The 72,089-nt window shown below is 34.9% G+C and overlaps 3 protein-coding genes across 5 annotated transcripts; 2 read left to right on the plus strand and 1 right to left on the minus strand.

The window, feature by feature from the left end:
• Positions 1–3,584: 3,584 nt before the first annotated feature.
• LOC146164178 (uncharacterized) lies at positions 3,585–12,351 on the plus strand. Its single transcript, XM_083382478.1, has 4 exons — positions 3,585–3,756; positions 7,554–7,841; positions 9,265–9,459; positions 11,138–12,351. Exons 2-4 carry the CDS (start codon positions 7,592–7,594, stop codon positions 11,764–11,766), a joined length of 1,074 nt encoding a protein of 357 aa, XP_083238604.1. The 5' UTR covers positions 3,585–3,756; positions 7,554–7,591; the 3' UTR covers positions 11,767–12,351.
• Positions 12,352–14,745: 2,394 nt separating this feature from the next.
• On the minus strand, positions 14,746–36,856 carry LOC146164179 (dynein axonemal assembly factor 9-like). The gene is made up of 25 exons (XM_083381112.1): positions 35,843–36,856; positions 33,982–34,068; positions 33,119–33,196; positions 31,692–31,720; positions 31,065–31,192; positions 28,488–28,693; positions 27,717–27,945; positions 25,661–25,855; positions 25,465–25,550; positions 25,204–25,401; positions 24,662–24,816; positions 23,056–23,162; positions 22,739–22,838; positions 22,365–22,588; positions 21,525–21,717; positions 18,923–19,044; positions 18,641–18,796; positions 18,291–18,382; positions 17,871–18,081; positions 17,609–17,784; positions 16,919–17,100; positions 16,491–16,620; positions 15,421–15,565; positions 15,227–15,333; positions 14,746–15,164 (listed from the first exon to the last, which is right to left on the minus strand). Exons 1-25 carry the CDS (start codon positions 35,905–35,907, stop codon positions 15,074–15,076), a joined length of 3,492 nt encoding a protein of 1,163 aa, XP_083237238.1. The 5' UTR covers positions 35,908–36,856; the 3' UTR covers positions 14,746–15,073.
• Positions 36,857–48,564: 11,708 nt separating this feature from the next.
• LOC146164180 (monocarboxylate transporter 1-like) lies at positions 48,565–67,200 on the plus strand. Of its 3 annotated transcripts, XM_083382295.1 has the most exons (11): positions 48,565–48,682; positions 53,441–53,511; positions 53,700–53,795; positions 53,950–54,142; positions 57,897–58,040; positions 61,113–61,288; positions 61,459–61,610; positions 64,857–65,062; positions 65,177–65,304; positions 66,331–66,559; positions 66,674–67,200. In XM_083382295.1, exons 4-11 carry the CDS (start codon positions 53,962–53,964, stop codon positions 66,793–66,795), a joined length of 1,338 nt encoding a protein of 445 aa, XP_083238421.1. In that variant the 5' UTR covers positions 48,565–48,682; positions 53,441–53,511; positions 53,700–53,795; positions 53,950–53,961; the 3' UTR covers positions 66,796–67,200. The 3 variants fall into 3 exon arrangements, with proteins under 3 accessions (XP_083238421.1, XP_083238423.1, XP_083238422.1); XM_083382297.1 differs by lacking the exon at positions 66,674–67,200 and having other exon boundaries at positions 65,177–65,341; positions 66,331–66,518; XM_083382296.1 differs by lacking the exon at positions 48,565–48,682 and having other exon boundaries at positions 53,212–53,795.
• Positions 67,201–72,089: the final 4,889 nt, after the last annotated feature.

Raw genomic sequence — 72,089 nt, forward strand, 5'->3', positions numbered from 1 at the left:
AACAATTTTATCAAAAAATACCTAGCCTTGTATTTACGTGTTTTTACTTGTTTTATTTCTCCACGTTACTTACAAATACAACCATATTAAACGAAGTCCAACAAATACATGTACTTAGGCTACTTATTTTCTAATATAGTAACAAATCGGTTATTTTACTTTAAGTTAACTCAGTTATTCGTCATTGCAAGCTCATTCTTGTACTCCACCAAGGTATTTTTTTATTCGGTTATGTTTTATATTAAGCCAAGCGAATGTTAAGTGACGTATTTTGAGATGATTGTGGATTTCGTTTCATGCACCTAAGATTAGAAATATCAACTGAGTAGTGATGAGTACGAATCTCGAATAGACGCAAAAACTCACCCTGTTTACTTATGGTAAACTAAAAAAAATAAAAATAAAAAGCGATATGACAAATCATTATGCATATAAATATCATCATGTCAATTAAACCAAGCGGAGCTGCCGAAGTTTTACACACTGTCGGTGAGAGTTCGATTATAGCTGATGTTCTGATTTTAAAAATAGATTTTATGGGGTTTAGGGGCTCCCCCCTCGGAAGATATCTTCGTTGCAATTTTAAAGACTTTGAGAAAAATTTGAAATTATGTGGGAAAATCTTCATAATCCGGCCAAATTTTTTAAAGCATTTTTGTGACGGTCTGGGTAGAGAATAACGTAACTTGCGATTTTATGACCATTATGTTAGTTTGAAGGCGCTATGTCGTTAAATGACTACTAAAAATGACATTTCCTTAGCGGCAGTTTTGTGCCAAAATTAAGCCCAAAAAGTGTAGTTTTATGGATGTACGTTCTTTGCGATTTTAAAGCATTTTTTGTGACGGTCTGGGTATACAATAACGTAACTTGCGATTTTATGACCTTAATGTTAGTTTGAAGGCGCTAAGACTTGAGTCGTTGAATGACTACTGAAAATGCCATTTCTTTAGCGACAGTTTTGTGCCCGAATTCGGGCCAAAAAGTGTAGTTTTATTGATGTACCTGCTTTGTAATTTTGTTATCATATTATTGTTTTTCTTGGTGATGCCAAAAATATATCAAATGCTTCTATTTTCAACTAAAAAGATATGTTTAGATCAAGACAAAGTTTCTAACATGTCTGGCTGTGACAGTGTCATGTTTTTACCTTGCGACTGGTTATTTGGGGCAAATTTAAACCATTGATGTGAAATTATACCTATGTTATTGCTTCACAAGTTCAGTTCCGTTCATTGTTATTTGCATGCGCTAGGGCAGGGGTCCGCAAATACGGGGTCGCGGGACAATTCGGTTTGGGTCGCGAAAGCCCTATATTTTGTGCTTGTTAATAGAGGCCCATATTTTAAGTTTTCTAATTGTTTCCATAGTACACTGAATTGTATACAAGATAGCCGTCTTACTTTGAGCGCGACTTAAATTGTCACGCAAAATATATACACTAAGCCCCGTAAAAAGTCGTGAGTGTTCGTTCGATCCAGGTGATGGCAAAGAGCGCTTGCAATCCAACACTATTTTGACCATTACCAACCAAACTGATCTGCTTACCGCAATCTGGGTTTACTTCTTGGTATATGTTAAAAAAAAAACTCTCTTTCATTTTTGATTCCGTTTCTGTAACCAAAGCGTCGTAAGTTCTCTTCGTTACATCGTGCCCCAAAATCCTTAGATGCGAGCCTTATAATGTTGAGTTTCCTAAATCGATTGCGATGAGACGTCGGGCTTTTTTAGTGATTCGCGCAAAAAAATCATTACACACCTTGCCAGTAATTATTGCACTAAGAAAGCGCAATAGCGGACGTGTGTTGAAGGGGGGGTTATGGCGGGGAATTGGTGGGGCTGCAAGCCTGCAACCCATATTGGTTGCTAAATCATATTTGTTATCCGAATGAGACATCAAAAGCAGTAAAACTCAAGGCTTCTTTTCAGTTGTGTTACAGAACCCTTTCTCTTTAAAAACGCTTAACATATAGATCTGTCTTAATGAATAGAAACACAATAAATTACTGTGTTTTTTAGAAAAGCTATCGCATTAAAAACAACTCGAAGTATTTGGGTCGCGAGACCTCGGTACTAGCAATTTTGGGTCGCGCCAAAAAGTATTTGCGGACCCCTGCGCTAGGGAACCAAAAAAGGACGCTTGCTTTATTTGAACTGATGAAATAAAACTGACACGTTATTATACATCATGAAAAAATGTTGTAGTACATGTCGAAATGCAGAAGCAACGACGAATCAAATCTTTGGCTTAATTTTTCCACGGGACAAAGTAATAAAACACAGTCATATATGAAAGAACAATGACAAGTTATGCAACATGTAAAACTTTGGGTCGCAAATATGTCGCAATGTGGGTGCAACCAAAAATCAAGGATTGCTTTCTTCTTTACACTTGACATAGCTACATATGCGCAACCAGCAGGAAGAACATTGCAATCAAAAACATGTCTCATGCTTTGACATTGTGATTTGTGGATTGTTAATGCGTAGGCCGGAACCAAAAGATAGTACATTGGTCCTAAAGAATCGTTAGTGACTGAGTATTTTAATGTAAACATTATCTTCGATTTCCAACATGATAATCCTCTTGTAGAACAATGCAATTTTTCCAACTTGATCGTTTGCATCTTCCACTTTTGTCCCGATTTTCTGTGATTCGCACAAGCATTCCCTCGTAAATGGATTGTTTCCTTTCAGATATTCATATTTGTTCTAATATCCGGAACGTCAAATATGAATGGTTCATTAAAAGCTTGTAATGTGCCCGTGTATACGGTACTTTTTTGTACTGGTGCACCGCATGCATATTTTGGTGAACCCTAGGGTACACCTTGCACACCGGTTCAAGTGAAAAACACGTCTGCAAGTATTGCGATAAAATGTTCGAGTCTATAGTTCCAGCAGCCGCGTTAAACTTATGCATCATAAGAGCGATTGCATTTGGGATTGGGAAGCTGGGTCAGTTGCCGATTGCGTTAGCAGGACATACGGGGGGAAAGGGAGTATGGAATGCCGCTTTTAAACAGAGGTTCATTTTTAACACGCTCATCAAACACGTTAATAAATACAGATGCTCGCTTTCTACACTGTTTATTAATTGATTAGCTTTGATTAATTGAATTGCTCCGCATGCCGCAGATAATGAAGTTTGGACAACCCTGATTTAGAGTATGCGCTATCGCCCGGCCCATATCGCCCCCGCAAAAGTTTTCGACACCCATTTTTCACTTTTGTCTCCAATTGGGGGGTGAATCTGACTGAAATAAGTATAGCTTAACGGGCAAAACAGCACCAAAATGCCAAAGAAAAATTACCTTTAGCTGGTTCTGTTAAAAACATTTAGTGAACGAATATGCGTCACAAAACATCTTTACTCGTGAAGCGTCGCTTCCCTGGAGGTCATACCATATCTAATTACTTACTTAACATGAACAGAAAATTTGCTCTCAATAGGCGGTGAAACAAAATCCGTAGCAACTACTGTCTTCGCTGTGGCCAAATCAATTCACACATTGTTCAGCTGTTTCACCAGTCGCGTGCTTCAGTTATGAGGATACAATTTATAGGTGCAAGAGAAATGAAATATTATATTGATATATAGTTTTTGCAGAAGATCTTGTATTTCTTGTATGCTTTGTAGTTGAATAAATTTAGGATCTTTCGGTTGAGTGTAGCTGCGGGTGAACGACATCACAGTTGCTGGTGATCTGCTCTCGAAGTTTGGGGTTATCAAAACATATGGAAGGCACACCTAGGGTAATGCTTGTGTTTACATAATGAATGTGGACAAACACTGTTCTTCTGCAAATTTCAAGAAGGAGTGTAAACATAAGTTACTTTCAGCCCAACTAAGTAGAATTTGTTACATTTTGTACTATTTTTGCTATCTATTTCATTTATTGCATTCCGTGAATGAAGTCTTTATCTTTACTGCGATGTCAAACAGTTATTCAGGTTCAGACAAAAAAGTAAAATAAAGTCTGAAGATTACTAACAGTTTTTGAAATATGTCTATTTAATGTGCGGTAAAAGTTTTAGTAACAAAGTTAATATGGTGTGATTTTCTACTAAAACATTATGGCTAATTACTAAACAGTTATCATAAATATTTATTGCGTAAAGTATGTAGGGGAGACCGGGGCGTGTTGATACAATTTTGACATATTATCTAGTAACTTGATTATCTTTTGAATAAATAAAATCAAACCCTCGCCATACAAAAATTCAATCTTTTAGCAATAAGTTGACACATGTTCTATAAAAATTTCCTGTTCACAGCAAAAGTTATGACCTTTCAAAAAAGACAAAAAATGTGGTACAATGTGCCCCGTGCACGGGTCGGTTGTAACACCTGATGGGGCAAATTGCAACAAATGAAAACAACCGCGTAAACACATTGGAAATGTATTTTTATTGTTATATTTCAACGAAATATCAAACTCAAAAGGTAAATGTAACAAAGTGTTAGCCTACGATAGAGCAAAAGGGCTACTATCAAGCTGTAGGTCTCAACCTGGGTGTAAGCAGGAGTTGCACAAGGACAGGATTACTAATCAAACAAATTTCGATTACTGTTAAGTTCAATAAGCCTACAGCTGAAACTGCAGGCTTGGATGGGCATGATTACTAAACTAGCTTAAACAAAATTGGTTGTTTTTGGTGCTGATAACAAATTGGCAACTCGAAGGTAAACGAAAAAAGTTAGCAAAAATAATACGTTCTCTAAACGTATCGTAAACTACTGTACATTGTGCGTAGCATGTGTGCAATTGTGCATATACATTAGACAACTTCGCATGGCACGGTTATCAAAGTTATAAAAAAAATTAGTTTTCATCATCTGAGTCGCAGTTGTGACATAAATACGAATAATTCATGTCGGGGGTGCACGCTTTGTGGGCCCACAAGTGACATCTGACACATTGAATCCAAACCTCTTTTGTTTTAGAATTTTGGAAATGCTCCATACATACCAAACAGAAATTTTCTTCGTCGTCCGAAGAATCAGTTAGCGTGGCTCGCCTTTTCTTGGGTTGTTTAAATTTATTTTGTTTGTTTTTTGTTGACTTTTTGGGCAGAATTATTTTTCTTTTAGCTTTTGCAGGCTTCTGTTTCTCCGCCTCTTCCATTGCTTTCTTGACTGGCGTATCCGTTAAAATTTCTGTTTGCATCTTTTTTCGTTTGGATCCAACTATTTGTCTTGGTGGTGCTTTTGGTAATGGACGAAGTTCTTCAGGACTAAATTTAGAATGAGGCTCGCATACAGAAGAAGTTGATGGAGTTTGACGTAAGAAGTTCGATCCTGTGGAATGCGAAGACAGAAAAGCTGGTGGCAGACCATGTTGAGACAACAAACATGTCCCAATGGGAGCTGGAGGCAAATTGCCAGACGACGAAGCTTCTTCAGCATCTTGAGTCAAAAAAGATGTCCTAGCTGGAGGCAAATTGCCAGACGATGACGATTCTTCTTCATGTTGAGCCTGCAAAGATAAGTCAAAAAGAGCTGGGTCTGGCCGATCAGTCACCTGTGAAGGAGAAAATTCGTGTTCTTCAAATATATCGGCGTTGAAGGGCCAGATTCCTGTGCAACGGAATCCTGACTGAATGTTATTTGGCGTTGTTGCCATTGGAAGAGAGGTTTTAACAAGCCCAGGAACATCATAAATGGTCATGGTTTTTCCGGGGTTCATTTTCATCCACGCGTCACTGGCACCATTAACAAATTTTTTCAAAGGTCCATAAACACTTCGATCGAGAGGCTGAAGTTTGTGGCTGCAGTGAGGAGGAAACGAAAGAAGTATGATACCATTTTGCTTACAAAAATCTATAGCTGCAATTGTACGGTGGGAGCTATGATTGTCGAGCAAAAGCAAAACCTTTCGTTCTACTGTGACTTTAGTGTAGCTAACGAAGTGTTTAAGGAAAATATGGAAGTCGTCCTGTTGCATCCATCCGGATTTGTTTCCGGATCCTATGCAGCCATGGGGACCATCTCGAACAAAGTGATCGGCATATCGAGACCGAGGAAAAACAAACATGGGCGGTATTGTATTTCCGATGGCGTTTATTGCACAGGCAAGAGTGACTAACGTGCCCCTCTCACCTGAGGTGAAAGCACCGACCTGTTTTGACCCTCGTTTTGCGATAACACGGTTAGGAACTTGAACAGTGGTAATACCTGTTTCGTCGACATTCCAAATATCGTTACCATTCAACTTATGCTTTGATATTACGCCGTCTAGTTTTGAGAAAAACACACCGACATTGTGTTTGTTAAAACTCGTAGCCCTTGACAGACTCGTTGCCTCTGCACTTCGTATTGATAGCGTTGAGTTTCTTTTGATGTAGCCAGTAAACCAATCCGCTCCGGCTTTACCATTCTCTTCCCAACTCTTGGGATGACTGCACTTGTATTTCACTGCAAGTTCGTAAGCGAATTCTCGGACCTAAAAAAAATTAAACTTTATTTCCAAAATTTTAAGTACAGCCTATTTATAACTTATGTTAAAAATGATATCATCGATTCTACAAAAACAAAAAGCAAGGTAGTAAGTGTAATATCTTACATTTTTTGGAGACAATCCGTAATAAACATCCGCTGACATCAAGAGATATTTCTTCAACTCCTTTTCTTGCAACTCCGTGAATACTTGAGTAGCACTGCGGTAACCAACAGAAGGCAATTCATTTGAACCTTTATCTTCTAACTTCTGTTTTGCTTTACAAAATCTAGACAATGTGACATGGCAAATAGAATATTCTTTTGCTACTGATCGAATAGATTTTCCTTGGTTTTTCACATCGTTGGCAGCTCTTGCAAGTTCTTGCACAGGTGTAGTACCTCTGTCAGTTTTTCGTTTAAAGTTTCTCACCATAGCTGAAAATATTTAAAGATTTAGTACATTATACTGTTTCGCCGGGGTCAGTTGTAACACCTTTTAAATGTTACAACCAACCCCGACAATTTTGTTACAACCAACCCCGACAATTTTGTTACAACCAACCCCGACAATTTTGTTACAACCAACCCCGACAATTTTGTTACAACCAACCCCGACAATTTTGTTACAACCGACCCAGGCCCATGTCAGCCATTAATTGCCTTCGTTCACCACTTGCCCAGTCAACTGGCTAGTTCATAAAGTATGCAATAATAAACTATAATAATTGCTAAATCCGATTGTATGCTTTTTAATTTATAAAGTTAAATGGTTAAACAACACTAACAAAAACTAAAAAAAGAAAAAAAGTTACTTTCTTACCTGAAATATATGTTTTTGTCCACAACTTTGTTTGTACTGCACGTAGCCTGCTCAAACTTTCAATGGCGGAAATGAACCGAAAGGCGCATGCGCATTGTTAATCACGTGATTCTAGTGTGTCCATGGGTGGCGCAATTTAGAGTGTTACAATCGACCCGTGTTACTTTACGCCCCGGTCTCCCCTAACGCGTTTCGCGGCACATTTCTCAGATAAAAAAAACTATAGCAAACTTAATTGGTCAACGGGCCTGTAGTATTTAGACTATCTGTTTTTAATTGTATTTTTTGCAGAATTGATCAAGCCTCTGTCACATAAGACGCAAGTCCCGATGCATACCGGACTTGCGCCTTCTGAAAACCGTGGATATCCCAGCCTCACTACTGCTACTGCTACTGCTTCTGCTGCTCACCATCACCAAAACACTATAAGGGTTCCAGTATCTTCCAGTGGCCCAGGACCGACGTACGCGCATTCGCAACAGTCGGGGAGGTTAAGCAACCTGCTCAAGAAGGAACCCGTACACTTGCCTTATAAGTCAGCTAGCCCAGACTTCTCAGATCTTCCAGTTGCTGGACATGGTATGAAGTTTTACAGAATCCTACAGTTAGCATTTCTGACCTAATTGGACAGAAAACAGGATAACCAATCTTATTTTTTGCAAAAAAAAAATAAGCACACTGATTTGCAAATTTTAGAATTTAGATATAATCGAAGTAACTGGAGTAATTTTTAGTATCGTTGTAATAAATTCCCTTGAAAATAATTAAAACCTCTCTAAACAAAACCCTAAATATATATTGGTGACCCAATAAGCGTATGTGTTGGTTCAGCGCAATGGTTCTCAACCTGGGATCCGCAGTCCACGAGAGGTCCTCGAAACCGTTTTATTAGGATCGCGAAGGAAACGCATGATGTTCGTAATGGACGTTAAAAGAAGCTTAGCGCGCTTCTATTAACACGCATATTTGTTTATTTTTATTTAAATATATACCGAAAGAGCTTGTTTTGGCAACCCTAGAACTAACTTTAAACGTAGCCTATACCTGTAGATGCTGTAGAGTGCCGGACTACATTGATATTTATAACGAGTTTTTTTTACGAGTAAAATCCAATTCTAATTTAGAAAAATAAAAAGGTTGTCACTCGCTTTTTACGTGTCAACAAAATAAGACCTACAAATAAACGACACCTAAAGGCAAGCAATCTGTAATACGCCGGAGGAAGACCCAATAACATACTAAAACCAAAGATCAAGAATATGTTCGACGGAATTAGACCTAAACCTGTCGGAACATGTTGGTCGCATAGTGACCATATCCAATTTTAATTGTTAATATATAATTTTGGTGTTTTTTCGAACTTGGAATTATTCCAACGTTTACGTAATTCCCATATCAATCTTGTTGCTGGATTCCGTTTTATTTTTACATATTCTACGAGGTACTGTATAACAGTTAGTTGTTTGCCCGTATCTTGGTTGCTGCACTTAGTGATAGTTTGTGGTCAAGACAAATAGACTCTGGAAATATGGTATACTAAGATCATTTCAGGATGCCTATAACGATTCATATTCGCAGTTTTTTTTATAAACACAGTGTGCAAGTGTTGAGACCTACTGCACAAAAAACGAGCAAGTTAAGGAGACACTTGGAAACAAAGCACCCTAGTTTTGAGTTGCACTCGTATGTGAGAAGGCTTTCAAAATGAAAAGTGTTAAAAAGAGTTTTTGTATGAAATGAAATGACGTTTTCGCAAAACGCCTAATAAGCCAATTAAGGATTGTATTGTTTTATAAAAATCAAATTCATTTAGAACATAACTTTAAGGTGGCATAATTATCACATTTCCTTTTCTTAACAAAGTATTTCACCAAACTCCTACCGATTTACAGTGATTTGAAATGTGCAAAAATTTGAGTTGGTATCCATAATTGAATTGGTATCTCACATGCTGGCATTCTTATGGTTTTATCGAAGTTCGCCAGTGTTATAATACTTGTAGGCAACTACAGAGCGGATACCAGCTACACACCCCGATATTACCGGGGTTCGCGCATGCGCAGTGGATACCCAATGGCAGCATTCTACGGTGCTGGATCCGACATGCATATTTTCACCCAGATTCGATCTCGATTGCTTGCCTCAGGAAGACAGCAAAGCCACAACCAGCAGCTCCCACAGCTTTCAGTGGTTCCAGGTAAAAAAGTTTGAATGACAGGCGAAATGCGTTTTTTGATTTTAAGCAGTGGACGTTTGGCAAAAAACGCGTTTATCAGTTCAACCCAGGGAGTAGATTTTTTACCTTTTAGGGTTTATAAAGTTTCGGTTCGGGCTTAATATTAGTAACTTGTATTAACCCGAAACTGTTGTTCTATAAATGTTTTGTGTTGTAATTAGTATTGTAACTCGTATTTAATCTAAACTTCCATCAAGTTTTAAAAGCAAGCTATTAATATCTCTAATCAATAGAAATACAAAGCTTTGTTTAATAAGCATGGCTATTTTTCGAATTTTTCGCCCAGTCACTGTTACGTATATTATATTTTTTTAAGAAATTATCCCTGATAGGTACTTTATGCTTTGATATTTATTACATAACAACTATAAAAACTTAGTGAAAGCTTTATGTGAGCACTTTTTTATACACCTATCGCAAAACAAGTTTTTTGAAATATTTTGCAAACGTCGCTAAATTTAAACATCGCATTACTTATTGGGTCGTTAACACATGAGTTGACGCCAGGTTAAAATATAAGTTGCGTTGGCAGACACAAGTTCTTTTAAATTATTCGCTTCTGATGAGATCCTATGTTTCGTTTCAGGATAGTTACCTAGTTTTAAATAACTAAATTTTTAACTTAGAGGAGTGATCAGGGGTCGAATTTGTCAAATGATATTCTTATTGCCCGAAATAATTGCGAGGAACAATAACTCAAAAGCTACATGACTTCACATAAACCACACGTTAAAGTTGGTGTAAAACGTTAAAAATACACACTGGTTTTCCTGTTATTTAAGTTGGAGACGAGGTGGTGCTATCGTTACAATAGATTGGTATTGCAACGCATGGCTGCGGAGAAAATAAAGTCGAGTCAGGCTGCGTCTACACTGCCCTTTATTTTACCTTTCCAATGTTACTAAAATATACAGCACTTTATACAACTCACATACCAAACAATCCGTGGGTGGAAAATCCTCTGCTATTTCACCTACGATTTACAATGAAGGCCTACCGCTTAACCAGTTCGAAACTTGTTACTGCGCATCTGCACGGTGGACTCGGGAAGGCAATTTTACCGAGTCCCGAGTCTGACTTCAGCTAAATAAACCGACATCGTCGAGTCCCGACTTCGACTCACAGTTGTAAATACGCTATAGCTTCGCGCAAATATCTCAAAAATTTAGTTAACTATCGATTCATTTGGCCGAATTACAATTTAAGATTTGAGCCCACGCGGTGCTATAGCCCATCATTAGTAAAAAAGGAATAGAAATTCTTTCGGGAATCACATAAACGTTATCGTTTAACTAGTTTAACTTGCCACTAATTATGATTGAAATTACGCAGTTTTCAACAAGATATTAAGCTTATTTTTATGGTCTAAGATGTTTTCTCGAAGAACTCGGAAATTTAAGTTGGAAAAACTCGGATTTTCAGAGTAGAGAGTAACCTTTCATTTTAAAATTTTTCGCATTTACGAAGTTAAAATAGGCAAAAATGTAGTTTGTGGGGCATAACCCCGTGCTCCCGCCCCTGCTCACAGACTGCTTTGTTCTGAACAATTGCTGTGGCTATAAATTGTACGGTAACGCGATAAAAGGACAAAACAGTTTGTGTGAATTTGAAATAAACACTTAGTTTGTCTTTTTGACAGCACCCAAACACAGCCGCATGTACCACCAGCGCAGGTCAACAGAACCAAATCAGCAACAACTGCAAAAACAACCGCAACAGCAACAACCAAAACCTGTGGTTGTTAAACGAGTCGAAGTCACACTCCACGAGGTCCAGCAAGCGGGTCGCCTGGCTTCGGGCTCTCCTTCCCCGTCGCAAGAAAGGGAAAATAATCCCCTTACACCCAAATTAAATCTCAAGCCTAAGTTGGTGACCTCTCTTCCAAGTCCGAAAGAAAGCACAAGCATTCCACTAAAGCCGGTCGATCTCAATAAGGGACTAAATGCGGCCACAGCAATTAAGAAACGAAGTTTAGGCTCGAAGGGTCGCGTGCCTCCTTTAGATGAATCGTTATCAGCAAAGGTAGACGTTCAGGTGATGTCGCTCAATCACTTGCCATTGAAGGAAGTGTATCTGAAACCTGACCCCACAACTAGTCGCGAACAAGCGTCCCGCCAGCAGCAGGACAAAACCATTCGCATTCTCAACTGGCTCAGGGATCTTAACTATCTGGATGAAAAAACGGTTCAGCGCGGACGAACCGAAGTGGAACGTACAAACTTTCAGTTACCAGAAATAAGGGAAGTCGGTGTTCTCGTAAAAGCCTAACATATGACATTTGGTCATACATTGCTTTAAGAATGGCGTTAATTTAAGACAGTTTTTATGGTTTTGTTTATGTTGCTGAGTATTTATTTAAAATTATTAGCAAAGCCTTATCGGTAGTTTGACCGCTTTTCTTTAGCAAAATGGATTTAATCCTACCTCACCCGATGTCAATGGACAAACCACAATGCTTTATTTTTTCAGCGATTATATTTTGACTATGTCAAAATTCACACGGGAAATCCAATTTGTTAAAATTATTTCAAATAATATTTGTTTATAAAATGCACTTAAACAGTATTGTAATGGTTGTGCCCCTTGTGTGTTTACTTTGTTGCTTACTAAATTGTTATCGGTAAACAAAGGAAATATAAATATAATTGTTTAAAAAAATGTAGTGAGTTTTTTGTAAATATTGTGAACTTTATTAAAAGTGGTTTTAAATTACTTCTAAAAACATTTAAACTAAATTACTTCTAATAACATTTTTTTATCTTTATTGGGGCAATGTTCCGCAAAACGGCAGAATTAAACACGCAGGCCAGGTTTATCGTACTTGGTTTAGCTCAAATTTAATTCTTGCTCCACTGTATTAACCAGTATTTGCTGTATTTTTTCAGTGAAATGCAATTGCCCATTCTGATAATATGCTAGGTCTGGTGTCAATTTTGGCCATTCTTCTTACCTTGTATTTTAACTAAACTGTTTACATAACAATTTTCTATAAACACCAACCTGCTGTTTTTTTTCTTTTAATTTGTTTTCATTTAAAATTTATGGATGATGAAGGCAGTAAGAGATCTTATGCTCACTAAGCATTTAAAGCAAATTTTAAATTATATTTCCTTTCGAAAGCAGACAAGAAAACATTGTTTTTTTTTTAAACAGCACCCATTTTTTACTGCTCAAGGGTGCAGAGAGGGATTTAAGAATCTAATTTTTGCTTAAGTCTTACAACTTTTTGCGTAAGATTAGAGTGGAATAAATCCAATTATAACTTCCTACGTTGTGTAGAGTAGATGTTTGTTGGTCCACTTTCGTTTATTGTGATATTTTAGAGCGGAAAAATCTTGTAGGGGTGCCGCAATTTATTTATTATTTCTGAGAGGTGCCGCAAGCCATAAAAGTTCGAGAACCATTTGTTTATACTTGACGGCGGTTGGGGTGATTTTCTTTGGCGGGTCGTGGGTTGCTGACCCCTGCTTTAGATATAATTTTGTACTGATTTTAGTAAAATAAGAGTTTTGTTCGAATATATTACTGTTCAAAAAGATGTAATAACGGAGATTTACATAATTTTAAAGATCAAAAAATAAAGTCATGTTTTTCAATTATGTTCTAAAAACTCGACGTAGGGAAAGGTTGCCCGTGATGGGATACGTTTTTTTAAATGATTGTACAATTTTAAATAATATCATGCCTACTTGATACCTCTGCCATAAACGCTTGAAAAACTCTTATAACTTTGCCTCTAGATTTTCAACTTTTTTATTAAATCATCTTAGAAAAAACGTTGTTGTGTCCCGTCTTGGGAAACCGGAGTTTCATATGATGGGACAGTGTGATTCGCAAGATGGGACAGGAAGAATCCGTTGTAACTCCATCTGATACACTTACATAAGTTTAAAACTAGCCTGTTTCGAACAATTTCACAAAATCTTACAACGAATTTGCTGTGGTAAGCAAAAATTAATATTTTAGGACAAGTGCGTGGCAAAGAGTAACTGTCTTGGAACTTTAGTGGTGTTGTGTCTATATTTTTACATTGAATACATTATACAAATATTCTGCCTGTGTTGATAGCTCTCAACAAACACGACCTAGGCCAAATCTTGTCTGTTTGCTCGTTTGTTTTTTAGTGGACTTTTAAACAATAATTTTGTTTTAATTCGAATAGGTATGGTTTTTGTTAAGTGAAGTTTTACCTGCATTTGCAATATTTTTTACAAACCTGTTGATACGGAGATTCATTTTAACCAGGTGCATTTCTTAACATACTTAATGGATAGGGAAAATGTGTAAAATGTTTTACGTCATACATCAAAAATTTAAAACTAACTATATTAAAATTTGTTAGTTGAAAACTTTTGAACGATATCAAAATGTTAGCTGCTTAAAAAGAGGTAATGGCTAGTCTAATTTGTGTCACAATAACACAAAATGTAGGTTGTAACAAAAACACCACCATATAAAGAAGGTATACTGACTGCTTATAGGTACAAGATAATATAAAAAACTTACTTGTATAAGTAAGCCTAGTAGGTTACCCATATATCAGTTAAAAAGGAATTTTATACAACTTCAACAAATATGAAATAACATAGATATAAAAACAATGAAATTAGCCAAAAAACACCCCTATTTTCTTTGAATTGATATGTTGTAAAAACTCCGTCAGCCTACTGAAATGTTGTTGTGTTAAAATGATGGCTACCATTGGGTGCTTCAAAAAATAATTAAGAACTGGCGCTACCTAATGGCACGTCGATGTAATCGCCAAGTCCCGACTCAGGCAACGTCCAATCTGGGGCAACCTTCCCCCTTCTGATAACGATACAAAACTGACGCAGTCCTTCATACAAAATTGCACTGTAAATCAATTTATTTCACTAAGTTCAAATAGTTTATTTTTAGATCAAAAAATAATCGCCCTACTCATTAAAGTTTATGCTTATCCTGGCATTACGTGTCGTATGATACCAACGATTATGATTTGATGCTGATTTTGTTATTGACGCAGTTCTACCGTAAATTTTGTTTATATTAATACTATATTAAATATTTATATTAATGTTAATATTAATGCGATGAGTTTGTCTTAACGACATCGCCCAATCACAGCCACATGTATCACTATTTCCATGTTTTAAAAATATTGCTTATAAATCACAAAGTCTAGATACATTTTAAAGTTCAAATATCTAGTTCTCTAATTAGGTTTAGCTTCAAGACATGACTGAAAATAGGTCTTACACACACAACTAAAATCTAAAAAGTTTATTGTGGAATTAAACATTAAAACATAAAAAATAACTGTTTATAAAAGAAAATCTATGCCACAGAAAACACGAAATGATAAGAAACTCTAAAAGACTAAACCGCTAACGATTTAAACAAAGACAAAAACAGTGGTAAAGAGGATATATGATATAACAAAATAAAGCAAAACATTGGCACACAGTAAAAACACACAGATTTAGTATTCAGCAAATATCACAGCTAGCATTGCAACACCTGAAAGGATTATTTCACCACTTAACTGCAAATGTTTATTTTCAAAATCCTAAGTAATTTCACCACCTGATAAAAATTAAAACAAGTTTTCAACGCTTTCTTGTTCCACCTTTATATTGAAATCGGAAATTTTCTGGTTTTCCTGCTCGAGGTATTCATCAATAAACCTGAGATTAGGGAAGGATTGTTTTAAATTAATCTGTTTTTAAATGTATAAGAGAAAACGTACTTTTGTATATTTGGGTGTTGGTATGACCGTGTATTGTCAAACAAGCTGCAGTATTGAGTACCATTGAAGAAAACACCATCTGGTAACGGGTCTGTACTATGACGCTCCTAAAAAAACAAGTTCGATCGATTAACAAACTACAAAAATATTATGTTACAGTAACCAAAGTGTGATTAATGTGCAACAGCACTTGCCTGAATTGCTTTTAGCTCTGCATTAGAAAGATTTGATCGAGTTTTGGGGCATTTCTTAGTTGCTTTTTGACGCCCACACTTCTTTAACCAGTCTTTGAGACTACTTTCTTTTAATCCGACCCCGAAGAATGAAATGAAGTAATGCCTTGAAAGTAAGTAAGTATAAAGACGTGGTAGACACCTTTTCGAATTAATATCCACTTTGATCGGTGAATAATTAAATTAACCTGGGGTACGATATATTAACTCAATAAAACTACTCCGAAATATATCAATAAAAGAATGCACATTACAATTACATGTATAACTGTATAATATATATCTATTGCAGTAATTCCAAAACTTTTTTCAGTGTAACCCAAATTTGAGTTTATGAACATCTCGCGACCCAAAACACAGACAACTTGTATGTAATAAGCTAGTTTGAAATTTAGCCAATTCTAAGCAAACAGTTTTTTAAAAATGGTTTGATGGCGTATTACTCCATTAACGTTGTTCAGAGTTGACGTTACAAAGGTAACGCATGCCCCAAATTGAAGTGAAAAAAAAAATTAATCACGCTAGGCGCGTAAAACGGCGCTTAATTGTTTAAAATCACAAACTCTTCTAAATGTAAAACGATACCTGACGCATTAAGCTCATATAAAGATTCGCACATTGTCTGAAAAAACGGCATTTTTCTTTAATTTAACAGAATTTGCACTTGTAAAGTTTATGGCTTTTAGGCAAAATAAATTTATTGACAAAAACCTAGTAAAAACGTACAGATGTTCGCGCGAAGCGCAAAAAGTTTGTATCTATATAGTAAATACCATAAAAAAATAGTTTTGGGGACATGGGCAGTTACACGCTTTCCCCTCACACCCAGGATTGGCCAACGTTAACTTTAGCCAACGTTGAATGCAAGAAATACTTTTGGCAGATTTGAATCGTCCCCCTTTTTACCCTTCGCGGCCCATACCTTAGGAACCACTGATGTATAGAAACCAAACACGTACTACACAACATTGTTTAAAGCATGAAAACTTAAGAAGATTTCTTGTTCGTATCTGTATAACAATATAACATACTTTGCATTCCTACTTCCCTTGCTGGGTGGAGGTGCGGGAACCATCGCGTGTGAATGCGAATGGCGTGGGTTAATGGTCAGCTTTCCAGTGTTGGTGACGTAAGTTACGTCATTCTCCATATCGAGACAGTCTGAAATCAATCGTATAGACATGTGTAAAACCACACAACGCTTAGTTTGGGAAACTTTATTTTAGCTTGCGGCACAATTTCATTATTACAATGCAACACCATTATAACTTGACAATAACACTTGCACGGAATTGGCAAGGCTATAGGTTTTATCGAGTATAGTGTGCGGCCCAACTTCCAGTCTCGCATATTAGCCTGTATATCTCTTTGAAATACAACTTATTATTTTCAAAATTTTCAACAGTTGTCCCCCGCACACTTTTCTCGGGGGACATTAACTAATAAAATATTTTTTTACCTGTAAATGTGACTGTACCCTTTACAACATAAATGTTGCCGTGGTACGGAGCTGGTCCAAGAGCGTGACGCAAAGTACGTAAGCGAGCGCTAAACGTTGCACGTAACAGTGGTTGCGAGAACTCTAGTTTCAACACGTCGAAGTGGATGGATGGTTGACCGAAATCGAACGAATTGTTCCAACTAAACAAGCAAAGAGCAATTCATGTTTTTTACAAAAACTAGAAGATTTTATTTTTTTGTCATATTATTGTTTCTAATATACTTCGATACCTGAACATTTTAAGCTACATTATGGGTGATAAAGGTTTACCTGTAATGTATATTTCAAAGTTGTAGAATTTTTTACACTTTAAAACTGTTAAATCAAGATTAAAATTCAAAAATAATATTAAAGTAATGTAGAAGAAGGCTTTCCAGCTTTATAAAGAAACTGCGAAGGTCGGTGAATTTAAAAGCTTTCGACGGAAAATTTATAACACGCAAAGTTCACTTTTTAATCTCAGGAATAGATATATATTATAATATTACATATATTCAATATATCTTCATATATGATTGAGTCACAACGTCGCTCTTAAGGAAAAGCTACTTGCGAAATAAAGAAATTTACAACTAAGCAGATTTCGATAAACTAATAAGCAATATAAAAAATCTTGCGTTATACAAAATATCAAAATGCATTGCTTACATCCCAGGCACGGAAAGGTGTCGGGTCTTTGTACATTCAGGCGTGTTAAACGCTGATTCGCCAAGAATTAGATCGAAGTCACCAGTGCGCGACGTCTTTCCCTCGGCAGCCAATAAAAAAGCCGCATCCGAGTTGACTAACCTCAAATATGTTTTCATTTCGGCTAGATCTTTGTCCTAATCAACATTACACAAACAGCGCTGAATAATTAATTAAAACCTGGTATTACATTGTTATTTTAATTAAAAAAGTGCAGTCCTACTTTAAGATCGTCCATTTTGCCTGTAAAAGCAATGCAGTTAACCAATCCAGCTCTACACTGCTCGGCCATGTTTGGCAAGAATAACTTATCGTGTAGAACAGATGCAAGTGGCTCGACACAGGCCGTCACACTCCCTATGTACATAGCACTCCTGGTGGGTGGATTTGGATGGTTGAGAATGCTCGACACGACAGCGGCAATATCGAAGCAGCTACAGGGACAAATACATGAGTATTGATACCGACGCACATATACCAACAAAAGTATTAAAAGCTTCGACAGGACTGCCAACGCTCACCTATACGTGTGATGCTGTTGTTATATTAGGTAAAACTAGAAACATGCTAGTGCCACAATGGCTAGCAGTTTATTTTTAGTTAGACATTTACGAGCAAAAGCAAAAACTTAATAACAGCTTACCCCAAAGCCTCGACGATGATACGCAACCGCTTGGTGGCAGCAGCACCAGGTCTCGCAGTTCTTCGTTTGGTCACAGCATCGGCGAGAGCTTTCTGTTGCAAAGAACACACAACTTTCTTGATTGCCAAGATCGAGTAAGCGTTTTTGGAGTTTAATTATTTATCATACTTTTATGAACAATTTTTTCCAGGGTCTAAATTTATAAATTAAGAGCAAAGAGCACCAGTCTTAACAGTTGGTCGCGTAGGTGATCGAAACTAAAAAATGGGTCGCAACAACAAAAAGGTTGGCAACCACTGTATTAGCGTTTGGGACAAAATGCGAAAACCTTTCAACAAAATTTTGCGTACGTGCAAATGTGCGACGTCGAGATTGGCAGCATCATTTCCCACGTTAGAGGTTCGAACAGTCACCCATCGGACTTTTTCCTTGTTTAGGGACACAAGAGAGGAGGAAAGGCAATCAACGTGGGAGCCAGGAAGGCCAATTAGCACAGTTATGCAGACCTGTTAACAATAGAGGAATTACACACTTAACACAGCGTGGTTTGTTTTAATTTTATGGAGACTATTATTCAGTTTAATAATAAGAATTTATCCCTAAACATTTTTTCCAGAAAAGCAAGCCTGTACCTTGTTGTCAAAGTTAACCTCGGGTTGGTCTTGAAACTTTGAATTTACAAGAAATTCAAGGTCGCCAGGTGGGACGGGAGAAGAGCCCAGTGCCGAGCTTACTTCAAAATGAGCCAGAAAATCTGCGTAAAAAATATAGTTAACATACTTTTACCAAGTACACAAGGAACAGTTTAAAAGTGTACCTTGTAGAAAAGAGTGAAGGCAATTTAGAGACGTGGGAATTGCCAAAATTTGGGTTTGGGGATTTTTAAAAGTTGACAGACGCGTCAATGTTGTTTTAATGTTAAAAAGTTACATTTATTTTTGTTATTTAAAAACAGTACGAGTACAATGTTGGCTATAGGTTGTCCGTTTTTCGGTAAACCTATCGAGTCAATTAACGAGGCAGACTTTAATAGTAGGACGTTTTCGAATTAATTTACAGGTCTAACCTGGCTAAATTTCGAGCCTAACCACAATCCAGAAAAAAAAATGCGAGCCTAACCAACATCCAGACACAAATCAATTAACTAGCAGTTACAATATCTTTTTAGCTGTGCGGAAACAATAAACAAGGCTGCAACAAAGACAGATTTTTGTGAATATAAGTGTCTTAATTCTTAGACAGTGCTTCATTTACTTTTTTACTTTTGTATGAAAAAAGCAGATTGTCGCACTCCATTCACTCAAATAAACAATCTACTTGATCGTAATCATAAGGCAGCGCGTGCCAATTTTAAACGAAAAATTTACCAGAAAAGAAACAACATAACTGAATATTTAGCCGTAGAAAGAGAAACCACCATTCTAACACTTGTGCTAATCACATTTGCTACATCCATCCAGTCGTGTTTATGGCGTCACCATTAGTCTGTTTTCACCTAATGCCGAAACATAGCTGCTGCCTTGTCTAAAATAAACCATTTGACCACCACACTGCTCTAGAGTCTAGACCCGTTTAGCGATACTCGATTAAACCTCTATGTAACTGTATTTACATACAATTAAATTATCTATTCTATAGCGTAGGTTTTTCCCAAAGTAAAAAGGTGGTCGCGACAACAAACAGGTTGGGAATTACTGTCCTTTTTTATACCCGTATCAGTGTGCAGCCTTGTTGTTAAAAGTTTTAGAATGCTACCGTTTAAAAAAGCAAAATGGATGTCTTAACAACTTTTTCATGTTGAATATTGATACAAACAATATAAAAAACGTTTAACCCTTTCTGGTATTTCAACCTATGCAGGTATTTTATTTACACTGGGGTTAATCATTCATGAGTTTAAGCACTATTGTTAAAAAGACGTAAATAGATACATGAAAACCAACCAAAATGACAACGCGTTTGAGCAGAGCCAGACATTAATAAGGCCGCATGTGCCAAATTTAGCCAACGCGTGTTACAGACGACAATATGTCAAAACTTTAAATAATAACTAAACTATTTTTTATATTCAACAATCTCATTCTAGCAGCATAGAAATATCTCCAAAAACTATAAAAGTTTCTTGCATATATCTATTCAGGTTTGAAATTTAAATGGTAAAAAATAAATGAAATTATAACATTCCAAAAATAGTGCTTAGGTCAGTGATTCCCAAACTTTTTTTTCTTTCACATTTTTGGACCAAAATCAGCAAATTTATGAAGTTTATTTGTATTGTGACGTCATTTTTGAATTTTTTTCCCTACCGTGGTCCACGCAAGACTCAAAAAAAATTTTAGGGGTCCGCGGTAAAAAAAAGTTCAAGAACCCCTGGACTAGAATATCTCAAATTATATCTATTTTAGCATAAAGATAAGAAAAATGAGCATGTAGCTGTATTAAATTTAACAAATGTCATTCTAGGAAGACATAAAAGCCAAAAATTATACAAAACACAGTAAATAGTTTTAATGCGATGGATATTAGAGCCAGTGCACCTCTGTGTAATAGAGAAAACAGGTGCAATTGGTACTAAATTTCTCGTTTAAACAACCAAGTATAAAGGGCAGATGTTTTGACGAAATTTACTAGTTTAATCACTCGGATCAAGCATGATAAGATATTTCACACAAACTACACATTGCGGAAGGGCTTCTCCATTGTTATTAACAACTACAAACTCGTACTTTATGTAAGCCTGACTGTACTTTCGTTTAGAACTGTTCCTAAATTTTTAACAAAATTTAGTTCTATCACTATTCCTCTATTTCAGAAGAAATTACAGTAGTTCAATATGATAGAAATATCAATACACAAACGACAAAACTAAACTGCTGCTATCAGTTCATTATTATTACATAATACATACATACATATTCAACCAGCTAACAATTAGCGTTTTATTATGTTGAACAAGATAAGTGTTACGTCATAAATGTGCGAAGCCAAAGGTAACTAAAACGACATTACAAATTACCTAAGCTGAAAGTTTTAAAAGTTCAAAGTTTACGAAAATTTATACGTATGCTGAAGTTAGTCGCGTACCACCTGAAAGACTCTCGCGTACCACCAGTGGTACGCGTACCACAGTTTGGGAACCACTGGCTTAGGTCGTCGCAAAGCGGAGTACAATCCCTTTTGCAAAGCATTACGTCGTTCATTATAAATTAAAGTTATCCGATAAGCAAAACTTACTGCTTAACTGCGGCTGAAGTGATACGGCAGCTCTGTTGATTTTATCTGACCACGAATCGGATTTCAAGAGTGCACCATATCGCAGATGCCACTCGTACAACTTTTGTGCCGATTCGTGGCGGGGTTTTGTCCAACTTTCTAACTCATCAACTGTTTCAAAGTCGATGGGAGAATTTTTAAACAGTGGTTTTACCTGCAAAATAATTTTTGTTCTTTAAACTTCAGTAGCAACTATTAACTACAATTCGACTCGTATGTGAAGATAATTGCGGCACACTATTTTACTTTTAAAAAGTTAACTTAGATAGCGCACGATAACTTCATAGAGATAACTACAACGATGTGGTCTGAACCATGTGGCAGCTTTTCTGTGACCTACAAAACATTTAACTTTTAGTGAATTTTCAATAAATTTGCTATATGAGTACTATTCTTTTCGCCTTCCATTTATACCCAAAAATCTCAAAAATACAATTTAACAAATAAAACAAATATAAACAAGTTCTAGCACGGAAAGTTAATAACCTATATAATGTATGCGGGCCGCGAACCGGGGCCCAGATAGCTGGTAACTTCAATCATCCTAAACTATAAAGTTAAAAACAAAAACTTAAAATCACTTAAATAACTCAATGAAACCACGTGGACAAAACATGTAACTAGATACGGCACGGGCCAACGGGTTTACTGCACCGGGAGACCTGGGCGTAATTAATTTAATGAATCGGAATGAAATAGATTTTAGATTTTACTGTGTGTATGGAATAAAAACGCGTAATTAACTGACTTCAGTACGTGTTAAACTACAGACATGGACTAATGTATGTCGGTAAAAGGTACCTTGTTGTTGAACAATTTTATAGGTGTGCTGTTGGGATAGAGAAAAATCGCAACATTTTTGTTAACTGCTGGTGACTTCATGTGTATGTCGACAACAGCAACTTCCAGGGGCTTGGGACTTTGATAAAAAGTTACTTTTCCAATTTGATCAGTCGTAACAGGGTAAGGAATACCGTGCAGAGGGCACACTAGTAAACTACTATCTTTCAACACGACGATGTTGTCTGTAAGAAACATAGTTCAGAAATAAAACATTCAATATTTACAGTAGTACATATTACACATACAATAATGGTTTTAGTGACACTTTAAATGACACGCATCTGACTGCGTAGCTCTTTTTTATGGTCATTATCAGAATAAAACGAAATTACTTTGCTTTGAAAATTCGGCGGACTGAACTGACTCAGCCAGGAGAACATTCTCTAGTGTACATATAATGTCAGATTCGCTGGGAGATTCCACTCGCTGGACCTGTAAGATAAAAAAACATGAATACCCAACTATACCATATGTAAATCCTAGTTTCCAGAATGCATTAATGAATATTAAAAATAAATAGCTTTATTTACTTTCATTAAAAAAAGTTCCAAATGTTTATTCGCAAATTGTGATATTACGTGTATCGAATAGTTACAATTTTTGTTTTAAATATTAACAGTATAGGAATACGAGAATCTTTCTACATTACTTGCCACTCGGCGAACTTTGCAACTCCTTCACTCAGTACGAGAAGTTCAGTGCACGACCCATCGGCTAAACACGAGGCTTTATTGCCTGATTCCATTTTTAATGAATCTTAAATAAACAAGGCGAAATATAAATATTCACCTAATTTGAACCCGAAATCATTCGTTTTTATTTTATTGATCGTTTGATAAATATTGCTACACACTGATGAGTTACAAAATACATTTTTTTTTTAGCTTAAAATTGATTTTCTGAAACCGCCGGTTCCACAGGTTTTTCTTAAATCACACAGTGGGAGTTTTGACTTCGAAGTTCAAGTGCAGAGAACGCTGCACTATATAATTTCAATTATAATTATACTATTTTAAAATAGAAAATTAAAACTTAAGTGAATAATGTTTGCTCCATTTGTAATCAGACTATGCTCAATAGATCAGTCAAAATCAAAATGATGCTATCTCTGACAGTACAACGACTAAATAAAATGATCTAGATCAGTTATTCTTAACCTTAGAGATATGACGGACTGCGCACACAAAAAATATCTTGTGCTTGATATATTTGTTTTATTATGCTGATTTTAACCAAAATTTTGTTATAAGGCTGCATTACATGGCACCACGTAAAAATATCGCCCGAAGTGCAAAATTTGAACAATTTTTTTGAAAGGTGTGACACACAAGACAATGGTCATAGCGCAAAAGCATTACAAATTCACCAAAAAAGTGAAAAATGTTCTTAGCACTAGCCTTAATGCGAAAAAATGTCAACAAAACAAGTTAAAATAAAACTGAAAATGGAAGGAAACATTTTGGCCAGTTTCCTTCTGTTGGGTTGCTTGATGCCATACTTAGATCTCCACAAGAGATGTTAGATACAATAAGATAGGAACTGATACCCGATGCCAACGAGACTATTAGTAGTCGTTCGATACTAGGGTGCTATCGTTGCTAATTAAATACCAACCTAGTGTACGAATTTCATCCACGATTTGCGATAAACCACAGCTTTTCTGCCTTAAAAGAATGTTTTTAAATTGTACTACGTAACAACTTAAAGTAAAATTCCTCTTTTGGTCAGACAACACCGAAAATCACTACTTTTAAATGCTTCAACAGAGTCTATTTTGCTTGTTTGGGCATAATGATTACGTTATTTGACATTGAGTCGGTTACGATATTTTTGTCCAAAATACCGGGTATTGGTGTAAAAAAAAATGTCAAGTGCCAAACATCCCTAATATTTATGATACTTTCCATATTGTTCTGACTAAACATATACCAACTTGGCCCTATAAAGCAGAATATATAGTCCAAAAACGAAAAACTATGAAAAATTAGTAACCAAAAAGCTGGCAAAAATGGCAAAATTCACTAACAGTTACCTTCACATGTGTAATTTTAATGTAGAGGATAGACAGCATGAAAAAGAATAAACACAAAACGTAACATGGAACTATTAGAGTTATTATAAAAGTATTGTAGAGCCCGTATCCCACAAGAATTGGTTGACACACTCTTCCAGCTAAATTTGCTAAAATCACTGATTTATACACTTTTATAAGTAAACCATTTGATATCTAAAAAAAGTAATTTATTCCAGCTTACTATTATCAGCAGTCTTTATGGTTGACTCGATGAAAGTGTCACAGTAAGACACACTGCCCAAACATTTTCCACTGATGTTGCTTTGAATGTTTGACACTGAGACTTCAACTTTTTTGATATTGGGCAATGGTTTTGAAAGTCCCATTGAAAGAAATCTGTGTAAATTCAAGTTGACAAACTGCTTTAGGATTAAACCAGGTCAAACTAAATATTTATTACAGAATTTTAGTAAAACGGCATAACAAGCTCAATCATTTTTATAAAAGGGCTTGCTTACTGTCTTGGTATTAGACATTAAAAATTAAAAACCTCCTGTACGATAATCCAAGTTTCATAAATTTGCTTATAGACAACAGCCCTGCAAATCTAGACAAACCATCACAACAATCAAGCAAATACACACATACACAAATTAATACACATATAGGCCTACAAGCATATACAAACAAAAAAACATTTTAAATCCGACACATAACTAAACAAATAGTATTCAAAACACACATGGGATATTGAAAATACAATAACAAAAAAATTATTCTTACTCTCCAGAATTGTTAACTGCTTTCAAGCAAATCGCAACGATAGTGTTGTCATCATGTGACGCATTTGCAATTTTTTTCATATGATGTTTAGCAGCATCTGTGGCCACTTTTACATTAAGTGTGTTTTTGAATGTTTGCATTGCCTTGTTTGCAGATTCAACACATAATGAATATATACTGACAAGTAGTTTGAAGTCACTGTTAAAAAAAGATTGCATTACTTAGATATTAAACTTTTTTGTCTAACCAGAAAATATTTACCTTGATTGACAAATTTTGCCACTAGGTTTGACAAAATATGTTCTTGTGCAAGATATTGGAGTTGTGGGAGCAGATGAATGAACAATCTGTACAAAAGTAGTTCTCTATGTAATTTTTTTCTATATAAAAAATTTAACAAAGTTCATAATAAAACTGTTATGAAGTAATACACTAATCTAAATGTGTTTAACCTCACCATGTGCATAGCATTTTCATCTCCACCTCTGTTTGCCAAAGTTGCAACTTCTGAACTGGTTCCCTTGCACCCCTCTAAAGTGTTAACACCAAACTGAACAAATGGCATGTTTTCCTGCACTTGTGCATCACCATTAGCTGTTGCAAAAAGACTGTGTTCAGAGAGGCGACCATGGCGAAAGTAACTTTTGATTGGCTGCAAAATCAAGCACAAATACAGAAGATCTTTAGTTGTTTGACTCTGCCAAATTCTACATGGCATTAAACTCCAGTAGAAAATAAACAGCTGAGTGGCGACTCAAATTTGTAATATGAGGTTTCTACACAAATTTTGTAATATAAGGTTTCTATAAAATTTAAATTTGCACTGGCCTGACAAAATTATACTCACAAAAATTTGGCATGATATCTGTAAATTTCAGCCTCTACTTTTTTATCACTGCGTAAAACCATCTTCTTATATGATTAATATGTAACGTTTTCTCTAAATAAAAAGTTTGGCAAAACTTTTTTTAAACGTTTCACCTTGGTTGAGTTTGACCAAGAACAGCAAGTTCTAAAGGCTACACATTTTATGCTGTAATATGGTTAAAAAGCACCAAGTAACATATATATTGACAGACAGTGTGTTTTCAGTAAGGTTACAGTTTTACAGCAATTTTTTTAACCGGGCCAATTCTAAACAGTCAGTAAATCCAGATGTATAAAGCTGAAACATAGCAGGGCGTCACAAAAAAATAAATCAAATGTGCAAATAAACATGACACCCAGCTTTAGAACCACTGCATTAAATATTCACACTAATAATTGAAATCAAACAAAACTACAGAGTTATTTTTTTGTAATCCTTACTAAAACAAAGTAAAATGAAGTTTGCAGACAACAAACTGCACAGAAACACTTAAGGATTGTATAATTGTCCAGCAATCCCTGGCATGTCACTGTACAGACAGAAGTCCTGAAAGTTACTTGTAACACTGTGTGAAATAAATCATCCAACACATCCTCTAGATTTTCATAATTTAACTTCCTGTATTAAATAGAAAATAAAACAAAAACGAAATATTATTTATGAAAGATCTCTTCCTTATCTTGATGGTTTGCATTAGGCATTTAATCTAAGTAAGAAAGATGACTTTGGCAGAACTGTTGTCTACCACCTAGTCCTTAATTGTAAATATGCTTCAAACTTTTGCTGACTGTTTTAAAATAGAATGTAAAAGTAATTCTTCAAAAATATATACAGCATTCTTCTAAATTATACAGCAATGTAAAGGTAGAAAATATTGCATCAAAAGTATTAGCTCAAAAGATTTATTTCATATCATGACTTCCAAATAAACAGAGAAGACAGAGATCAGAAGCAGTTCCAGTGACGCATTGTACCTGCATTGCTATGTGCCAATACAAAGAGTCACTGTAGAAACTCATGATCATCTCTTTTAATACAACCGGATCTGTTTAGACAAACTGACATAGATCTGCTGTCTGTCTTCTCTATGTACACTATTTAAGATTTGAAACAAATGTCTGCTACTATCTAAAATAACATATTTCCTGCATTGAAATAAATAAACCTGAATCCCGAAAGGACTGCTAAACAATCCCTTTTTTAATTTAAAGCAATTTAAATTTATGTTCTCTTATTATTCAGGTTTTTATTCAGGTTTTTATGCAGCTTAACAGGCAATATTTTTTTTGTGCAAGTTCTATAAAGGTATTGTATACCAAATATTTAGGCCTTGGTGCAAAAACAAAAACATGTTCAATGTTTTTTGGAAGTCAGACATTGTAATTTTGATGTGCCATTAGATTGCCAAAATGATCTTTTAGTGGGTAGGGTTTACTTTGCTAAAAATGGAAAGGTAAACAATGCAATATTACTTATATGTTTTTTAATCAGGTTGATTTAATGTGCTGCTTTGTAATCTTATTTCTTTTTATAACTGCCATGATAAATCAAGGCTTAAGCAACACAGTAGGAGATTACACACTTTATTAGGACAAAGACATAGTGTTGACACTTTTATGTTTATATAAAAAAATAAACATAATACCTCAGCAGCTTGGGCCTCTGTTACATCTGGAAATACAACATATTCCCGTTTTTCAGCATCACCAGAAATACCGCCAATCATGTTCATCACCTCCCTCCAGTGACGCTCAAAAAGTGGAAGAGAACGGATCAGCATTCCTTCTAGGTACGCTGGGTCGCATTGATCGTAAAATTGCTGCAGCCTTTCTTGAATGTTTGTTACTTCAAAACACATGGTGAAAAATCCTCCACTGTGAAAGCAATAAATTCTATGTTATGTAGCATTTAGCAGCGTTGTTGGCCAAGTCATTTTGAAATTACTAGATCAAGTCATTAGTAGAAAATACATAGATCCAGGTCAATGTTTAGTCAAGTTGCAGTTTAAGTCGTACCACAAAATAAAATAGGTAAACTTGTCGATCGTAACCGATATTTTGATTAACAAACAACAAAAATTGTAACATACAAAAAGCAAACAGTTCACAACCAGAAATTGGGGTAGAAAATAACCAAATTATATCGAAAATTTATTTATGTAAACACTAAAGTCAAGGAAAATCATTTAAAAGTCACTTTAAGTCAAGCCTTGTTTGACTCTTGAAAACCATTACAACACTGACATCCAGAGATGAAAAATACTTCACGACTGCAGAATTAAATTCTGTGGAATAAACCATTTAATAAATTTGAAGTATTTTTTAATTCCGGTTCGGTACAGTAATTAAAACATTTATTTTTTTAAAACTATTTAAACATTATTATTATAATACGATACCATTTTAGTTGTACTAACCTCCCTAGGTCTTCCGAGGCATATGCTTGAATAATGGGCCATTTTTCTATGGCAAACTTGTTAAAAGCACCCTGCTCAGGGCTTCGCTGACGATAACTTCTTGATACATAATATGGGATTCCAATTTTCTTACAACCTCGTACAATGGAAGCAAAACTTTTTATCTTGAACTCTTCTGCTTCATCAGTATCATTCACACTTTCATCCTAAAATTTAAGGTATATTTTGACAATATAATAATCAATACTTCTAGTATTTAATTTTTTTTCTTGAGCAAGTTACAAACACTAAACTGGTTTGTTATGCTCCCGAAAGTAATTAAACAACTGACTTTATTCCAATTTAATTATTAAAATTTATGTTTTTTTATTGTAAGCACCAAACCAATCAAATTAAACTAAAAACAAACCTGACTTTTGCTAGCCTAAACTAGAAAATAACAAAATGCGTAAAACAGTTTGACAGTCAGACACAAAATTAACTAGGTAACAGGATTTTATGGACTGTTGCTCAACCAGAAAATAAGGAAAGTTGACAAGAAACAAGTGCCCCAGGGCAAATCATTTTATCACTTGTCCAACATTTACCAGACAAGCACTCAATGTAAATGTTTCATAACCAATATACTGTCTTTTTTACACAAGAATACATAATATACTATTGGTAAAGTCAGTTTTTGGATAATATCCTTAAAATAAAACTAAAAAACACATTGATAGGCTTGAATTATTCAACATATACAATTCAGTAGCAAAAGGGTAAAATGCATTTTTGTGCAGCCCATATGACAAATCCTGTGAAGTATCTACATGAGGTTTCACATAAAGAGAAGTTATGGACATAAGGATTTGCTAGCTTTGCAACTATAATGCTAATATATTAGACATCACAAAACAATTATAAATTACATTACATCATCTTTTTGTATGAAACAGTTTGCCACATGTCTGACATAAAAAAGGTTTAACAAAAAATCATTTTGGGGTTATTTTAAGTGTATTATATCTTCATTAGAGCAATATAAGGTATAAGCGCGTCAGTATTAATAATCATGCAGACCTAGGTTTATTGCATTAGGTTCAGCCCCAAATTATTTTTCGCTTCAGTTGGTTGTGTATTATATCTCTAATTTTGACAAAAATATTTAAAACCATTTGCTGCGTTTTATGCTGTGGTTTTTGGAAATTATTGCCTATTTCGATAATATGCTAACTCTTCTTTTGACATATTTCATTTAAACTGTTTACTCGACAATTTTCTAAAATAATCTGTATCGTGTTTTCTTTGGCATTTTAATAGTTGTTTGTCAAATATCAAAGTATTTTCAAGATTTTGCATAAACCCAAAAACTAATTTGTATTCCACCGGTCTTAAGAAAAAGATCAAAAACACATGACTGATGATGTCAAGACACTAATGTAGTACTTCAAACAGCAATGCGATATCAAAAAGATAAAATATTTGTCAGAACAGAAAATCCCATTCGAACAAATTTTAATCACATTCAAAACAAGAAAACTGCTTTCAAATTCCATTCAAACAAGAAAACATACATTTAAATTTTTTCAGGGAATTTATTTATCGTTGAAAATCAAAGAATTTCGAATTTTTCTTAATTATATATTGGAAATAATAAGTAGCAATACTAAACTCAAGTATGCTAGTATTGTGTTGTGTAAGCTTGTTGGTAATAACACTTTTAATATGTTTTAAGTATTTTTGACAAACAGTTTATTTTACCAAGGCAGAACATAAGTGCTAGGATCAAATAAAAATAGATCTTACTGAATTTCAGTTATATAAGATAAAAAAGGAATCACAAGACTGTGTGTAATCATAAGCTCTGTCTTTCTTCCTTTTACTAATCACAAATTATTTTTCCAGAATAGGTTGTCAGTGAGGCTTTATTGTAACAAAAACTGGCTCATTATGCAATATGCAAAGAATCATCAGGGATCGGAATTTGGAAACACTTTCCTTCAGCATAAAATAATCCTCTGTGTTCATTCAAAGCTAATAATTCTGTTAATTTTTTCAATCAAATTCATAAATTATATTCAAACTCAAACTGTGATGGCTTCAAACAGGTTATTATTTATGTCTGTGGAAAGTGCAACAAACTTGAAAACTCTATTAGCTCAAACGTTTTCAGATATGTGAAAAAAATATATCATGATGGCTCTACATGATGACATACACACTCTTTAAATCAATTAATGGCCATATTGAAAGCAAGAAGGTCCTTTTTACATTTTGTAAATATTTTTACAGCTCAATACATAAAAAATAATCATCACACACTAATCAGAAAAAAAAAACTAAAAATAACCTTGGACACACTATTTTATATAATAACTTAACCAACCTTGCTACAATCATAATCACCGTAATTATATTAATTTTCTAAAACACAATGTGCAGAAAGTTTGTATGGTTGCCTGAATGCATGTTTGTAATTGTCCTGCACCACAGTTTGTAAACCACTGTTTAAATTGGTTTACAAAAATGAATTTACAACTTAAAAGTAATGCAGATCACAGAATTGTTAACATCAAATAAATAGGTTGAAACACTAACCTGCGTTTCCTTTGTAAGACAGTAAACTTGTAGGTTCTGCCAGTGGGCAATGTATGGTAGAAGATAATGATAAAGCACTGCACTGCAGTAGACAGCTACTGATGACTTGCGAATAAGTATGAATACATCTGTTTAACAAGAAAAGAAACAGAGTAAAGTTATGTAAAATTCCATGTCAATAAACATGGTAAAATACATGCTGAACATGTTCAAATAGGTAACTGCAATCAGAAAAATCAGATATAAATCGGATATAAAATTAGTTCAATTTATTAGCATCCCACGCATTTGGGTAATAAACAATAACCTTAAAGAGTATAATAAATTAAAAAAAATTAAAAAATTGGACAACCTGCTTTTAGAGTTTGGCTGTACATGCATCACATTTTTATTATTGTTTATATACCTAACACAAGCTGTACAAGGCTAGCATAATTTATAACATATTTTATAAACAAATATTCATTACACTGCAACAAAAGCATGTGCCAAAATAAAAGCCATAGCAACAAATTCATTGGGTCGAAACACTAAAAAATATTTGGATTATTTAAGATAAACCTTTATGTTGGAAATTGTATTTTAGTGTAAATTCAAGCTAGCACTACATTTAACAAGAAAACCTACCATCTAAATCATCTTCTGGGATTCCATATCTGCATGATACAAAACAACGTTAATTCAAGAGGTCAAAGTGAACATACTAATGCAAACAGGTCGAACAAGTCTAGGGCCAGGCAGATATTATCATTTTTTACAAAACCTTGGTTGCTGACAGAAATCCAAAACAATCGCGCTCTCAAAAACTTACAAAAACTATGCATATTTCTCATGCAATAGATTACCGAAACTAACAATGCATAAATATATGAAGCAGTAGTTGTTTAAATAAAAGATTGTTTGCTACTTTTTTGGCAAAATATAGTCAACATGGTGTAATTGCAGTATCTGGTACACAATGTAAATGTTTTAAATATTGTTTTATTATTATTAACAAACATTTAGTTAGATGTTTTTCAGGCATTAAGATAAAAAAATCTATATAATTTGATAACCTGGTCAGCAACCTTTAGCAATGAAAGAGCCAATTTAGTCATTCGGATATCTTAAACAAACATTTTACAGTTTATGAGTTAAACTATTTTTTAATTATTTTAAATTTGAACAGAAACCCTGACCGGAAAACATTCTTACAACAATGTTCATATATAGCTTAAACATATGCCCACAACATAATTTTAATTATTTAAAAAATAGCGTTCTTTTCAAGATTAATTCACAGTCAGAATCGAATAAAAAGCACATAAATCGTTTACAAAATTTAAAAAAAAGTCAGACTTTTGAAATTGTTGTTCAGTTTTATTTTTGAACTCGTATTTCAATTTTATCAGAAGAAATAACTTTTGATTCATATTCAACGACATTTTAAATGTATTATATCTTCATTGGAAAAATATTTGTAATACGTGAGCCGAATTAACCACCAAGGCCTCTCTGATTTAGACAAATGCATTTAACAGTATTTGCTTTCTTTTTTCGCTTGTGATTTGCAATTATCGCATTTCCTATTGTGAAAACTAGGTCTCTGTTAATTTTCTGCAAAATTGTTTTTATGGTGCATTTCAACCATTTACGCTACATTTTTTAATTTAGCATTTTTATAGTTGTTTGTCTTTTTAAAATAACAAAAATTAACTACATGTTTTCATTAGTTTTGCATTAATCCGAAAAATAACTCATTTTTGTGTTCAATTTGTAGTCATTAAAACATCAAAAACATGTGGTTGACGACGCCAGGACACTAATGCAGTACTTCAAACAACAATATGTAGGTCAAAATTTCTTATTTTTTTGGTCAAAAAATAATCGCCCTACTGATAACATATCTACGTCAGCTAAGTAATATGGCATTTAGTTTTTCTAAATAAGTGTGCTGTTTCTGAGTAACTGGAGCACACATGTGAAAGAGCAGCAGTGATGTACAAGTAAATAGCTCAGTGGTATCTTTAAATATATTTTTTTTTTTAACTGAAAATAATTTACCAACAACTTACTGCTCTAAATCACGTAGGCGAACATCGAAAAAATCAAAGAACAGGAAGTTTGCAAGCTTTCTGCATCCCTCATTGTATCTGTCAAGTTTAAAAATAATTACTTAACAGAGAAGAATAAGATATTTTTGTCTTGCTTGTATGTCAATCAGAAAGAATTTGCTTTGCTGACTCAGGTTGTTCCAATATTCAACACCAATGATTTTTGGCATATGGTTGCTTCAAAAGGTGTTGTGATGGACAATTTCTAATAAAAGGATGCGAGTTATAGATACCTACGCTTTGGTTTTGTGCTAACCATTTATTAAATAATTGTTTTAAACCAACTATTTGGAAGTGTGTTACCCATGTAGTTTATCTGTATTTAAAATAAGTTTTGCCACCATTATTAAACACAACACATTTTGCGAGGTGTAGATACAGTAAGTGTTTTAACAACATGTACATACAAAAAAAAATAAAGTAAAACGCAACTATCAGGCTCAAATAATTTGGGATGCATGGTTTTAACTAAAAGGTAGAGCTCTCAAGTTCAAATACAAACAATATATTTTAACAATATTCAACTTATACTGGGGTGCATGGAAAATTATTTAAGCATGGAAATTAGAATATGGGTTGCAGTTTGAGAACTATGCATATGTACCAATATGGAAAAGGTGTTCAAATACTATTTTTTTTTCGGGCATTTTTTGGAATTTTGCCTTAAAAAGCAGTATGGAAACACTTTATTCAATATAAAAAAGCAAAATCTAATATAAAATCACTGCGAAGTATTCTTAGAGTCCTAATAATTCTGCATTTAGCTTGTTAAATGAATAACAAACACATGCAAGTGATAAGCTAAAATGAATAAAATAGCTCACCGACTATCTATTCCTAAAATTGCTAAAATTGCATCTTCATCAGATTCACCTTGGAGCAAAGATTGAACATCACGAAGTCGTTTTGCACTGTAACAATAAATAACTTAATGACATCGCTTTCAAATATTAAAAGCATAACCATTCTGTACAAGAAATAACATTGATGATTAGTGCACTTATAAACCAAAAATAATCTATATTACCAAAGCATTCCAATGACAATCGGCATAATAAACCAAAATATGCAATAATAACCACAACAGAATAAGATCTAAAATCGTCTGATAAGATCTAAATCTGTCTAAATAAATCCTAAATTTATCGCAATACAACCTAAATGGACAAAAATAGCACCCAAAACTTAGAAGCAGGGTATGGCAAGGTTGGGGGATCGACCGTTTAGATGTAGACATTTGTGCGTCCTAGTTTGAAAGGGCCTTGCTGATTAGGTCTTGGATTGTTTGCCTCTGTTTGGGGTTAGGCGCGGGTAATAGGTAGAATTAGAATTTGGGTTAGGGTTATTCTAGGAGAGTTAGTAATGAAGTTAGGGGTGGGGTTAGGTAAAAGGTTGTAAAAGCCTTATTCTGGACATTTAGGTCTTACTTCAACAAATTTATTTGTCTTATTTAAATAACGCTATTACGACTATTAGGCATTATGCCTATTTTGGTCTTATTTTGAACTGTGTGTTATTACGATCGTATGGATGGAGTCACGCTAGATATGTTGCCTATTCCTCTTCCTCCGTTAGTGAAGAGCCAACATCATCCATTGGGATTTCAATGAAAGGGCTAGGAATCTAGTCATATTGTTCAGTTTTAATGGATAGAAAATAGTGACACAATTTATTTACGGTTGTGGTCCCTTATTAAATAATATAAAACTGGATGGTGATTTTTGATTGAAGAATCATCTCCAAATAGCCTCATTCAACTTTCTTTTCCCAAATTGTTATTTAATTATTTCAATTTTGAATTCCAGAATTCAGATTCAAATTCCAGAATTCAGAGGCCAGTCGCCGATATGACATCTGCTGTTATTTTGTCCGCAGATATGCCATGTTTCGAGTCACACAGCATTTGCCCCGCCATTACTTTTCCATTTTATGAAAAAAGTAAAAAGTGATCGATTGCGCCTAGCTTAGCACGTTTTTACAAAATCGCATCTTTCAAACTTATGCGAATTGTTCAACACATGGGCAGCCTTCGATGCCGGACTGTTTGCCCTTGATAGAGGTTTGGTAGGGTATGGGTGAAATTTGGGTTTATAGTGGATTTTTGGGGGAAGTAAGTTACGAAGTTAGGGGGGGATTGGGATTATGAAAAATGTTGTTTAAGTCTTATTTTAGCCGTTTAGGTATTTTTTTCTTTTTTTTGATCTTATTTCAACCTGTGTTTTATTCCGATGTTGATGTTATTCTAATTTAGGTCTTATTGCTGGAATCCACTTCAGTCGCTAATTCTAAAAATAATACAGAAACTTTGTAATTTCGTTGCGACGCTACCTTTCACAGGGCACCGGTTAAGAAACACTGCCGAAGGACTGAAGCGCAAAACAAATGGCTAACCAGTATGGCTAAATACTGATGACTTGGAGACTACATCAGCCAAAGAATTACCCAGATAACGGAAGAAATTCGTTCGAAAAAGTGCCAGGCCATGTTCTTTGCACTACAAACTATTTTTTGTCAGTTCTAACCATGTCAATGCAAATAAAGCCCTTTGTGCAAACTTTAAACAGTTTTAATAAAAAAAATTCAAAAAAACAACGGTGGATTTAAAACAAAAAAAAGTTCAGTGCGTTGGTTTGGGTAGTCCCAAGAAATGTAACAAATATCTTAATTTTTATGTAATCAAAATACCTCAGGAATGGTGAGAAGTAATGTTGCTGTATATGGTGGCGTGATGATTGAGGCCTGGACTTCATATCCAAACCTTATTACACAACTTCAGATAAAGATCATTACCTACTCAATGAGGATAACTCTGTTTCAAACACACAAAATTTAGGAAAATACACAGAGTGTACAAAAAATTACATAGAGTGTTTCCAAAGCGTTTTTTTTTTCAAAGACAGCAGGTTTCATAATTAATGGGATGCTTATTCTGCAACTTGAATGTATGTTAGCCATTTGCACAATAATATTAGATTGAGATTTAATAGTTGATAGAGCGAAGGTTATCACAAAGCAATTGGTTCTGACTATGCTCTACATGGCTAACTTTAAAGCCACCACTATAAATGTGCCACAGGGTCACAAGGCTTAACCCAAACTTACCACTCAACATTTACAATAAGGTGCCACCTTCTTCACTAAAACATAAAGAAACTTATGAGTATGACAGCCATGTTTTTCTAAATTTAAAAATGCTTGAACAAACAAATATACAAAATATGTTTAAATTTCATTATTATGCACAAAAGTTGCTTGAAGTATTTTAGCAAAAGCAATTATTCAATCATCTAAACTTATTTAGCTAAATATCTTTCATCATTCTTAAAGTTGTATTAATATCTGCAGCTAGGCATACAGAATGACCATCTTTAGAAGGAAGGGTAATGTTTGTTTTTTCTTGTTTTAGGGTTTTATTATTTTCTGGTAGATTTGTATGTAAAACATCTTTTAATTTCTCAAAGTCGATATTGCTTTTTTGAAGTCTTCCATCTTTACCCTTTAGGTGTTTGGTAAAGTCAACTTTCTTTAAACCACTGGACTGTGCATCTTTTGGACAGTATTTCTTTTTTGTAACTTTAAAAACTCCACTTTTGTGTTGTAGTTTCCTTTTTGTTTGTGTCCTTTTTTTTGCAGTTTTTTTTTTAAACATGTTTTATATTTGTTAATCTTCAAGGCAGGATATACAACAGGTAAGATATGTTTTTTCTAAACAAAATATATTGCAGTCAATGTATAGCAAAAACAAAAAATTGTGTAAAACAATATGATATAGCAAATTCAAATTTTTACACATAACTCAGAGTAACATAACCTATGCAGCAAGAGTTTATGGCAAGAGCCACCAAGTTTTATTTCCCTTCTTAACCAGAAGTATTTACAAGGGAGGATGTCCAATAATATAAGATTAAAACAGATAACCTACGGTGGCAATTTATTTGTCATAAATCTTCATGTTATTTTAACCAGCCACCATTCCATTGCAATTTTCGCAAGATCTTGGATTTGAAGCGCCAAAATTTGAGGTATGCAATACATTTTTTATTAATTCAGTTGTGCAAACAAACTTCTATAAATGCTCAGGTGGGCACCTACCACAGAATGCAGACTGGCACAAACAATTTTTTTTTATTTTTTTTTATTTTTTATAAAATAACATGTAAAAAGCCCAGGGTTGACAAGTTTATTTCAAAAGCTAAAGTAAAATTGGGTTTGAAAAACAAGTTTACTGTTTTAAATTTTATCAAAATTGCCTGATAGATTATCTAGTGATGACTCTGTTTTGTATTAGATGGACATGCACTTCTTGCAAAAAATCTTAGGTATTAGTATTGTATTAAAATACAAAGTATCAGACAACCCTACTCTAATATTTTAAGGGGTGCACTTTTGACCCAATCACCTTGAGTTTTTTTCGGTTATGTGCACCCGCGAGATCTGGCCATTATCTGCCATGCTTTTTGTGTTTTTTTTTGTAGCTCCTTTTATACTTTCTTGGAATATAGTTTACAACTATATAGGAACTGTAACAATATTGTTTGCTCTAACTGGAACCAGGGACAGATAATTGGGAAGTCATCATGACATATCAACCAAAATCATTTGAAAGTGCATAAATGCATTTTTGTGGAAAGCAAGGTTAGACTGAATTCAGCTGCAATTTGTGCAGTTCAATCAAAAACCTAAGTGCTTTAAGGATTTATTGTTTTATAACGTCGTCACATCATGACGCACCTTTGTGACGTCGTCCGTAAAATTTTCATGGCTACTCGAACAAAACTAAATGCTGAATCCACTTCTGGCGACCACTATAAAATTATGGCGTGTACCAGGGAGTTAACACTAGAATTACCGGTGTGGTTTGACCGCTTTTTATTTTCAATTGTTTATATCTCCGCTTAGGTAACTGTTAGCTAAGTCTAGATCACCTTTTAGTATGTAAATTTTGGTTTATTAGAATAACCACAGTATGAGATAGGAATCGATTTACCTTGAATGACCGCCAACGGTCATTTTGACTGTAAAGCAAATTCTAATTCCTCCACGAATTATATCGCCTTAAACGATAGCTATTTGTGTCGCTATTATTTTTAAACAACCATGGGACAATTGCAGCAGTAGCTGTTAACAGTTCGTCACATGTCAGTTCATAATTTTGACTCAACAATTATTATCCAAATTCGATGGTTGACGGGAGCAGAAAGCGAAAGTAATTCCAAACTAATGTGGACTGTCTAAAAAATAAAATGCAAAAATGTGTTGTGGTTGCTGTAGATTAACTTGAATGTGTAGATGCACTGCTAATTTTTGGGTTCTTGTATACCTTGGATAGCTATTTGTGGTCCATGTGACAAGCAGCATAATAAAAATGCCTGTTTGATATTTCTAATCCAATTAAAAATCAATTTTAATATTCATGTTAGTTGTAAAGAAAACATACAAAAACAAATTCTTCTTTCGCAGCTAAAAAGCAGGTTGAAAGCCAACAATGCATCAAGAATCCTACCACAGTTATGAAATCAACGCACAAAATTGAGTTAGGTTGCGGGTTAGCGTTTGGGTGTGGGTGGGTCAAGTATTATTATATTATTTATTTAATAATAATACTTGACCCACCTTAACCCAAACGCTAACCCGCAACCTAACCCAAATAATGCGCTTTGTGGTAGGATTCTAGACCAGCGCCCATGATATTGTAATAGAGCCTACAGCGTATTAATCTAACACTTACAAAGGTTAAGGTCGCTCAATAGTAAAGGGAACTTATAGAATAAAATAAATCTAAATTATTATGACTTTTTTTCTTTATTATACAATTCTAGGTGTGTTCACCGCGCGCCCGCGGTAATTCTAGTGTTAAAAGGCCAAACCTGTTCACCATAAAACGAAACTGCACCTGATTTTTCTATATGTTAAACAAGCGTCACATATTTAAATGATTTATTATTTTCTGAGTGTTGGGCAGGTAAGGTAGGGTCTCTTAATTATAAAGGAATTATATTTTAAACTATATGTACTTTTTGTACAAAAAATACTTATTTGCCTGTAGAGAAAAAACAAAGAGAGTTTTTTGTTGTCAACTATTGTGAAACACTTTGTTTTGCTGTTGATTTTACTTGTCTTTCCATTTTTGCTCTACATTCGGTTCTTATTATTTTTTTTTTTTCGGTTCTTATTGTACGTGATTTTTATCTCATGTTTTAAACATGTTAGATTGCGTTTTATTTATAGTTTCCAATCGCTTTATTTATTTAAAATGGTGCCTGGAAAATTCGTTATATTGTGGTATCCGGGAAAAAATAAATCGAATTTTAAACAAAAGGGTGACGCCGACATAACTATAGTAGGATTTTTTAAAGGCTGAGGAACCACCTGAGCAAACTCAGCGCGCCGAGATTTTTCCGAAAGGTATGCCGCTAATAAGTTGAATTTTTTAAACCTTATTTTGGCTTTAGTTATCCAGAAAACACACTTTAGTAGGCCTACAGTATACTGTTAGACCATGGTTAGACCTCTCCACCACTAAGTCATCATGGCCCGGTGTGTTCCGCATTTTATTGTGAAAAAGGGGAAATATAAAAAGTAAACCTAAAACTGGATAATAAAAGAGAAAAGAAGAGGGCGGTTTCTCTGCCAGAGAAATAAAATAAAGGAGACATGTGCTTAACTCCCCCAAGGAGTATGCAGTTGCAATGCTAAACTGATAGCGAAAGGGTCCATAGTACTTAAGTGAGTTGAACCATTGTCCAGTTGCGTTCAGTTCAGTTGGCTAAGTTAATATAAGTTTCGTTGAGTCTCGTTTTGCTTTATGCCAACGGCTTTTGTACACATCGCCTGGCCATAGAATTGTTTAGCAGAGGCGTGTTAACGGAATGGAAATAACATCTCGGTGTTAATTTACGCGTCAATGGTTTATGGTGACAGGACTGCGTTTGGGTCAGGTCATTAAGTTAATTATAAAACTTTGTTTCGAATAATACCTATTCTTAAGAACAAATAATAAGACGTCCCCTACACAGTACCTAACGACAGGTCTACGGAAAAAGAGCATTGATTTGTTAAGGCATCCGAAGCCTGAACAGTCGGACTTTTAGACCTTATGTAGACCCTACTGCAGGGCTAAGCTGAGTTTTATTTAGAGCGGATGTAGCCTAGGTTTATGCTATGATTGAATCCGAGTTCGTTTGTTAAAAGGTAGTTCAAAGGTTGATCGAAGGTTCCGTGTTCCAACAGCTCAGCCACAGCAAGGTATTAAACGTATCTAAGTTTATTATTGAACAACATCAGAACGGCAATCAACTTGTACGTGTTAACGGAATGCAAATAACATCTTCATGTTTGCCTACTTTATGAGGTCAATGTTTTATGGTGACAGGTCTGCGTTTGGGTCATGTCATTAAGTTGGTTATGAAACTTAGTTTCGAACAATAAGAACAAATAATAAGACGACCCCTGCACTACTATTTGGACCTTTAGGTAAACTCTCGGCATACATAAAATGAAATATTGGCTGAATATTCACAAAACTAACAAAAATGGGAGAATAACTTAAATAATACTTTACCCACCCGAACCCAAACGCTACCCAAATTAAGTCCCACCAAAAAAATTGCCTTTCTGTTAGCTGTATTTTTTGTAAGCGTTTTCCACTAAAAACTGGTGCGGTATTCGTTGTGAATAACGCTTGGGTTACGGTGGGTCGTGTTATTAATTTTATCGCACACTTTTTGTTTTCTTTTGTGAATTCTCAGCGAATATTTTCTTTAATTTATCTACGCCGGGAGTTTACCTAAAGGTCAAATTAGTGCATTGCCGCGACCTTAAGGTCCAAAAGTCATACTGTTCTCCCATTGAATGCCCTAAATGTCGTAGACGCAATGCACTAATTTCTAACGGATCGGGTGTGTGAATTAACTCACATCAGAGACAAGCGGTCTGGTTTTTCCCCTTGCTGCTGTTTCGGTTTAAGCAGGAATTGTTGGTACAAGAAAGTCTTACTTGGTGAGTTGCGTTGTTTATATGGTTTTGCGACCCTGATATTATGTCAACGTTTACTGTAATGACATAATAATAAGTTGTTAGTTCGCCCAACATTTACAGCCTAATGTAGAAATAACCTCTTCTTGTGAAGTAGTTACACTGCTCTTGTTTTGCATTGCATTGCTGTGCGATTACTTAAAGGTAGAAACCCCATCTCCTTAGTCCATCGCAGTGTTTCGCACCCTTTTGTTACTTGCTGCACAACAAAATTAAAATCTGGCTATATGCGCCGTGTTTGACGTATTTTATTTCTTTATGTTCTAAATTTAGGCTTTTACAGTCCTAAAATAAGCCCCGGAATTTCCTCGATTAACTTACGCCTGAAGATGGCGGAATAAAGAAAATTAAGACCTCAAAATGGCAATGAGAAAACCAAACTAAATAAAACATAGTTTTCTCTAATATTCGATTTGTTATATGGAACACAAACCAAGATAAAAACCGGATAATTAAAGGACAAAAATAGTTTTGAGCGTATAAAATTGTCTCGGTTAATAAAAAAATGTGCCTTACGAAAAAAATAGAAAAAAAGGGTGGTTACACCGCGCAACACCTGGAATGGTCTCGCGGCACACCGAGAAGAAAGCAACTTCTGCTGCTAGAACCTAGTAATCAGCATGGAAACCAGAAGAAATGTGTTGGCAGGCTTGAAGGCCATTAGACCATCGCCTCCAAAACTGGTCAGCTAAGTATTGCACTGGCCGTCACCGATTGCGATAGTAACAGTGCTATCCCGAAAACAGCCCGGCAGCAGGTTCGGCGCTACATGTTGTAGCAGTATAGGTGATTAAAGGTTAGGCACCTCATTCTCTTGATCGAACGTCCTCAGAACCGAGGGACGAGATGTCGGGTTTACCTTGATCTCCACCATCAGAGTGTTATGGTGTGCTCCGAGATCACTGCATTGGAAATTTGCGTTCGGAACGTACCAAGTGCAGATATTTGTAAATCAGCTTGTTAATTTTACGTTTGTAGCTCTTCGCGTAGGATGTCCTTACCGTCAGCGTTCGTCGATAAGGAATGCGATATATTTCGATGGGTTTGGCAGGCTCTGGTGGAAAAAATTTGTTGTGATATGTCTATTTTTGTAATCACATCTTTAAGGATACTCTAGTATGCAGCACTATTTTCAATAAACCTTATTCAAATGGCTGTTTAAATATTAGGATAATTCTTTTCTGCAAATAATATGAATTATACTTTTAACAACAAATCGCAAGGTAAATGCCAACCCAATGGATAGAAATTTGCTTAAGACACTAATTAAGCGACTAACCTACCTCTTACGAGCGTGCTAGACTTAGCGCGCTTTAGCACGATAAAAACCAGTCAAGCGAGGCGACTTCGCCGTGCGTCATTTTAAGTGTGTCAGACAAGCGCGCTAGCTCACTTATTTTGCTCATGTCGAGAGGCCTAAAAAAAGCCTCTCTACGTGAGGGTGTTAGCTGACCCGTGTCAGAAAGCGCGCGAAAGCCTATAAAAGCGCGGGAAAACGAATTGATCTACATGAAGCACATTAAGCGCGTCAAGTACAAAATGGCGGAAACCCAGCGAAGTTTAATCCATGTTAATCGTGAACTCCTAGGCACCAATTATCGGATTTTGTTGATATTCATCATTAATTTGTGGCGATGTGTCTATCTTTGTAATCACATCTCTAAAGATACTCTATATGCAGTACTATTTTCAATAAACCCAATTCAAATGATTAAATTGTGTGGAAACGATAACTGTGAATTATTTTCTGTAAATAATATTAACAATACCCATTACCTAATGTGTCCAATGTCCATATACCTATTATAGCCTTGGGTACACTATGCACGGATCTGTAATGTAGCTTAATAATAAATTTCAAAGCCAAAAAGGTCGAGTAGATCGACAGCATCTTGATTAAGACGTTTCGATACGAACTTGTATAATCTTCAGTTAGTGTGACTGAAAAGCAAATCAAAGCTTCACTTATAAAAGGCAGGACGCAATTGTTATCATCAGAGTTTTTACAGTTGGAGCCTTTAGGTGTTGAATAGGGAGAGCGGTGTAGATAAGGTGTCGACGTTCAGTTCAGGGCTGCAGTCTTGAATAGATAGCGACTCGAGTAGCCGCAATCTAAAGACGTCTGAAGCCCCTCCGAGCACTTCGGGTTTGCAAAAATCAACCTTATGGTCCGAGTGCTGCAGAAGATGTCTGCAAACCTCTGATTTCTCGTCCACTCTGTGTTCTTTGACCCCCGTTAAAAGATTTCGTCGGGTTTGACCAATGTAGGAATCTCACTAACTGAAGATGATACAAGTTCGTATCGAAACGTCTTAATCAAGATGCTGTCGATCTACTCGACCTTTTTGGCTTTGAAATTTATTATTAAGCTATTATAGCCTAATATGTATATATATTAAAATATTGGTGAACATATATTTAAAAGATAACTGTATAAGTAGGATGAAACGAATTATAATTTTAACAACAAATCGCAAAGTAAACGACAATCCAAGAGATAGAAATTTGCTTAACACACTTATTAAGCGACTAACCTACCTCTTACCAGCGTGCTATAGACTTAGCGCGTTTTAGCACGATAAAAAACAGTCAAGCGAGGCGACGTCGCCGTGCGTCATTTTATGTGTGTCAGACAAGCGCGCTAGCTGACCTATTTTGCTCATGTAGAGAGGCCTACTTGTGGCTTTATCTTAACACATTATTTTGCAATACACTCTGCGGTCTCTGAATATTTTATACTACCAATAAACATTGAGTTCGCTGTGTTATCGTCACAGTCGGTTGGTGAAGCGCAGCAAGCGTAAATGCTTCAGCAATTTTGAATAAACAAAGTATTTACGTAGGCCTACAGGCTCAACAAACGTTGTCAGCATTTTTTGTGTGGACTATGCCGCTATGCGCATCTGCGGTCAGTATTAAACGCTTAGACAGCAGCTAACGTCTGGCATGGTGCCTTGTTTATTGATTTTTTTAAATCGGAGTGATTGGTTACTGATATTCCTTGGCAACTAAGTCTTTGTAGAGTATTTACCATTTTTTTTAAGGTGGCACAGCACAAAATATCGTATAGTAGGCTATTACGCTGTAAAGCATTTTAGCGCTATAGGGAGCTGACTACTGATCGTGCTGTGAGCTTGTTTAGTTTATTTCGTAACAGAATGTGACAGAGTCGAAGTGAAGCAAGGTGACCAAGGTTCTGGCCTCGGCGAGAGACATGGGTGGTCTCTCTAGGAGAGAAGAGGCACAAATCGTATAAGCAGAAATGAGAAGAAGGCAAATAATAGAATTCAGCAGAAATATAATCGCTACCGTTGTAAACAGGCCTACAGGGTCACTATCAGCGTCTTTGGGCTCAATAGATTAAACGGTTGTTTATGTGAAGCGCAAAAATAATATTTAAATAGTTAAACTTGGCTAAAAATGTAGTTTGGGGGACATGGCCTGGTGACCCCATGATGAAACAATAGGTCAAAATAAAACAAAATTATCCTCACTAACTTTTAATATCATTTGGGCCGTGTGCACAGTTTACCGACCACTGACTTAATTTGTCAAAGCAATTGTTCGAATTGCGTAATATTCAAGCAAATACGTAATCTCGGTACCATACTGCGCTAACGTAAGAAAAATCCCTTTTAAAAAGGAAATGCTTGCTGTTCAAACCGCTGCAATAAACGAGATATTTTGCGACCTGTGTGGTAGCAGCTGTTATTCAATCTACGTGATATGTCTTCTCGGTGTCTGTATATTTGATAAAAAGGCGCTAACGAAACGGCACCTCAACACAAATCGCCTTTAAAGTTGCTCTACATGGCTATCTACACGTTTGTTTAATAGAAATTTAAGATAATACGAGAGTAAGTTTAATAAAGTAGCGTCTTAAAAGGTCAGTACGCAGCATTTAAACGTGACAAAAATATAAAACTACTCCTCAAAATCAATGATTCAACTTTGTAACTTCACACTGTAAAGTTTGCAAAAAAACATGGAAATGGAAAATAGTTAAATTCGACGCACTGAAGAACAACTGATTAAAGACGTTGCCATACAGCTACCTGTCCTGTATAAAGTCAAATAAGGTTTAGATCGTTAAGCTGTTTGCCTGTTAAATCATTAACTATAAACTTCCATTTGTAACTTCGTTGAGCATCTCAGCTAAAGAACGTCAAACTTGCAGTAACAATATTTTTTTGTTATCCGAAACCAACGACAGTAATTGCTGCTGGCGTATCACTACTTTTCTATAGAAAAGAACAACGTTAAACATAAATAAAGTACAGTGTCAGTCATTTACTTGTATTGTACGTGCCAGAACAAAATACCGCCAGCAATAGTGCAGCGAACAGCCAGCAATAGTGCGGCGAGGCAAGCGTACGTTGAAGTGAAGGTTAAATACTAGTATAATGCTTAACACAGAGTCATGCGATCTCTAAGACATCAAGTTTTTGCCCAGAAGCTCATAACATACCTAATCAAATTTTTATTGAACTGCAAATCCTGAAAAATTAAAAAAAATTAGATTCAGTCTAAGCTTCTTGTTTTACTGTAAAATAAGGCTAAATCAAAAATATATTTATATCCACGACAATATAGCCTACTGAAATCCGCAACACAACAGATTAAGATCTTCTGAAGGCTATCCTATATATAAGACAACTAACACTGTATGAACATTATATTCGCCAAAAACAACAGTTGTAGGGCCTAATGTATAGCCTATAGTGTTAAGCCTACACATTTTCGTCACTAAAGTTTTTGTCCTTGATTAGAAGTTTGCAACGTGCCACAAAACTTCTTCTATCAGGAGCACACGTGGGCTGACAGTAGGCTATCTTGATTTTCAATATTTTTTGACCAAATTCACAAGTGCATTTGCCTATTGGTTTAAGCAGGGAGTCGAACCGGAACCAAACCGGAACTTTATGAACCGGTTTTGGGTCAATTTTTTCCGAACCGTAACTGAACCTGAACCGTTGTTTGTAGGATAAGATTTTAAGGAGCCGAACCGGAACTGAACGAAATAATTTGAAAGAACTTGAACCTTAACCGAACCTGTAACGAAAGCGATTCACTTCAGCATGACGTCACAACTTGCATTTCACAGAGTCAGTCAAGTTACGCCATGTTTGAACGTGTATTTATTATTTTTCATATATTTCAATAATGAGTTGCTGTCTTTTTATTACATCAAGTAACTTGGATTAAATGATTTACAATTCAAAGATTTAGGCCTACGCATTTTTAGATTTAACGCAACTTATATTGTATCCGAACCCGAACTTTATGAACCGGTTTTAAAATAACGACGGTCGAACCGGAGCTGAACCGGAACTTTTAAATTGCTCAAAACCGAAAACGGAACTGAACCGGATTCCGAAAAAATCCTTGAACCCGAACTGAATACCAGAACCGGAAAAGTCAAACGGTTCGACTCCCTGGGTTTAAGCAACGACATATAAAGCATTTAAATAGAATATAAACGAATGTAATGTTTTTTTCAATAAACTTGCTCGCAGTTGTCGTGTTGTTTTTATCTTGTTTTCACGACCTCAACTGTTGTTATTGCAATGAAATATGTTTTAACAGCTGGTACAAACGACTTCAAAACAAAGTCTAAAGGTCATAAACAATGTCCGATCGGGTTGACTGGTCAAAAGTAGGTGTCTGAATCAGACCGTGACGGAGCACACGTAAAACCGATCACGTGACCGGAGTTTCCATTCATTTGTTTTTATGTCGTTGGTTTAAGTTATGCGCATGGCCGCTTTGAAATCCAAGCAATGCAATTATTTTTCGCTCGCGAAACAAACCTCACGACCGGTACTTAAGTACTCGGGTAGGTAGCGAAACAAACCGACTTCTTAGTCCCGAGTCCGAATGCGAGTCCGCAAACCCCCGAATTTGTTTAAATAACTGGTGAAAGAGTAATGTAGTTCAGGAATTTCGGATTTCTATAAAACAATCGTGCGGTAATCGTTATGAATTAACTCACCAACACAACATGCGGCCTTTTGTCCTTCGCCTGACTGTCGTGGTGCAAGTAAGCAAGAAGTCATAAAATATCGATAAATATGAATATTATAGACATTATTTTGGAATTATAATGTAAAAGCTCTAACCTGAGTATACAGAAACGTAAAGTCTTCGAGTGGTATAGTTTATCTAACACACCGCCGCCTTATAAGCCGAGCATGAATTCAGAAATTCAGTTGTAAAGCAATACAAGTGATTTGTGGTTGCGCAACCAAGTGCTTTTCAAATTACCTTTATGGTGATACTTTGTTATGGTGTAAGTTAATTTGTGATTAAAGATCATAGACTTGTTACAAAAGAATCTTTTTTTAATTAGTGTAGTAATGTTTTAGTCAATACATACATGGATTTAGCTTGATTCATTGACGACAGTTTAATATAGATTTCTTGCATATTTGACTTTTTTTATGAAAAGTGTTCATCTCTGTTCAACGCTAGGACTCTTTCCTGTTGGACCATTTTTTTGCCTACTAAGATAATTTTCAACTTGATGCATAGGTATATTTTGTTAAATTTAAGTAAAACAGGCAAATATCCATTTAGCCTTATTTGTATTATTTTGGCTTTAAGACTTTTTCATAATCTGGCAAGATTGCAAGTTTGTATTAGGGTTATTTGACACAACAAAGATTATTCTTGGTGAGTGTTGTTATATGTAATATTGTTTTGTTGCCCTGATAATCTGTATGTGTCAAATTTACTGCAATGGCATAAGTAATAACTAATTAGTATAGTCAGTTCGCCAAGCATCCAATATCAGTCTGAAAAGCAGGAAAAAAGGCCCTGGTCTAGAATCATACCACGTTTATTTTAACACTAACAAAATGAGTTCAAAGTTTAAATTACCAGGACCCATAAATATGTGAGAATAAATATAATAATAACACTGGATAATTCCATGTCAAAGCAACCAATCTATTTAACCCATATGTTTTTAACATTGCTCAAATTTTGTACATGTATAAAGTTTGTCAACCTGATTACCATAAACGGTGCCTTGTCTAGAATCCTACCACATCCTTGCTAATCAGCCAACCTGGCCGAGTAACTAAAGGAGAAAGAAAAATAATGGTGCGTTTAAGAAAAATTATTCTGCGTTCTGTTCGACCAAACAATAGACAAAAAAAATATCGTTTTTTGTTTGATTTTGGTTTCGCATTAGCTTAAGACGCGTAATCAACTACTTCAAAATTTGCTGCTTCGAAAAGTTAAACCCTTACAAAAAATGATAACAGCACTGACAAAAAAGGGACTGGTCGGAACCTGCAGACACCCCGCCCCTGGATATGCCACTGATTACTTGATGTTACATAAATTTTGTCAAATTGTTTTGTTGTTTCAGACATTAGGTTAAAGTTTAAGTTCATGTTAAACTATTGTGTATTTCAAACATCTGTGAATTGGAACAAATCTTGGACATATAATATCTCAAAAACAACAAGCACCCGATTTTTTCGTGTAAGTTGTCTATTTTTATTTAAACCATGTTTCATTCGTCTTCAAGGGATACCTGTTATATGAGCTGTGTAACATGGCCATAAAAAATAGCATTTTGGTTTAAATTACAATACTTTTTCAACATAAAACATTGTTTTTTAAGTAAATTGCTTTTCAATAAGTGTCTATGAAAAGTTAATTCCAAATACATTTTTTTAAACATGGGTGAATTAAGTCTATTATTTTATTTTTTATATCAGATTCATTACAAGATATAGTTTCTGTAGTTTTGTAAATTGTTTATCTAAGTTTATTGGAAAAGTACTTTGTTATTCATTTCTGAGAGAGTTTAGTGGTTGCAATGTGCGTTTACACACAAAGGGGTTCTGACTGCTATGAACTAACTATCTTAAAAGAATGGGCTTATTATATTTGCTAAACTATCTGAAAAAGATAAATCGTTGCTACTAATAAGAGAAAACTGGTTGGAAAATGAAAATTTTCATGGTTAAAATTTGCTTGTATCTCTATGTTTTTTACTTAAAAAAAAAAATGCGTGAAAAAATTTAAATCACATAGAAGAAATATTATGGCTAAGTTACAAACAATACAACTTGATTTTTCACAAAAATTTAAACAAAATAATTTTCAGATCATCCCTGAACCAAAAAATTGTAGTGATTGCAAAACAAAGCTAAATTTAATTAGTAGTGAATAGGGATGTTCAAAGTAGAATACCAAGGTATTCTAGAATAATAGGTTTCGAATCTAGAATAACGAATCCAGAATATTGAATCCTAGTATAATTTTATTAAATTATTCAACCTCAATTTGGTTTGGGGAAGGGATTTATTGCTAATGTGTACATTATAATAAAAAAATCTCCCATATGTTTAACATTCTTAACAACTGTCATTTGAAGCAGTTGTGTAAACTGTAATATGTCCACTGTCCAGGTTGTTGCCAAAACTTATATGTTTGCCAATAGTGAGTACAATGAAACACTGCACACAGAACTCTTTAGCAATTCGGCCATGTTTTTAAAGCATTGTTGGGTTTTTGTGCGTTTTTTTTTGACTAAAATGATTTGTTATGCAGTCAAATAATGTACTGCAAAGAATAACTATTGACATAACGAATACTTGACAATTACGCTGTGCATTACTGTATAACCTTGCTGAATATTGGCCTAAAGTTGACCTTAAGTAACCCTATAGCGCATTTGGTCGACATCCAGCACCTCTTACAGCGTAATGTTACGTTTGCAACTTAATTGGGAACTCCATACCTGAAATTACACGTTAGTCGCTCGCCCAATGATGCTTGATTGACACCTAATTATTAGACAAATGTTATCGGAGACGCGAAGTAATTGGTCGCCCGAAAAAACACTGCACTATCTGGTTACATTTAAAGCAATCACTATAAATTTGTCGCCGCACACACGTTTGTACAATTAGGCGCGACAATCGGCGGCGGTAAAACATTAAATTATATCGGTTCCAATTACCCGAAATAAACGGCAGAATTGGATTCGAATCTCATTTGGATTCGAATCCAATGATTCAATATTCTACTTTGAACATCCCTAGTAGTGAAAATGAAAGCATTTAATTAGAATCATCAATTGATATGAATGTTAGTGTAGCTGGCTCTAGCACTAGCGACAACAATGATTTTGAACTTTCCACATGTCAGCTTAGCACACGCCTAAATGTGGTTGGTTAATTCCCTTTAAACATAGTATACCATCATCCAGCAAGATTGTATAATTATGGAAAAGGAAATTGACTCTATTCATCAAGAGGTTGTTCTGCTCTACACATGTAAACTTCTACTAAAATGAGGACAAATAGGGGCGTATCAAGAAAATCAAAAAGGGGGTCCCGAATTGTCAACTTATGGAATTCCCATATTTTCGGCCTATCGTTAAAAAAAATAGTGACTGGTATGATGTCATATAATGGTGATCTGTAATAACGTCTTAAAAAAATAAAATCATACACAGCCAATTAACCTCTAGCAAAAGCGAACTTTTACGACGCAAAGTGAACAAGACACGTCAAAACCACTTGCAAAATCAAATCACCCAACCCACAAAGCATGACCTACTTGGATTTTGCCCAATAGTCTTACACCTGCTGAGCACTAAATACTTTCCCTTTGTTTCAAATTTTGTTGAAATTGGCCAGGTACTTTTTGAACACACTTTTAAGTTAACACATAAATATATATTTTGTTTTTTCGCTAATATCTCTGTCATTTCTGAATGGATTTTTGTAATGTTGGGTTTATTTTTGAGATTGTAATAAGACCTAACCGATTATTGCAGTAACTTTCTAGAATTACAACCAAATAAACATTTTTTTGTTTCATTTTAAGGGTCCATAACGCAATAATCTTAAAAAAAAACTTTTCGGACAAAATGTTGACCATATTACGATGACGTATAAAAGAACAAAATTCTACTTCGATAATTACGCTGTCCATAACCTTGCTGAATAATGACCTAAGGTTGACCTTGAGTAACCCCAAATCGCATTTTGTCCAAGGCCAGCATGTTTGGCGATGAAATGTAACTTTTGCAACATTGCATTTAATGAACTTGCAAACCCTGCATCTGACTTTACACATTAGTGATAGTGAAGACACTAATCATTAGGAAGCCATGTGTTTCTTGGGGAGATATTAAAAAAATCAAAAAGTATGAATCCAACAAAAAGGTTCAATGATACAAAAAACATACATAGATGCCAAAAAAGGAGCCAAGCAAAAATAGTGTTACATAGTGATAATTAAATGAAGAAAACAATTCATAATGTTGCGGTTTGTAAACTTTGGCCACTATTTGTTAATAGTTTTTTGTTTTTTGGACAATATTTGCTCCTTATTAGAGCTATGTTTAGTCAGAACCGTTGATGGAGAACTAAATTGTGCAAAGGGCCTTGGACTATGCAGTATATAGCCATTGCCTTGTGTCATCACACCTTTTGAAACCCCATTAACACAATGTTTAATTTTTCGCTTTAGGCGGAATTATGATGTGGTTTCCATGCAACCTTACAACTGTGGAGTCACTCTATTCACAACTTGTTTGTCAAAATCAGCTAGATGAAAACCATTATTATATTTGTGTGTCTTCCAGATTTAGATTAGCCAATTCAGGGTTGTTCCTAAGCAAAAATTTACACTCGCCAGTTTGGGAGTGGCTATCGATCAGCACTCGCCCGGACAAAATAACACTCGCCAAATTTGTTGGCACGCCGTCTGCAAATTTCCGTCCTAGCGTGGTCATTTCTTGGGTTATCGTTAATCTGTCTTTTTCTATACGTAAACACCAGATTGAAAACTTAAGATTTTGCGCGGGAGAGACAATTTTTCAGCTTGAAATTGCGTGGCTGTAATAAAGTTATCTGTAAAAGTTGCTCGGCTGAAAATGGAGTACTATATTTAAAACCGTTAGCGCGACGAAAGTTTGGCGCGTTTGAGCGATTTTTTTGCGTCTTACCGCATTTAACGTTGAGTTTACATAAAATGCGCGGCTATGACCGCGGCCGAGCGGGTACTTTCCAACCTAGCGTAAACATTAGTTTTTATAAAAGTCTGGTCGTTTAGTTTTATGCATGGATGAACATATGAATGACCCATAAAGCAGTTTACGCTTAAAACAATGTTTTTTAGTCGAATATATTTTCTTCGCGCCACAAACAAAACGCCACATTTCGCCTAACACTATAGTTTCGCACAGTTAACAACCATATGCACCAGAGGTTCTGCGCGACGCCCTATAGTGAGTCGATGCGATTTTCCAAGGGCGTCCGCAATGGTTTCGAATTGTATCTAAACTTAATTACGATATAAAATATTTACAGATAGTTATTTTTTTAAACTTTTGCTGGGCTGACCGCTATGAACTTTAAAAGATCGGAACAACATACTTTACTTACGTAGACTAATTACTTATGCCCAGCTTAAGTTACAGAAGTAGGCGATATTTTAAATATCATAGTGTTCAGTGGTCCGACATTTAAAAAAACAGTGCTTACAAATATTATTATAAGACATTTGCTTATAATTTTCTTCAATAAATACAGAAAAGTATTTTTTTATCGCTGGGTACGCCCAATAAACTTTTCCAAAGGCGTCAATGACCGGATTTAACCTTTAAAAATTAACAACGTTTAAGTTAAACAATAAACCTCATAACTGTTTACGACTGCAGCAATGATGTCTTTGATTGTTTGCTGGTAAACGGTTTTTTTAACGGGACAAAGAGTCTTTATTACGAGCTTCGAAAGTGACTTCGATTAACCTTATTATTTGTGTAGTGTTGAATGTATTTGCGCCTTACTGTTTAAGGAAATAACTGTTGCTAAGAAATATTTTGCTTAGTAGTGGGTGCTTAACACAAGTCGTCCTACACCAACTAATTAAATTCCCTCCGGAGCCACTTGCCAGTTGGGCGAGTGGGTTTCAATCAGCACTCGCCAGCAGCAATTTGCACTCGCATTGGTGAGCGGACGAGTGCTTATGCCCAACCCTGAAATTCAAACCTAATAAACACAATTTTTTCTGCTTTTTGTAAACATATGCAGATTAGTAGAGGTACACAAGCAATCAAGCATTTTAGATATTTGGGATGCAGTTTTGTAAGGTTGAAAAATACCTCGCAGGTGCACCTGCCATACTTGCCATACTTTCCACAGGTGCCCAGCATTAACAACCTTGTGTATGTGAGATGTCTTCTTGTGTTGTATTTACACTGCTCATGTTTTGTAGTGCCTTAATTTGTGAATTCTTGAAGCATGGAATATATAATGCTTTGTTGACTGCATTTGCCCAAACTCTTGGTAAGTTTAATGTTTATGCGTGTGATGTCATAATGACGTATTGTTAGTTAAATTACATGTGCTATTCAGGCTTTGGTAATTTAACTTTCGCTAATCGTTTTGATTCCGGTTTCCCAAATAGTTAGTAAGCATAATATTTGTATTGTGTGTCTAATTTAATTGTGTTTCACCAATTGCCTTTTATGTAGAAACCTTCTTCTTCGTCTATTGTACTGACATCAGAAACTTTTGCTTGATTTCAGTGATTGCTTTCTCGCTCAATTGGGAGACACGTTTTGCTACAGGTATTCTGTCTCTTATTACGTTTTGTTCATGAACTGGGGTGCGTACAACAAACATTATATAAACTTTAAGTCTTACAAAAATTATATTCACAGTGTACTTTTGCTCAGTGTTATATGTCTTCTAACAAAGAAATGCTCTTTTTGTTGGTTTTAGGGCAACTTAAAAATGAAACCACAAGCGAATAAATGGGTTGTACTTCTCGGTGGACTTTATAGCATTACACTATTTGGTGCCGTTATGCGATGCTATTCAGTGTTTTATGAACCGTTGATGAAGGAATATGAGGCCACTTATTCCACAATTTCGAAGCTGAATGCCTATTTCTATTTGGCTTATGCAGGATCAAGTATGTTCTGAATAAACAAAACTTAACCAGCATTTGTCAATAAAATACAACTTAGTGTCAAATATGAGGTGTGTACAGTTTACTGGGGCTATGCATAATAAAAAAAGCTTTCTGCCCTTCATATTTGTATGATGATTTCACTAGTGAAGAGTTTACACTGCATGGAGTCGACACAAACCGAATCTGTAAAAAAAACAGTTCACTCTAACCAAACCAAAAACTGAACAAACCTACATGTTTAAGAGTCCATTCATACCATGATTAAATTTGGCGCTGATTGCAAAATATTTCAATATATGACAAGCATGTCATACGTTTTTTGATTAACCCAATTTTGATTTAGCTGGTAAATTATTGAATAAATGTGCAGCCAGTACTTGAGCTAAGCTTAAAGGGTCTTAGCAAGATAAACTTTATCACTGACAAAAATGATAACAAACCCAAACCATGTAAATAAACACATGGTTTGGCCATCCGATTTATACTCATACATATAAGCTGCCTACAAATTACTTTTCTTGTGCTTTACAAAATTTGTTTGTTTCGTTTTTCTGTTAAGCGTAACCATTGTATGTAAAGTTGAAATAAGTTATAAAAAGGTTCAAGTTATATGTATTATAAACAAAAATATTTCTGTTGTCATGTTAAGCTATGTTAAGCAATTAAGTTATGCATTAAGGTATAGTTAATAATTAGTTATGTAGTTTTATAATAATTTCTTGTAAACATTTTGTTAAAAGTACTTGGTCAAGTAATTACCGACATTCAAAAAACTTTATGTTAACCAACAAATAACTTTGGCGAAGACTAAATTTATTACCATATGTTGTAATTAATTTAGGTTTTGAAAGAGGCCAAATTCTGTTAACTTTATTGTTTAAATAGAGCTATAATTGTGGATTGTTGCACATTTTCAGTGTTCATCAAATCTTATTATTAGATCTGAGATACAGGATGTTTTATAACTGGAGCAATTAGTTGTTAACCTAAACCAGGGGTCCTTAAATACGGGGTCGCGACACAAGTTTGGGTCGCGGGACGACTAAGTTTGGGTCGCCAAAGCCTTAATATTTAAAAAAAAAGCTTTTAAAAAGCATATTTGGTAAGTTTTTTAATTGTTTCCATGAAGAGCCGTCTTATGTTGAGTGCAACTAGAATTGTAACGCGAATTATATACATCAAGTAAAATATCGTGAGAGCCAGGAATCTTGGTTTACTTCCTAGTTAAACGAAAGCGTCTTGGTTTACTTCCTAGTTAAACGAATATAATAAACGCGATATGTTATGAGCGCTAATTACTGTCTCTACTAATATTAAATTTTTTGCTAACATAAACTACTTAACCAGGTTATGCAGTTTTTCATGGACTTTAGCGATATAAACAAGCTATTAAATGACGCTTTACAGGAATCTTCATGTTTGCGGAAATATATTTTTTGTGTGGTCAAGGGTCGTCTATCTTTTTAAATGAAAAGTTTTGCTTACTGAAACCAGATGTAGGCAATCTGGTTGCGCTTGGCGCATTGAGTTAGGCTGGACAAAGCAGGGTGTTCAACGACCTTCTGTTATCATGTCACATTTTGGTTTAATTTTGTTACATCCTGTCTTAATACAAGAGGGTGGCAACCTTCGGCCGCGGGCCGGATACGGCCCTCTAGTGAAAATTTTGAACTATATTTTTCCTAGCATGAAACCCTCCAAAATCCAATTTTCTCCAAATTAATTTGCTGATGTATTTTTTTATGATAAACATTAAGAAAAAGAGTAAAATAAATGTGTTCATTCTTTATTTTGTGTGTGCCAAATGCGTCGTGTCTCCTTATAATTGAAAGGTTTGCCAATTTAAACCAAACAATCAAAACATTTAGGTCCATCACTGAGTAAGAGTTATTATTTTTATATTAAAGGCCACCTGTTTTTATAACAAAAATGTTAGTCGAAATTTAAAACGACCCGACGAGAACTTGCCGAGTTTGGTTTTGCCCGGACTTGGTAAAGGTTGCCGATTTCTGTCTTAAAATTTATATTGTCACCTGAAAAATGTTTAGATACGCGCCTTGTTGTGCTTATAATGTTGAGTTTCCTAAAACGATTGCGAGATGTTGGGGATTTTTGGTGAGTTGCACCAAAAAATCTTAACACAGATTGCCAGTAATTATTGCACTAAGCTAAATAGCGGACGGGGGTTGAAGGGGTTTGAGTTGGCGGGGCTGCAACCCCCAATACACATATTGGTTGCTAAATCATATTTGTCATCCGAATGAGACAACACAAGTAGTAAAACTCAGGGCATCTTTTCAGTTGTGTCACAGAACCCTTTCTCTTTTAAAATTAATAAAATGCATAACATAGGTTTGTCTTAATAAAGAAACACAATAGTTGCTGTTTTTAGCAAAGCTATTTTATTAAAACCAACTCGAAGAATTTGGGTCGCGAGGCCTCGGTAGTAGTAATTTTCTTAAAAGCACACCAAACACTGTGGTTTACCATTGTTGTCGTCAAATAAATACGTTTCTTCCCAGTTAGAATTAAACATTTTTTTTCCTCTGTCACCTTTCTTTTGAGACTCATTTTATGAAGAATTGTTGTACTTTGCTAATTTTATAACTTTTGGCGTAAGTAGGCCTAGTACTATCGGCAAACAACAACCAGTCCTTTCTAAGTTGAGATTTGAGCTGTCGCCGTTCTAAGCTAGCAGTGTTTAACTACACTTACGCGAATATACCTCACACAAACTCTAATGAAAACTAATTCTATACCATTGTTACGTCATAAATACCAAAAACTGCATATCATGATGTAACCTTTTGTAACAAATCGTATCTCTAGAAAACATGGCACTCGTCCTGCAACTGTCATAAATGAAAGTGTAAACAATTTATGTAAACTAAAATTATTCTGCGGGCCGCACAATTCTTTCATTGAAATTGACTACTTTGTTTTAATAGCACTGCCTTTTTCCCCACTAAACAACGTGCTAAACACTCCAGTTACTTTTTTCAGAATGGCACAACAAAATTAATTCCCGCCTATAGTGGGGAGTGTTTCTTTCTATTTGTGCTTAATATATATATGTATGTATACATATATATATATATATTAGATTGAATATATGTAAAACATCAGCAAGTTTTTTTAGTTTTTGAACATCAACAAGTTTTTTTTTTTTAATGATCTTTCAAAATAAACAATTTCTTTTTTAATTTTGGTTGATTTGAATTGGCCAAATCACAGGTGTTTAAAAATTACTGTGATCGTTTCTAAATATTAGTATCGGGTATCAACGATAATAGCGCATGGCCTCAACCTCCAATATTCAACGCTTCATGTGTGAAATCGTTGGAAAGGTTTGATTGAGGCCAATTTTTTGTCTCTTGGCTGGGCAGCTTCTGGTCACGAAAATGCCAAAGAAAATAAGACATGGGTTATTTTAAACAATTGTTGAGTAAACAGTTTAGTTAAAAAGTAAAAAAGAATTACAAAAACTAACAAAGAGCTAGACAACTATCTGATGCCCAAAAATTATGTGATAGACCAGGCCTGTGTGGTTTATTCTGCTGGATCACGTATACCATATATTGCTCTAATCAAAATATATAACAGTTAAATTTTGATAAAATTTCGAACTGCATAACACTTTTAAAAAAGCTAGTTGTTTTTTACTTTTGCAAATTATTTTGACCTAACATGGAAATTTGGACAATTTTTCAAAAAAAATAATAAATAAGACCTTATTTACTACTGTTTATCACAGATCTTGTCACACCGGTGGTCATCAAATACCTTGGCTACCAAATGACTGTGATCAGTTGTGGCATGCTGGCTGCAACTTCTGTGCTCATTGCTTCATTTCTTGATGACATACAACTTATTATGATATTACTATCTCTTATACCAGGTAAAGTAAATCAACAATTACACACAAGAATTAAAGATAATAGTCGTGGAATAAAAAAAGGATTTCAGTTACCTTTAGTTTTTGGCAACAGAAATGTAGTTTTTCTTTTTAATTCAGCTGATGGGTATACCTTTACAATCACACGAAAGATTTTTAATTTTATTATGAAATAAAAAATTTCCTACAAAATCTGTTATTTTCTTCTTCCCTGATAAGGGGGGGGGGGGGGAAGCAATGTAAGGGGGAAAAAGTGCACATTAGGACATCTATAACGATTTATAGGTACAAGATTAACGTTAATTGAAGTATATTGACTAAAGATAAAAGATTTTTCAAAGCCACAACAACATAATTTTCATGAAAAACTTAATTTAAAAAAAAAGTTTAGTAAAAAAAAAATCTTAACGCTTTTCTATGTTTCGGCCAAGTTTGCTATACTTGCCCAAGTGTAATTTTAAGATGCTCTTGTTTGGGTTCTGGCACACTTGTTAGGTTTTCTAAAAATATATTTTTCTACCTTAAAAAAGTAAATTTATAAAAATGCTAAAGCAAATTTTGATAAATTATCCTGAATAAAATAACCCTAAAAGTTTTAATTTAATCTGTTTTCATGTATGCGCATAGTAATGCTGTTATTTAGTAACGGACCAGATTGCAATGCATTTTGTTTGAAATGCCGGGTATTAGTACGGAAAAAAAAATTCATATCATTATCGTTGCCGGATACTTTCTTAAAATAAAGTTTCACTTTGTTTTTGTACTAATGTTATCTGGTACTGTTATTTCTTTTGGTGCATACCTTTGAATTTTCTGAATAAGACAAGCAAGTTTGATTATTTTGTCATCAGGCTATGCCCCACAACTATATATTATATGCCAACTTTTACTATGTGAATAAAAACATTTTCTATCAGCTTTACTTTCTTGTTTCAGTTTTTTTCTTTCTGGGGCCTTTGTCGAACAAGTTTATCCAAATATAAATAGTATTGAAAGTTCTATTTTGTATAAAATTTTTTGTTTTGAAGTTGTTTAAGTAAATAACTTAGAAACAACTTAATTGTAAAATATTAAAAAACAAACCTTTCTTTAGGCCAGATAATAATTCAGACAAAACAACATGTTTATCATTAAAATTGATAGCTTTTTACTGATTTAGTAAACCACCACCATGTTTCAAGACAAAATATGAACTGACAGAAAAATTAAAAATGTGGCCTAAAGGACCCATGGGGTTTTTGGTTTAAATCACTTTTACATATTATGGTTTTTCTATGTAATTTTAGTCGTTTTATGAAAGTTAGAAATTTTACAGCTGTAGTTTATGGTCAACAACAACATGAAGGGCTGCATTGCAACATCTTGCATATGTTGTCACAAGTCAGTTATAACTAGGGCGATTATTTTTTGACCTATAAATATAAATTTTGATTTAAACAACATATTGTTGTTTGAAGTTCTGCATAGTGTCTTTGGCATCGTCTATCACACGTTTTTGATGTTTTACTGACTAACGGTCGAACACAAATCAGTTGTTTTTTGGGCTTTATGCAAAACTCATAAAAATGCTTGGTTGAAATTTTATCATTTCAAAATGACCAACACTTCTTAAAAAGCTAAAGAAAAATAAGACGTAGGTTATTTTAGAAAAATGTTGTGAAAACAGTTAAAATACAACATAAAAATAATTCCAGAAAATTAACAAATCATAAGACCTAGTTACCGAAACAAGAAATGGGATAATTGCAAATCACAAGCAAAAAATACAGCAAATACTGTTCAATACATTTGTCCAAATCAGAGGCAAACAACTATATAATGAAAAAAACTTTGAAGTTTGAGCTGAACCTAATGTGAGACTAGGCCTAGGTGGTTAATTCTGCATGCTCTTGTATACTAAATATTGCTCTAATGAAGATAGAATATAGCGAAAATGTTGTTGAACATAACTCAAAACTAATTTGTTTTGATAAGTTTAACTAAAGGGGAATTTAAAAAAATGACTATATTTTTTTATAGATTTTGACTTGAAATAATTTTGACAAATTTTTTCCTAACATGTAAATTTTGACTTTTTTAACAAGTCAAAAAATAATTGCATTATTCATAACTTTTTGTCAAAATTCAACCGAAGCCAAGTTAATCAGGAGAAACGCATAAAAAAATCTTAAATTTGATTTTAGTTGGCATTTATATAAATAATTAATCAGCACTGTTTACTCCACAGATAACTGGTTGCAACACTGTAAGCTTTTTAAATGGGGCGGAAAATATTCATTGCGTTTATCTTGTTTTCAAAGTTGGATAGGTATTACTCACAATAGCAGTATTGCCAAGCTGCATAGCAAATTGCACTACGTAAATATTTTTGCAGAAATAGCATTTTGTCGAAAGTCTAGCATCCACACAGTGGTAGGCTGTTGGCCGGTTGTTCTACACATTTTTGGCATTCCAGCTAAATTTAAATATTCCATTTTAAAGGGAGCCACACAAAGATCAGGCAGTTTAACGAAAGAAAATTAGAAAAGCTAAGGCAAAGTGCTATTATGTCTATTTTAGGATTTTTTGTTTGGAGTTGGTTAACTAATTATGGTACGTCACAAAGCAATTAGATTTTTTCGACACATAGAAAAGTTGAAAATATTAAACATCGCCTTATGCTGAAAACATACTATAAAATTAAAAAAGAAAAAAGAAGTGCATTTACATGATTAAAGTTGGCAAAAAAAAAGCTTAGGGGGTAGTCACAGCAGCGAAAAAAAGGATCAAATAGTGTGTAGCTGGGCAACTTGATAAACAATAGTACTTTTTATTTCACCAGGCCATTAAAAATAGATACTGTCGCTTTTGTCAAAGGTTAACATTGTGTAATTTAGTAACTAAACTCCTGTAATTTTTTATAGTTACAACTGAAAATATTGAATACCTAAAGTTAAAAAAGATTAAAATTAACTGATTTAACAACAAAATTGTTGTGAACTTTTTACTGCAAGCCGCGACCGACCCAGCTTCATCTAGTTTTACCTCTGAAAAGGGGTAATAGAAAATGATTGGTGCTCTTTATTTTTATGCTAGGTTTATGCATGAGCCCTATTATAAGTGCTTTTCTTGGACTGATTACTGCAAATTCAGAGAAGTCGTCGAACTTTTCAATACAAATGATGATGCTTGGTCTGTCCATTGGACCTTTTTTCTCATGCCCGGCCTTCCAGTTGTTATATGATGAATATTCTTTAAAGGGAACTTTTATGGTAATTCTTTTGGTTTTTCAACTTCGAGCTAAGTAAATTAATCCAAAGAACGTACATATTTTCATTTAGAAAAGAGCGTGTGTTAATCAAAATAGCTCAGTTTTGTATGGTGCTTTATCACTTTAAATAAAAGTGTTTTTTAATGACTATAAATATACAAATTTTAATAGATTGTTTCCGGTTTATTTCTTAATTTATTGGTTGCCGGGGCAGCGTTGATTCCGCATTCCTCTGAAAAAAACGTACTTGTTAACAGTACAAGGGCAAGCTGCATTGAAGAGGGCAAGGGAAGCATCAGCAAAGACATGCATGATGAAGCAAGGTAGCCTAAGCTTGCGAAATGCAAAAAGAATACTCACGAAGCGAATAATTTGCTATAAAAACACCAATTTAAATTTCCTGGTTGCGAAAATAGCTTTTTTTATCTTTATCCAAAGTTATTTTGGCGTTTCTAAATCAAAATCCCGAAAATAGCCTAAAAGAGCAATTAGGGACAACAAATTAAAACATTTTTGATTAACTAACTGAGGATCTTGTACTAAATCCAGCAAAATGGTACATGGCGTGCGCACATGTGCATGTGCCATAATTTGAACTTTAAATTATGCGCACATTATTATCCTCATGTGCACATTGCAGATTGAGCGCATATTTTCCAGATGCTCGTAACAAAATGTGCGAACAATTTTTCTATTTGTACATGCAAGAATGTGCACTTTGACAGGTATTGGCGCGTTATTTTAGAATGCTAGACATCACCAAATCGCTTGTATTGGAGTGGTGTGAGTAACAAACTATTAAATATTGGACGATTTTAGAAACAACATGTACGTCGAAATAAAACCAACTAAACCTAATACCTCTAATAGTCTAATACCTCTATATAGTTTATATAACGTTTAAATCAGAATAAGTCCAAAATCCTCGGAATATGATCTAAATCAGCGCTTCCCAACCTTTTTCAGCTCGCGACCTACTTTTAATGCAAGTTCAATTGTGCGACCCACAATGAGATATGACCAAACAAATAAAGTTACATAAACCTGCATTTTTACTGCTGGCGTGCATACTGAAATAGTTAATGCGAAACAAAACTTCTATTTGTTATATTGTTGCATAAATGTTACGTAATGGTAAGGCAATAATTTCCCAATCTAATGGAAAACTGTATTATTTAGAAATGCTTCGCGATCAACTAAAATGGCTTCTGGGTCGCCCACTGGTGGGAAGCACTGATCTAAATAATCAGAATGGGGCCTATACACTATTTAACCTAACACAAAATGCATCCGCAAACTTCATCACTAACTCGATTTTAAGTAATCCAATTTCTAACCCGACCCATTACCCACCTCTAACCGTAAACAGGGGCAAACAATCCATTGCCAAAACAGCGGAGTCCTAACGGCACCGTTCAAACTATTGGGCGCCCAAATGTCGTCACTACAACGGCCAATACCAGACCGAGGGACTCGATCGTCATGTCATTTCCTCACAGTTTAAGGCACTATTTGTCCATTTAGGCCGTATCCGATAAATTTAGGGCTTATTTCGGCAGGTTTAGGTTTCGTTGGCACTTTGATAAAATTTTTCCGGAAGAACAACTTTACAATTGAAACAATACCCGGCAGCAACAGCATATTCGTTAAAGCTAAGTAAATTGCATGAAAAATGCCACTATTTGGTTATATATATCATGTCCACAGCTGAATGGCTGAACCGACATCACTTAAATAGCTCGCAGTTTCGCACCAAGCGCAAAAATCCAAACATTACATTATTCTTATTTTACAAGTCACATGAACGTTACTCACGGTACAATAACCATTTTGCAAATGTTCAGAAAATTGCTTTAACTAAATAAGCTGGCGGAAATTGCATTATGCAGTTAGTCTTAGTCTGCACATCGCTATAGACCAGGGGGTATCCAACACACCTAATAAAAAATGGCACGCAAGCCCCCCAAAATACATTCAATTGTCAAAAAAGCTAAATTTGTTATACAGCCAATTGTCATTGTTTATTCACAATACAAAACAATCCCAGCAATTACGACAACAAACAATTACTTCTAAAAATATAACACTATACGGATTTTATTTTGTGTATAAAAGCGCTTTTATTATTAGAAAAAAAAATAGTTGCTAAAGTTTGGCATGGGAAGAAGTTATAAGATAAAAATTGGCACATCGGCATGTTTGAGTAGGACACCCCTGCTATAGACTGTTAACACTAAGAAAAGGTAAAAAGTATTACAACGCGTCTTCGTGCTGAAAACATTGACATGTCATATTAAAAAAACATACCATGAAATAGAAGAAAATTCGCGCGAACAAAAACGTTTGTGTTTACATAACTAAAGTTGGCAAAAATATAGTTCTGGGGTAGGCCGCAGCAAAATAAATAGAAAAAATGCAGCTAGGTATTTGGCTCGCGGACCTGTAGAGTGTAGATGGACCAAGCTGAAATAACCTAAACAAATACATATTCCAGCCTGAAGTGATTTTTTTTTCATTTGTGTTTTGACAATAAACATAAAAACGAGAAAATAATGTTTGTATTTAAATTACATTTAGGGCCGCTTTTACTTAGACTCCCTGTAAAATGCTATTTCTGTCAAATGATCTTTTTCTAGCGAAGAGTCACAATCATCTTAAAAACACCATTCCGTCAAGCAATGTGCGAACCTTTTTGTGTGCCACGCCTCCTTCCATGGTAATAGTTTTGTATTTTAAACCCTAATGAGGTCACGATATGTCATTACTTTGAGACGTCATTTTTAAAAAGGCCCTTACAAAAAGTCCTACAATGAGCGAAGTATAGTCGTCCTTCCATTAGGACACAGTGCATAAAAGTTTGATAACGACAGTGCATAAAAGATTGTAACCGCCGCCTTCAACGAGAGCCAATTTTGAATTTACAATTTTTTTATAATATGTTTAAACTTGTCTCGATTTTGTCATGTATGCAGTAAAAAGTACCCACCAATCACAAATTTTACACTTTTTAGCTTTAAACGACACCAAATGAATGAGTAGAAATATATAAAGGGGTATGATTGTTTCTTAAAATGATATTCCGGAAACCTACAATACCTGAAACAAGCGGAGTCTGTTTAAAACAATCCGAGTCCCACTGCTCGGGCCGATAAAATAAAGTCGAGTAGTCTTACGCGAGTCCGGCCCCGACTCTGCAGCCCTGGAAACAAGTACCTAAAATAGAGGTTGCGGTGCGATAGACAAAAGCAACTTCAAGTGAGCCACAATCAATCGTCAAGCAGAAATGTTCGTTGAGCTTAAAACTTAAGCCTATCGCGGGCCACATACTTTTTCATGCTACAGGTTGCGCACCCCTGACGTAAACTAAATGTTTTTTTATCGTATTCAATTCATGTCACATTGTTTTTTGATTTATGTCCTTTATGATAAGCCTAAAATTAGGCAAATGTGATGCCTATTTTAAAACGTCATCATTAGCCGATATTTCAAATACGAATCATACGACACTTAGCTAAAAAAACGTACAAGTTTCGGTTTTTCATCCTTTAAAAATGTCTAAACTTTTGCAGTTCTTTTAAAAGCAATTCTGAATCGAACACTACACCATATCACGCATTTCGCTTGAATTTGCAAGAAGTTATGAAACGGATCAGTGACGCATTGCAGTTAAACATTTTGACCAAGAAAAGTTTTTGGGTTTTTTCTTCAACATATGGAGGAAGCTCTATAGCTTACTATAGCGTCGTCTCATACATAGTTGTCTATGGAACTCAAGGTTTTTTGAAAAAAGTTTGTTATAACTGCTATAACCACTTTTTCCTACTAGATAAAATTGTTGTTCAACTTTAAAAAAGTTAGTTAAGGTAAACGGATCAATGTGTTATTGCAGTTGGAAATTTGTCTGAAATTTTGGCTTCAACCCTAATATCTGCACTTTCTGTTGGCGACGCAATTTCTAAAATTCTTCATGCATTCTTCTTTGCCTTAATTTCAAGGGGAAAAAGAATTATTATTTTGGTACCAATAGGATTATTTTGTGCTTGGACATTGTTGTGTGCGTATTGTTCTTAAAAGCGATTTTGTATTTTGTGCGTTAAAAGCCTGTAGCTAGAAGTTAAAAAGTTAGTCGTGATAATTTAACCTGACGATTATATATATTTAAAAGCAGTGTTTCTTAACTTTTTTTATTCCTTTGACACCTTTAACCAATATTAAAACTCAATTCCCCCTAAGAAAAACAGGACCTGCAAATATACCTATAAATAAGTCGATACACAAAGATTATAACCTCTTTGAAAGTGCAAGCGATATATTAGTACAAAATTTAACAAATGATTAACAATCAACTTTTGCTGAATTATATTTCAATAAAAGTAATATATGCTGTCGGTAGTGCATAGCAAACCGCACTTTTTTAAGGTGTTTTATTTCTCCAGCGGTTTCCCAAATTTTGGACTTGCAACTTTTTGGTATTTAAATGAAACACTTGCGGTCTCTTAAAACTACTTAGCGGTCACCCAGACCAAACCTTAAAAAAATTCTGGACGCAACAATAAGGAACTGTAGGCCTACACTTAATTTATAAATTTTGTCTCGTTTGCGAATAAGACGTGCACTGTTTAAATTTTGAAGTAGGCTATTTTCACAAATGTGCTGTATTTATTTTTAATTGATGTTACTGGATATAATCTAGTTAGACCTAACCTTGGTGTTTTTACCATTAATACTAAAGTATCCACCAAGGTTATACTACTACCACCAAGGTTATACTACCTCTTGCACAAGTAAAACATATTTTCCGGTTACATTGAATGGTTTAGGCATATTTGCGGTCAACTGATTTAGGTTACATGATGTAGTGGGCCAAAAAATCCCGTTGTTTGTTTTCTTACACAAATTCAAAATCCCCCCTTAAAACTTCAAAATTTTACCCTAGTGGTAAATTCCCCCACCCTCCCGGTTGAGAACCTCTGACCTAAAGCAACCCCTCGAATGGTTTGTCACTCATATAAAATTGGTTTACTGTGATTTAATTAATTCTAGGCACTGGCGCTCTTATGTGTTGGATGTCTAATGCTGCTGTTGACTGTGGTTAAAGGATACCCATCCATGATGGCGATTTGCGCTATGATAGGCTTGGCAGGAGGAGGTATTACCGGCTGCATTACTCTAATCATTTCCACCGAATTTCCGTTGGACCTGTTTGTGCACGTAAACAGCTACTCAAATGTCTTGGCGTATTTAATGTCTATGATTGGACAGGTTGTAATCGGTAAGTCAACATACATTATCCTAAAATCGCCTTTGAAATACTATGTAACGCGATATACGTGACTTTAAAACTGTAGCAGTAACAGTTTAATTGTTTTTCATTTATGATATTCAGGTGTTGTCATAGACTCGACAAAGAACTCGGCCACAGCTTTTTATATTGGTTTTGGTGGAAGCTTTTATGCATTCCTATCGCTTCTCATTTTTTACAAGTTGACAAAGAAGCGGAGAAATTAGCTGTTAGTGACTTAAAATTATATCGAACACAACATATTCGTCCCAATCACCCCCGGGATGATTGCCAAACATTCGTTGGGGTTGCATAAATTCTATTAGAAACGAATAACTTTTGAAACATTTATTATATTTTTCAACATTTGCTACTTTTTAGAACAAAAATAATCTAGACGAGTTGTGTTTCTACTATATGTTGCCTGGGCTATTGCAGCACTGTTGTGACTTGTCAAATTCAAGTTTATGTTATTCAGGCGATAGCAAAAACTGTGCGTTTCACATTGGTGCTATTTTAATTAGAAAAACTATGCATGATTGCTTTTTAACATTTTTATTGATTGCTTTTTAACATCTGTATGATTAAGCTGACCGTATATCAATCTTTGAAAATGGTATGTCGATCTAAAATAAAACCTTCTTCAACCTCAAACTGGTAGATTGCCACAAAATATTTTTTCTGGCCTAGCATTGACTAAATCTCATGCGCTTTTGGCTATTGTAAACAAATCGTATTGAAATTACTTTAGTTCCAGTCGAGTCATTTGAAAAAAAAACTCTTGAGTCCAAGTCAAAAAGTTTGCACAAAATAACGTAGTACCAGTCAAGTCATTATCAGAGCAAAAAAAAAAAACACAACGTTGAGCGAGCAAATTGTTTTAGCTGCAAAAATGAGGCCGTCAAATTTAATTAAAAAATTACCCAAGAATAACCCTTTTAAACTCAAGTTCGACACAATGACTCAAGCCCAAGGGAAGTTATTTGTCCCAAGCATTTAAGTCAAATTATTAAGAGCAGTAACTTAAATCAAGTCATTGCTGCCTAACTTTTTGTCGTAATTCGACTAGCCTGTTTCGGGGGCGACACAAGCATAATGCTTGTTTTAGTTTTTATTTTGGAGTTTTAATTATGACTTTATCGTGATGTATTTTTGTAAAACGTTAACATAGTCGAATAACTGATTTAGTGTTTTTATTTTATTAATCTTTTTTGTTTTCTAGTTTATTTTGTCCATTTGTAGAAAATCTTTAGAACAGGGGTGCACAACCTTTTAGCTGTTGACGGCCGCATTGACCGACTTTGTTTGTTTTTTAAGGCCGCCAGTAGATTTTTTTGGAGTGACGTCAGAAAGTTTATCATAGCGTGACGTCATAAAATAATTTATCTTAAAAAGACACGTTGTTCTTTAACGAACTCGTCCTAAAATATGCAAATGTATAATTGCGCGAAACACAATAGAAACGTGTTACTGGGTGTAAATTGGTAAAGCGTTCAGTTCAAACGATATGGGCGTGAGAAAATAAAAAAAGGCTTGGCATTTATGTTCTAATAACAAAAATTGAACTTTTTAGATTTTGTTACTTACGCGGCGCATCATGTTAGAATTATAATATACATAGCGCCGACTAAAAGACAACAAGGATAGATAACATTTCGCGCGAAGCGCAGGAAAAACATTTACATCATAAAAGCGAAAAATGTAGTTTTTTGTAGAGTCATGGCCAGGTTATCCGCCCCTGCTAAACTTTTTAAGCAGAATTTGAAACAGTAGATCCGTAGACTTTCTCTCCTAGGTTTGGCAAGTGCTTAACGACTATTGCTTCTGTCTGTGGTTAATGATTTAATCTTTTTTCTTGTTTGGTATTAACGAAATACAGTTAAGGGAAAACACAATTTTTGTTGACTTCGATCTAACAATTGTTTTGACTAACTTTTTGGCGCTGAATCCAAAATTGGCATCGGTTTTTCTCGATCACGTCAAGTTTTTGAGCTAGGCACCCACAACAAACTACAACATTAAGACATCTGCGTTTATTTTATAAAACGTTTTACGAAATGCAAGCAACGGAAAGTAACTCGATGGTTTTCAAATAAACATTTCGACAGCTCTATTCTGTTCGTCAAAACAGATATTGCTTTTGCAGAACAAATAAATGCGAGTCTCACCACATAAATAGCCATTAAGGAGTAGGACGCACTTTAAGGTCATCTTTCAAGTGTTAATGAACATTCGCCATTCAGTTGAGTTGTAGATGGAAATTCCCATCTCCTCCAATGAACCCTGAATGTCATGACAATACACAAAGCTACTGTCGCTTCAAAAGTACGGCAAAAACGCACTTTCTTTCGATCGAAAGTACAGTACCTTCGCTCCTTTTCCAAGTAAATTTTCTCTTTAGTCTCGACGCTAAAGAGTTGCAAAGCTTTTTTCCTAGTCCCAAATATCGTGCCAACGCATTCAATTCATCTTAATGGAATACTCTACGTTCTGAATCACCTTCAATTTCAAAATCTTTATCATTAGGCCTGCCATCACTAAGACATTTATCATGGTCCAAATTTCGAGCATAGGTATTTCAACGAAAACTGGAACTGGGATTTCAGCTGAATAAGGCACTGAACGTATGACTAATGGAAGATTTTAAGACTAAATTTTACCTTTGTTTTTCTTGTTATACCCTGAAGTTTGCATGTAGCGAAGTGGCTATGCCTTTTTTGCTTAATAATTCAGTTGTCCTTGTATATAGCTTAATTACTATATGAGCTTATGCATTCCTATTATAGGGCTACCACATTTTCAGCACCCGAAAAGAGGACATTTTTGCTGGCAAGTAAAACGAAAGTAGAATTGTTAAGTTTGAGTTTGGTGATGCTTTACATTTCCTTGGTAGCTGCAGACAGTTTCAAAAGCAACAAATCAAAAATTTATTTTTTAGATTCAGCCCATGGATACTTTGCGTTTCCTTTAACCCAACGAGGAAAGATTGTTTTAACGAGATCATGAAATTGTTTACACAAAATATCATTGAAATTAGATGTAGGCTACCTATTCTATATAGACCAGGGGTCGGCAACCTTTTTCTAGTCGCGGGCCAAAACCAAACTCAGAAAGGTCTCTGCGGGCCGCACAAAAAGTTGACTAAAATTTTTGTTATTAAAATGGTAAAACAACTGTGTGAATCAGGCAGGTCTCGGATTTTTTACGTGTTTAATTACATTTAAGGAGGCAGTAAAGTGTGAAAAAAAGCGCTTGTTTCTTTTTTACTTGGTGGCGCACCTTTTTCGAAATTTTTGAGGTGTACCTGTATTTCTCTTAAATTGCCATTTTTTATTATATAGGTTTATAGTTGCATATCTTTAAAGAGCTCCCAGCCTTGAGACCAAAATAAGAATAACACCAACTTCGGAATAAAAGACAGTTGGGAATAAGGCGAAAAAATGACGAAATCAGAAGAAATGGCCAAAAAAGGCCAATACAACCTTTTATCTAACCCCAAACATCACCCATAACTAACACCAACTCCAGGAATATTTTTAACCCTATCCCAATTGCTAACACCACCAACTACCGCCTATCGGCCAAACAGAGGCAAAAAATCCGGGGTCAAAACAGCGGCGCCCAAATGTCGACAGCAAACGGCTAATGCCAAACATGTGTCCCCTAATCATCCCATGCCCTTTCGCTACAGTCCTGGGCGTAATTTTGTCTTATTCCGATTAATTTGGAGCTTAATTCGACATGTTTAGGTCTTATCTAGACTATTTTAGATCGTATTCTGTCGTGGTCTTTGATGCGAATTCGGCGTTAATATGTCGGTGGTCTTAGCAATATGGTATTATGGAAATTCTGACTTAGATATTGTTGCTTTGTAGGTATTCGTGTGTTTTCTACTTGAAAGCAGGGCTGCGGAGTCGGACTCGGGACTCGAGAAGTCAGTTTGTGTTTGCTGGAGTCGGACTCGGGACTCGGGTAAGACCTTGTAAAACTACCCGAGTCCCGAGTCCGACATGCGCATGCGCAGTACCGAATTTTAAAACTGATATGGCCGCCAACTAAAAATTGTAAATGTGGAATAGCAAATGGTGGAATATTTTCCAACCATTTATTGTGAGTGGATGAATTATACGAAACCCCTATAAGTGGATTGCTGAATATCAACGTTATTTTAGTTAGGTAAATTGGTGAAATACAGGCTGTAGAGTCCGGGCCAGGCTCGGGACTCGACAAAATCGCACATTTGACCGGAGTCGGACTCGAGCTTCTGTACGAAATAAGAACATAGCCTGCCATACAGTAACACTAAGGCCATAGGGCAATTGGTTGGAAAACCTTTTTTAAACCAGCCATTCAGCATGTTTCATGGCTACAGTAATTTGTTGGAAATAAATACAACGTCTCGCCTAAAAAAGTCTTGTTGCAACTATAATCATAAATCAACGAACTCGAAATGCGAAAAAAGTGGACATTTGGCATTTTTGAGCGTCCTCGGAGGATCATTTACTTTTCTTGAGAAAAGAGGATATATGGTAGGCCTATCCTACTACGTATGGACAGGCAATGCGGCTAAAGTAATAACTTAATTTTGGTTGCATATTTAGGCACCAGTTCGTTGGAGAACAGCACACTTCTCAACATTAGTTTAATTACAACGTCATCTTATAATGTAATTGTGGTTTCCTACCTTACAATTTTTGGGGCTATTACTAAATTAACAGACATACCGTCATGAGGGGCTACTTTGAACACTAATCTAAAAAATCCATTGCACCATACATTAAGGTCCGTAAAATACACAATATAAATCGGTTTTCCCTGAAAATTTCATGAAATAGACTTCAATACCCGCTCTTTCCGAATATTTTAAAACAAGATTTCTATGTTGACAGTAAGGACTGCTTTAATACTGAAACTGCACCACGTGACTTTTATCAACATTTAATACTTTGTAAGTAGTCTGGAAACTTCTAGTTGGATCTCGGAAAGTAAAAGAGGTTTTAATCTATTTTTTACAGTGAAATGCTAAGAATTGTATTAGCACACGAAAGATAATTCAAAACTGGGTTTATGTTGAGAATACCGTTCATTATCTAAAAATTACTAAAGTGAGTCATCTTTTTATTTTGGTGTGTCTAACTTTGAACAGTGTTCAAAGTAGCCCCACCTACTTTTTTGGCGACATCAATACGTTTTTAGTGCTGTTCAAAGTAGCCTATACGTGTTGTTGTTGCATTAAAGTATCATTGATAAATAATGTCCTACTTTAGAATCGTCATACCTTAGTGGTACTTTCGTTGACCATGCAAATGATATGCATACGGAAGTTTAATTTTTTTTTTCAGCATAAAAATACATCCATTAATTCATCATATTTTATAAACTAGATTATTGATAAACACTGTAAAACATAGTTCGTGCATACAAACGATCACTTGGATCACGAAACTATACACTATACAGTCTATTTGATTCAAACATTGTCAACAGCGATGGGGGCGGTTCAGAAAAAGTCTATATGTCG

This window comes from Ascidiella aspersa, chromosome 2 (genome assembly GCF_963924565.1).
Source record: "Ascidiella aspersa chromosome 2, kaAscAspe10.2, whole genome shotgun sequence".
Classification (NCBI taxonomy): Eukaryota; Metazoa; Chordata; class Ascidiacea; order Phlebobranchia; family Ascidiidae; genus Ascidiella; species Ascidiella aspersa.

Bases quoted from the DNA above. Each gene is read 5' to 3' on its own strand.
- LOC146164178 (XM_083382478.1), top strand. From the start codon at position 7,592: ATGCATACCGGACTTGCGCCTTCTGAAAACCGTGGATATCCCAGCCTC. The intron at 7,842-9,264 runs GTATGAAGTTTT...TAATACTTGTAG, and splicing joins TCTTCCAGTTGCTGGACATG to GCAACTACAGAGCGGATACC. The intron at 9,460-11,137 runs GTAAAAAAGTTT...TCTTTTTGACAG, and splicing joins ACAGCTTTCAGTGGTTCCAG to CACCCAAACACAGCCGCATG.
- LOC146164180 (XM_083382295.1), top strand. From the start codon at position 53,962: ATGAAACCACAAGCGAATAAATGGGTTGTACTTCTCGGTGGACTTTAT. The intron at 54,143-57,896 runs GTATGTTCTGAA...TGTTTATCACAG, and splicing joins TTTGGCTTATGCAGGATCAA to ATCTTGTCACACCGGTGGTC. The intron at 66,560-66,673 runs GTAAGTCAACAT...TATGATATTCAG, and splicing joins GATTGGACAGGTTGTAATCG to GTGTTGTCATAGACTCGACA.
- LOC146164179 (XM_083381112.1), bottom strand. From the start codon at position 35,907: ATGAAGTCCAGGCCTCAATCATCACGCCACCATATACAGCAACATTAC. The intron at 33,197-33,981 runs GTGAGCTATTTT...TAAACTTGACAG, and splicing joins ATTTTAGGAATAGATAGTCG to ATACAATGAGGGATGCAGAA. The intron at 24,817-25,203 runs GTAAGAATAATT...GAATTTACACAG, and splicing joins GCAGTTAACAATTCTGGAGA to ATTTCTTTCAATGGGACTTT.